This window comes from Habropoda laboriosa, unplaced genomic scaffold, assembly GCF_001263275.1.
Source record: "Habropoda laboriosa isolate 0110345459 unplaced genomic scaffold, ASM126327v1 scaffold1577, whole genome shotgun sequence".
Lineage (NCBI taxonomy): Eukaryota > Metazoa > Arthropoda > Insecta > Hymenoptera > Apidae > Habropoda > Habropoda laboriosa.
This window is the reverse complement of record NW_017101636.1, coordinates 22,691-87,405: the sequence shown is the minus strand read 5'-3', so window position 1 is coordinate 87,405 and position 64,715 is coordinate 22,691. Positions and strand designations below refer to the sequence as shown.

General features: G+C 40.7%; 5 protein-coding genes across 5 annotated transcripts; 4 read left to right on the top strand and 1 right to left on the bottom strand.

Moving 5' to 3' along the window:
- The first annotated feature begins 12,533 nt into the window (after window positions 1-12,533).
- LOC108578200 (peroxidase) lies at window positions 12,534-33,774 on the top strand. Its single transcript, XM_017941482.1, has 16 exons — window positions 12,534-12,700; window positions 21,170-21,249; window positions 21,493-21,586; window positions 21,813-22,004; window positions 22,201-22,397; window positions 24,229-24,481; window positions 25,772-25,917; window positions 28,740-28,981; window positions 29,455-29,587; window positions 29,679-29,806; window positions 29,985-30,094; window positions 30,255-30,347; window positions 30,639-30,808; window positions 30,926-31,034; window positions 31,615-31,705; window positions 33,628-33,774. The coding sequence occupies exons 1-16, from the start codon at window positions 12,549-12,551 to the stop codon at window positions 33,772-33,774; spliced, it is 2,337 nt and encodes a 778-aa protein (XP_017796971.1). The 5' UTR covers window positions 12,534-12,548.
- A 2,624-nt stretch (window positions 33,775-36,398) lies between these two features.
- LOC108578198 (cylicin-2-like) lies at window positions 36,399-38,084 on the top strand. Its single transcript, XM_017941479.1, has one exon. The coding sequence runs from the start codon at window positions 36,399-36,401 to the stop codon at window positions 38,082-38,084; it is 1,686 nt and encodes a 561-aa protein (XP_017796968.1).
- A 498-nt stretch (window positions 38,085-38,582) lies between these two features.
- On the top strand, window positions 38,583-40,482 carry LOC108578201 (eclosion hormone). Its single transcript, XM_017941483.1, has 3 exons — window positions 38,583-38,605; window positions 40,042-40,140; window positions 40,316-40,482. Exons 2-3 carry the CDS (start codon window positions 40,044-40,046, stop codon window positions 40,480-40,482), a joined length of 264 nt encoding a protein of 87 aa, XP_017796972.1. The 5' UTR covers window positions 38,583-38,605; window positions 40,042-40,043.
- A 547-nt stretch (window positions 40,483-41,029) lies between these two features.
- LOC108578197 (centrosomal protein of 290 kDa-like) lies at window positions 41,030-50,437 on the bottom strand. Its single transcript, XM_017941478.1, is given in 24 exon segments — window positions 41,030-41,104; window positions 41,243-41,500; window positions 41,576-41,777; window positions 41,850-42,016; window positions 42,085-42,480; window positions 42,549-42,696; window positions 42,939-43,165; window positions 43,243-43,441; window positions 43,499-44,607; window positions 44,826-44,970; window positions 44,972-45,097; window positions 45,364-46,704; window positions 47,458-47,623; window positions 47,869-48,099; window positions 48,171-48,319; window positions 48,391-48,581; window positions 48,660-48,792; window positions 48,897-49,135; window positions 49,213-49,349; window positions 49,421-49,556; window positions 49,620-49,706; window positions 49,794-49,840; window positions 49,961-50,045; window positions 50,258-50,437. Coding segments are annotated over 24 exon segments (6,174 nt in total).
- Window positions 50,438-51,119: 682 nt separating this feature from the next.
- LOC108578199 (2-oxoisovalerate dehydrogenase subunit beta, mitochondrial) lies at window positions 51,120-63,511 on the top strand. Its single transcript, XM_017941481.1, has 8 exons — window positions 51,120-51,471; window positions 51,739-51,816; window positions 52,097-52,299; window positions 52,411-52,566; window positions 55,021-55,192; window positions 56,280-56,425; window positions 61,744-61,830; window positions 62,931-63,511. The coding sequence occupies exons 1-8, from the start codon at window positions 51,330-51,332 to the stop codon at window positions 63,069-63,071; spliced, it is 1,125 nt and encodes a 374-aa protein (XP_017796970.1). The 5' UTR covers window positions 51,120-51,329; the 3' UTR covers window positions 63,072-63,511.
- The last annotated feature ends 1,204 nt before the right edge of the window (window positions 63,512-64,715 follow it).

The window sequence follows — 64,715 nt, the reverse complement described above, 5'->3', positions numbered from 1 at the left end:
AACTCTAAAATTCTAAACCCTGAAATTCAAAATTCCACAATTCCAATTCAAAGTTTAAAAGTTAAAGAATTGAAAATTCAGAAATTTAAAACGATCTACAGCAACGCATTCCAAAACGATTACCCCAACAGCGGCAAAGCAAACTAAAAAGGAAAAACTTGTAACCGATATAATATCGGCGTGAACACGCGAAGTATGCCGAGAACGTATTGAAAACAAGCTACGAATGCATAACGAAAGCAGCAAATAGAAAACACTTAACCAACATGCATAACTATACATAAATAAGAAAGGATACGTAAAAAATTCAAATAAACCGCCGCTATAAAATAATCGTACATGCAACAAAATTACTATATATCTTGTTATATCACTCGTTCCCGTACGTACATTCATTATTTAATAAAAAAACACTCCCTCTCTATCTATCCTACACGATCTTTACCTCAAACTTCTTTCTTCGTTCACCATTCAAACGTTCCGGTTCTTTTAGCATCTAGTTGTCGCGCGCATGCGCGCAGACCTGACATTTTCAGCAAGTGCATATCGAGAAAATGGCCGTGGCGTGTTACGCAACGAAACTGGTCTGCCAAATTGTCGGTATACTTGCTCGTCAAACTCTCGCTTCGCATCTACACAGAAAGTTTTACTCGCCACGGGGTATAGAACGCGAACGGGAAAACGAGTAAAATTCATCCCCCCCTCAGTTCTCACCTGTTGCGCCGCGGGAGCGCGGGAATTTTTGAAATCGTTTAATTGTTCTCAACTGCTGTTAAAAGCGAGATCCTTCGACAACGTGTGACTCGTTGTGAAAATATTCAGCACACGTTCAATTAGGTTTGTTTTCCTCAAAGGAGATCGTAGTACACGTGTTTTAAACTTGTTTCCACAAATGTACGCGGTTTGGTGAGAAGAAATCGAGACTTTTTCCTGGAAAACTGTTAATCGCTGAATTTTATTGTCTGTTTTCTACTTCTTTATTTTGAAATATAACGAACTTCACGAAAGTCAGACTTGATTTACTTTATTCGGATAAATTGTCTCCGCTTTATTTGGATAATTATCGCGTACCGAATTTTATTGTCTCTTTTTCTCCGTTTTTCTTTTTCCATTTTGAAATGTAACGAATTTGTAAAGTGAGACCTGGTTTTCTTTAACTGGATAAATTAGCTGGTTCAAAGAATGCCGTTTTAAACACAGCATTTGTCACGGTTGACTAGTTTCATTTCTTTTTTTTTTTTTATTTAATTATAAGATCTCTTATAATAAAGGTTAAACAACAATTGTGGCCACTTTCAAGATTGTTCCGTTCGCGTGAATAAATTTCTGCTGACGAATTTCCGGAACAAGTTGCATCAGCGAGGTTTAGAATGGAATATCGTACAAACTGCCGGTCGATACCAGTTTCATTAAGAACGAGCTTGCTGGAAATTTATCAGCTTCTGAAAATGACTCCATACGTTATCTCTATTTACCTTTCGAACTCCTGGCAAACTGTGCGATCGGAAATCGCGTACCGATCGATTTTAAAACACGTTCAACAAGTGACTTTTCAATTGTCGCGAAAGTGTTCCACGAACTCAACGGATAAATCTACACAATTTTCCAAAAATTACTCTACAAGCAATCCTTCGAACGTGAAATTTAATCGTATGCAAGCGACGCTCCTTTAAATTCCCATAAAACGCCCCCGCGAGAAATCACCGATTGAATACAAATTTAATCGCCCGCCACGGATCATCTGGATTTACGATAATGCCGGTGCACACGAAACGATAAACGCTACTTTGCATCTGTGCACCTTGTACTTATCCTCGTGCATCATCTTGCGATTCAATTTGCTTTGTTTGCACGTGAAACTTCGCTCGAGACGAGGATAAAAGCGTAAGAGAGAGAGAAGAAACAGGAAAAATCGACGGAAACGAAGGTGATATTGGTTTTGCAACGTTGCAAACCGATGATTACAACCCTTTCGCGTGACGTCTCGAAAAAGCAACGAGCAGAAGAAACTGATATGAAAGTTTCTCTCCCTCCGTCCGACCAGATAGATCGAGAACGTTAAGGAGAATGTAAAGTCTCGAGAAGATCTACGACATAATTACACCTTGCACAGGTTTTTTCTGTCACGTGATGGTCTTGCATTAAACGCGGCTGATCTCCACCGGCGATCTGATGACTTTTACTTCGACGAACTCGGCAGGGTCAATTCGTACCGATCTCTCGCCTAATAGATCACATTCAAGCTTTTATCTCGCGTTTCTCACTGATTGATTTGGCTAATGTACAGATATACACAAGAAAACTGTTCGTTTGAACATTTCTCCTACTTCACAGTTACTCTGTTTTTACACGAGTAGAAATCTTTTCCTATTTGAAATGATATATGTAAATAGAATGTGAAGTAGCGATTTCATTTATTTTATGTATTATTCTTTTGTTAGGCACGAACGAAGGTTGTAAGGTGTTGTAACAGCGTTGCAAAAAAAAGATATTAACCTTCTTTTACACCAGTTACCACGTATGCGAGCGAGAAAGTTACTAATTTTTAATCAGTTTGCTATATCGTTGAACCTTCACATTTCTTTTTGTAGCCTATGTGAACGGATGGAATGATTTGAACTTTCAAGGTAACAGGTGACAGTGAAAAAGAGTGAAGTTCAAGTTGTGAAAAATGAAACTATTTCCAGTTTAAGTTCATTAATAGTATAATGTCCTGTACGAAATAGCTCGTTGCGTATGCGTCTGTTCTACCTGACTAGATAGATCTTTTAATCTTCCCTCGATTATATGGTACAAACTGCGTTAAACAAGATAATTGCTGGACCATTAGCTCAAATGGCTTCATCTTTCACTAATGTATCCTATACGCTCTTAAAGCCATCCCACAAAGATATTACTATTTTCATGTCTGTTATTCTTGCTGTTCCGTCCTTTGCTACTTCGTACTCGACAGATGCTGTTACAATTTCAGTCATTGCGAAGAGTGAATCTTTAAATGCACACAAAGTTAACTTAACAATACTTGTCATTTCTCTACACAATTACTCATTTTCAAAGAAGTGAAAATTTTGGGTCCATATTTCCGCGAAAAATTCCACCAATTTCTAAAGTTCTCCACACAAATTAACCAAACTCGATTACAAGACTAAATCGAGAACAAAGAACAAAAAAATGTTTTCCAAGATCTGATTACTTCGAATGTTTCGCTAAAAATAATTAAGAGCTGATCATTAGCGGATCCGGTATTGTATAAGAGATCGCACGCGGTACCGTTGAATAACAAGGAACAATCACAGTGCAACGAATTCATTGTTACGGGACGAAAAATCCGGAAACAGGAAGCCTCTTTTTCTTCTCAGTGGCAAAACGAGAGCAGGCGAAGAAAACCGAAACCCACGCGATCACGTCGCGGCTCGCTCGAGCAAAAGATAACGTCCGACGCGCTTTCGTTGTTACCGTTTGATTGATCATCGTGGCTGCTCGATGATCCACGACCGGGCACCGTTTACGATTTGTACTCGTCACGTCGCTTCCCAACCTTATTCGCAATATAGCGCCGCGCCGCCGCGCCGTCCCGCTAATGCACGCGTCTCAACGCCGCGTGAAATCCGACGGAATCCTCTGATTAATCAAACTTTTTACGCGGCGCGATCTAAATCGAAGTTGAACCAATGATACTCGCGCCGCGCCTTGCGCCATCGAGATCGATACGTTTATTACTTGAGCGTTTCAAAATTTTTTCGCAACATTCTCGCAGGATCTACGAGATTTCTAACAGCCGGATCTGTTGGATAATTTCTCGATAATCGTTCCAGATTACGTACCAATCTTTCTTTTTACACAGTTCGAAACGGGGAAATTGGTACTTTGATGCTGGGAGAACTGTGCGGCGTTTGATATTAATTCTAGCAATGGTAATCGAGGGTACATTAAGTCTAGCAGATTGAAATTTTAAAAATTCCCGCGTAAATAATAACGAAATTAAAAAATTCTGAAAAATTGATAGATTTGAAATTTGAAGAATTCGAGAAGTAATAAGAATTCAGGGAATGCCATAGCAAATGGAAAAGTATAATAAAGTAAACAGGACAATAATTGCACGTATATTGCATAAATGCAAATGTTTAGTATTCAAAGGGTTGATCTAGTTAATCTAGATTTTAATTTAGTCACAGGTATCGTGAGTTTGATTAAGACGTCTAAACTGCAAGTTTTACGAATCTGGACTAAAAAAGGAAGTAAAGCTTAGTAGCAATTTGTCTGTAACTCTTAAAGCTGAAACTGTTTCACGGTCAACGTGTCTTCATCACACCGAATCTGCTTTCTTAACAAGACGTTATCAATTCGGAGAATCTAGAGGTGGACAAAATGAAATACTATGTCGAGCAGCAGGTTAATTGCTCGGAGATAGCCACCAGATTCCCCCTAATCAACGATCTTGCGCGTCATCTAGTACACTAGACGTCGAAGAATTTGACTCAAATTACGCAATCAATTACAATATTCCGTCCGCTGTTCAAATTCTCACGACTTTCATAATCTTGCGCAATGGAGCTCGTCTCTTATGTAACGAAAATCGAATGTCCTTTTGGCATCGTACAATTCTCTCGTAAAAGGACTTTACGCCTTTTGATCTCGCGTATCGTTCGTTCCGAAGGCCTTCCCTCCCCCTGATTACATTTACATTGCATTTTACCCTAGACGGAATACATTGTTCCATTCCTCCTTTCGATTCCTCCTATCCTATCGTACTTAGAATTCTTCGACTTGTCTGAGACTTACGTACAGAGTTTTGAGTCTGGCTCCATTTTGTTATTATACTAAAGATCTGTTGCAGTGTTTTTCTAGTTCCTAAATTTACGAGTTTTACAATGCACGTGAAAAAATTCGACTTCATTTATCATTTTTTAAGAGAACAATTGACAACGGTGTGGCAGCGATGATAGATTTTCGAACATTACAAATCTTCGTGAATTATTTTGAAAATAAAGCTATCCTGGTTATCCAAAGAAAAGCAAAGTGAAGAATTTTTTAATGAAATTTCTAAATCGTCGTAATTAAAAAGCGAAGGCTTAGTTATCCCCCTTTTCCCTCTAATTTCATAATAGAAAATCATCCCTTAACTATTCGTCATTTAAATATATCCCCACATCATCTACCCCATAGCACACAAAACAGAACCACCCATCTACTCTTTCATTTCATAAAATTACCCTTAGGAGGCACATTTGCATCCGCAGTGCTCGAAGGGTTAAAGCCTCAGCCACCTGTTGCACGCCACCTTCTACATAATAAAACTCACTTCCTGCATCTCCGCCGTCCAATTCCAACTGATCCGAACCAACGAAAAGAAAAAACGAGTCTAAAAAAAACAAATTAATAGGAAACCACTGTTCAGGGTCAGTGGAGAGCACAGAACCGCGTGCAGTGTTCTCGATAAATCGGTTACGATCGGGTGGCGACTCTGGACGACACGTATGTATGTATTTCGGAGAGCACGGAGACACAATCGATGTCTCGAATCGAGGGCAGCAGCCGGCGGCTCGTCTAGAGAAAGGAAAGTCAAACGTGGACGGGAGTCTACGCCTCCTCCTCCACTTCCTCTCCTTCTCCCCCTGTATATATCTCTCTCTCTTTCTTTCTCCCTTCGCCCCTTTTTCCACTTCTTCGTCTCGTTAACTGCTCTCCCCTGTCCTCCCTCACCTGGAGGTTGTTAGCTTCGAAGTAAGGTAACTCACTTCCCCCCCTCCCTCCCTCCCTCCTTCCTCTCACACGGTTGCGTCTTGGTGGCGCGCTTTTGGGGAGCTTTCCACCACCATGTGGTCCTGCAACCTAGTCGATAAAGAACTACACGGGTACACACGGCTCGCGAGTGAGGTTACCGCATTATACGAGACACTCGGTCAGTAAGTCTCTAACCGACAATCACTCGACAACGAGCCATACCAGTCAGTGGTCACCGACTGCACTGGACAGTCAGTAGAAGTGGCTGGACTATTGCACGACCCGTAAACTTTGCCTCTGGGATCAAGTGGTGGCCAAGTCAGAATTCGTCCGACTCGCGTGTCTCTTCGATCGTTGTCTTCCTATCACGTCGTTTCCGCCGAATCGCTTCTCTCCCCCCCCCCCCCCCCCCGTTTATTATTCCATCACCTCGTGTCGGATCTCCCTCGATACCCGCGTCGTTCACGAGGAGATCACTCGATCGTCGGGAATAGTCTCGTGGTTTGAAAGTGTGTCGACAGTGCTATATAACACGTCTTCGAGCATCCTTCGGTCCGATCATCTGTTCCAGGAGGTTTATTCAGCGGCAACGTGGAGCACGTGGCGGCACAATGCACAGGTGAGTCGGGAGGATGATCTTGAGGATGTTGGTTGATCCTCAGGTGCAACGAAACGACGACACGTGATTTGGACGGTGTGAGAATGGAGGTCAGGTAAAGAACGAGTTGCAGATTTTAGAGGGCGAAGCGGGAAACTGAACGATGTTACGTACGATATCGTGTATTACCTAACTTAGAGTGATCTAGTGAGGGGAGTTAATTAAACGATATAAAATCTATCTTTCTAAACTTCATCTCTATCTGGTTACCATTCTCGCGTCTTCAAATTGTCGATAATGTGAACGTTCGAGTGGAATCTGTTGCGGTTCGACGAAACAGTCTGACGATAAAAGGTGAATCCGTGTTTAAGGCGTTGCGTTTCGCAATGCTTGCATAAAGAAACGCGCAACAATTACCCGGTGCACTCGAAAAAAAAAAGAAAAACAAAAGAAGAGAAAAAAAGAAAAACTTCGTTGTTGACGTAACCCATTATTGCGGCTAACATAGTCGATTACTTTAAAGGATCGTTCTATTCCTAGCTGGACGAAACGTTTTCCCGGGGAAAATGCCTTCGAAACGAGAGACCTTTTACCATGCAACGGATGACATAACACGGTCCTTCGTTCACTCGATCGGTTTCCATCGTGAACCAACTCGAGGACGATTACAGAGATCGATATAAGCGATTTCCAGCACGGTGATATTGTATCAGCCGTGATATTGTGCACGCACGGGAGGTGAGCGCGCATCGAAAACACGTGAAATTGGATTCAATCAGTCGTTTGATCGAGTGGCGTGGAAAGTGAAAGGAGAATCCACACGGTAGACGGTCGAGCGAGAAAGTAATCCAAACGATCTTTATTCCGATCCTTCCTCTTATCTTAATCGCGCTGGTACGCGTAACCGCGTGATCTAGAGACGTTATCGATCGTTTCCACTAAGAATTCCAAATTACGGACAATTTTGTTCCGTCTAGATGCACTTTCGTTCCGACACCACTTTCACTACGAACGGATCGTTGCAAGTTGTTTTAATTGCTCGAGATTGCAGGAAGTGTAGATCGGTCAGGTGTTTTAGAAAGGATAATTTGCCGATTATCGATTCGGTGTCATCCAACGAACGAAAGAAACTGAAGTAAGAGACGTGGAGATAGCGATAGGAGATGCCTGTTAAGATTGTTCTCATATTGCCCAAGTACGTTACTCGATACTTGATATTAATAGGCAGTTAAACTCCGTATCGTAGTAAACGAACGTCGTAGTATGTGTAAATTAACGACCGTTAATTGACTGGTAGGAATAAAATGAATTTCTTATACCAATTTCTTTTCCCCCTTTTATATGTTCTTTATAATTACGTCAAAATTAACCATCTTACACATTACTCGTGTGGAATAATTCACGTTTATTTTAAACTACACCAATGACATAACAATGAATTCTACAATTAGAAACGTAAGAACGTGACCAATTATACGCTCCCTCTGACCAAATAATTAACCTACTCGTCGAATATTCGCGACTATACTTGGAGCCATTAGTGAAAACGTTTATGAAATGCCGACTACCAAATAAAAGACAGCCTGTAATTTAATTCCATTACGTTCACACTCGATTCACTACGAATGCCTGCGGTTTCGTATTTTTTCTGAGCCACTTCGTCTCGACTTTTCAGCTTTCGCTGGCTTCCGGCATTTCTTGCCCGTTCCTCGATCCGATTTCTCGTCGTCACGCGGTTAGAATACCGGGCCAATTCGCGTAATTCGTTACCATAACCTCGCCGCAACTCGTGCATTATCCCCCATCGAGTGAAACAAAAATCGAACTGTATCGAACGGATCACGAACCGTGGAAATTGTTCCAGAATCGCGAGGACAATCTGGCTGTCACCAACGGGGGAAGATCTGTTCGATTGAAGTGTTTGCGTTGGCGAACGATGTAACCGTGAAATGTTAGTTCGGATCTTTATTTAACGTTTCGTTCCGCGGATTCGTTTCGGAACGTTACACGCCTTCGATTTCGCAATGATTTCGTTACGTACCGTTATTTATAGATATTAGACAATTGCGATCGTTCGCCGCAATCGCCGATCCCCCATTGACAAGGCATATTAGTCATTTCGTAATGAACGCTGATTGTGCCGTATAACCGGGTGAAGAAATAGAAACGTCGATTTTATGTTTGAAAGCGTTGCTTTCGTTAAATTCATGCGAACCCTTCACTCGATACAACGATTCTTATAGCCGTTAACTGAGGATTTCTCGAAGGTGCAATTCGATACCGATAATGATAAATGGAAATTTCATTATTCTTCAATTAATTTCGTTTCATTAGGCTCGTTAGGAAACAAATGCTTTTCAACAAGTATTCGTTTAATAAAAGAGATAAAAAATTGAATTATTCCGTTTCCGAAAAATTTCTTCGAAGAATTGATTTCGTTCAATTCGCGCCAGTCTTGCAACGTGTCTCGTGATAAATTCAATTATTCCGTATCTTAATTCAATTTCGTTTCATCGAAGGAATGTTCCTTAAATAGGTTTTTTTCTACTTGTTCTTTATTGAAGAATCTTTGCCAGGTTGTCGCTTCGTTCTTCCAAGAAACGTGGACGAAAAAAAAAAGCAGCGAGGCACAAGCCGCAAATTCATGAGATTCTAGACTAATCTATCCCCGTGGCTCTTGCGAGATTTATGGTGGTTCGATACGTTTCACAGGGGGGATTCCTTGATTCGTATCGACTCGAGACCGAGCAGAGTCATTGACTGAAGGGAATTGGTTAATAGGCCTTATGAAATTGAACGCGTCGCGACCGGTTTGTATCGGTGCGTTTCATTCGTGAGCGGAGTACAGATTGCGTGCAAGGTAATCAGAAGGAAAAGAGGCTGCAATCGTTTCGATCATTTCGCTTAAAATTTTCAAACCTGAGAAATTCTTCTTCCGTTCTCCTAATTTTCTTTATCTTCATTTGGGAGTCGATATTTCAGAAAAGTGAAATCTTTCGAACCCTCTGAAACCCGAGCAATTTTTCTATGGTTTTTCCACTTTTCCTTATTTTCATTTGGGAGTCAATATTTCGGAAAAAGAAACTGACCCTTTGAAAGCTAAGCAATTTTTCTACGATTATTCCACTTTTCTTTATCTTCATTTGGGAGTCGATACTTCAGAAGAAGAAAGTGAAGCCGTTTCGAACCCTTTGAAACCCGAGCAATTTTTCTATGCTTTTCCCACTTTTCCTTATTTTCATTTGAAACTCAATGTGGAAAAAACAGAAGTTTAATTATTAAAAAATTTTATACACAGGTTAACTTGAAATTTAAAGGGACAAAAGTGTGAGTGAGTGCTCACTCAGGCACCTAAGTGTTAATTAATTAGTACAGAGATCGTCGTGTACCTTCGTTTGCATCCAATGAATCGTAGGAAAAAAGCGAAACTTGTAAATTGAAATACGTTCGAATGGAATGGAAGCATGAATTCGTTGCAGAGATGGACATCGAAGATTCGATTCGGGGCCGAGACTTGAGTAATGGAATCACGGGAGAAATTAGATTTCAATTATTTGATAAGCCGAGTAAAGAATTTGTGGCGGGAAACGTTCAAGTAAATATTCGTACAGAAAGTTTTACGTAACATTCGTGAAAAAGACAGCGAAATTTTCAAAAGAATAAATTTCACAGAAAGTCAATTACCAAGCAATTAACTTATAAAAAGTACAAATTTCGAATATACAAATTAACGATTAAATTGTACAAAAATTTTGCGAAGAATAAATCTGACAAAAAAGTGAAAACTGCCAAAAGTAAGAAAAATAGAAAACCACTGAATCACGTTTCGCAACTCTCATCGTGATACAAAGGAGTTTTTTATATACGTTTCGAACATTCTTATTAAAGACTTCAAAGTTGATTACGTCAGATGAGTAATAGCGTATAGAACGAGATTATCAAAGTACACATTTTACGTTCTGCCACTTAGTTTCTCCACGTTGCATTTGCGAACAGAGGTGAAAGACGTATATACTTGCTCGTTATGATAAAATCCAAGGTGGTCTTGATCTTCTTTTTCAAACAAAAGAAGAAAAAGAATTGCACAAATCTCGAATTCTCCGTAATATCGAAAATCTACCTTTTACATTTCTTTTGCATTTTCGTTTATTTTCCTTTTTTTTTGGAAATTGCGTAACGAGGAAAGTGCAATTGTAATTATATAAAATTCTACGTATAAAGCGTAGTTAACACACACATGTGGCGAACGTTTGTGCATGTTAACCAATTCTTTTTTTTTCTCTATCTGAATGAGAAAGCATAGAATTATATCACGTCCGATTAATTGTTCGAGGGCAAGAACACCGTTTCCCTTCCTTTCCATTCTTCGACTCTTCGAATTAGGAACGAGCAGTCTGTATTTCTAAACTGAATGTTTCAGTTGCATAATATCGATGGTATACTTGTTGGCAAATAAGTAACCTGTCTCGAGCTTGTTAATTAGGATTTTCTCTTAATAGAGCATTTGGAAAATGTAAAATTTCTGAGATCTGTAGATTCTTTCAAGTTTTCTCGAATTTCAAAAATCTCCTAATTAAAAGTCTATCACTGTCTTAATTGAACAATACTGAGCAACGTGTCTGCCCGTTCCACAATTGCGGAGTTGAAAGTTAAAAAATTGATAATTCATTTGGTCAGAGATAGAGCTAAAATCGTTCTAAAATCAGAGTAATTTATTTTTCATAAAAATTGATAAAAATGATAAACGCTGAAAGTTCATAGAAAGTTATCGAGTGATAAACGACTGAAAATTGTCATTTCTGGTACTTACATCCTTTTACCATTTCATCTCCTCAATTGTCGAGAAAAATAAAAACACCGAAAAATATTTTCCCCATTTATTAATATTAGAGAACACAGATTGTTCTCGACGTACGTTCACCCATAGAAAGGACAAACTCTTGCGGTGTATCCCATTGATCCTATAAACGGACGAATTAAACACGCGACAATTTTTCACCAACGAAACAAACTGAAATTTCATCCGGTCTTATTATCCAATCCGTTCGAGAAGCGGATCAACGTACAGACAGAAACTTTAATCCAACTACTGGGTAATTGTCGCGGTTTGAAAATAAAGGGTGAACGGCCTGATCAGTTTCGTATTTGAATAAATCGGAGGCACACTGGTGTAACGTGCATAATTTTCCGTGACACCGACAAGAAAATATCGCGCGGTTACAGTTCTACGAACGAACGAGATAATAAATCGACACTCAGTCGCCTCCAAGTCGACGTCCAAGGTGGACACATTCCCTCGATACGTGGACGAAACCAGCGATACTGGAATAGAATGGAAAAGTGGCAATTTGCATCCGTTTTGCAATGTAGATCGACCGTTCGCGAACCTGGATAATTGCTTCTCTCGTTGCACCTAATAATAAACCTCTAACTTTCTGTTTTCCGACCGTTTCACCAAATCTGTATCGATATTATTTCTTTACGCGAGTAAATTTTTTGATGGAAAAAATCCTGGTGTGTATGTGAACAATAGCACGATTTTCTGTGTATAATACAAAGAAGTTCTGGAAAGGCTTTGCATATTAGATTTTATCTGATTGCAAAATTCTTGGAGCACAGGTAAAAGGTGAGCTGGAAGTAGGGTAGGGAGCTGGATATCTCTAAATCTTGGAATTAGTGTACTATTAGTTCTCTATTTGTCTAACTGCCTATTAAGGTGAAAATTTATGCGGAGATAATAGTAGTTAGTGTTAAAAAATTTCAACGCTTTCACTTTCGAATTTCTCGAGTTTATAATCATTTATCAAACTTAACTTTCCAAGTTACACTTAGCGAAACAATTCAATTTAAAGAAATAGAAGTACAAAATAATAAAAAGTGTGGACCAGAAAATAAAAATTCGAAACTACCACGAAGATATTAAACTTTGCCTTCAATACTACACTTTCCAAGAAATTCCAAAAAGTAGAAACACAAAATGTACGAAGTGAATATAAAAAGTAATTGCACGCCTTCTGAAAACACTCGGAGAGATCTCGTGGACCAGAAAGTAAAAAGATACGAAAGGACCGTAAGAGTCGCCCGAAACAAAGTGATTTCTGACAGGTACAACATGGGATGCAAGCGTTTCTCGCTTGGTCCAATATTCCGGGCGCGATCAGCTGGGTGAGAGGTGTGTAAGAAAAGAATCACAAATTTCTAAGCGGTAATCGGGCTCCTGCTGCTAATGGCGACCTGGCGAAACAACGATAGCTGTAACGGCCTGCAATATCAACCGGTCGAGGTTTATGCAAACGGTGATGACTGTGCGTTGATCCTCAACGGGCCTGGAAGGACCAGCGTCTTCGATTACACGTACAATTTGCTACGTGGCTCCTTGTAAGTAATCATAATAACAGCGTGTATTCTTTGTCTTCGTTCCAACGTTAAAGAGTGTTGAGGGGTTATATTAAATAAATAACTCGTGTGGAGTAAAGTAAATAATTATATTTTAGAAGATGTTCAGACAGATGTAGACAAGATGGGCGCACGGTATAACTCGTGTGGAGTAAAGTAAATAATTATATTTTAGAAGATGTTCAGACAGATGTAGACAAGACGGGCGCACGGTAAGAACTGCTTACAAAACGTGACAGTGTGCACTTTTATACCTGGGGTGTTCGCAGGCATCCCCAAACCATATTTATCGGACGTGTCATAAACCTACCAATATTCTAGGACGTCGATTTTTCCATGCAGTACTCATAAACCATTTTGCTTCAACAAAGAGATCTCGATATAGTTCGGTACAGCAACGAAAGTGAATCGCCTTAAGCGAGGATTCTTTCCCTGCTGATTTATTAAACGCTGCTCTCGCTACATATCTATATTAGTCTGTTACGACACGCTCGCTTATGGAGCTCAATGAACGTTTAATATGATGAACTGGCTGTCTTTCGTGCTTGCAAAGACGGTTCGTTCCGATGGAAACGAATTTGGTAGTGAATATGTTTCAATTTCAAGAGAGATGAGAATTTTTTCAGGGCAACTTTTAATGAGTTTCAATAATACAAATTTATTGCGAAAATTTGTGAATCACTTCATTGCCTAAAAATTGACAATTTTTTCCAAAATAAAATTCGATAAAAGGATCATATCGTAGCTTTGATCGAGAAAGAAACCCAACGTTAACAACATTAAAACGTCAAAGTAAACGATTGACCAACAAAGTACATACAATCGATCAACCATCGATCGATGCGAGAAAGATCGAAATGTCAGATTTTCTACGGTTTCAATTTCTAACGAAACGAAAAGAGAGCTTCGAGCAAGCTTGAAGCCCGAGGCGTATCACACGATACCATAATATCGCAATTATCGCGCGTTCTCTCGTCGATTACAAACTTAATTATGACTCGGTATTAATCCCACCAATCTCTCGATCGAGAATTAATGATCGCCGTCGGTGAACCCGTTGTTTCGCCAGATTTTCTCTGTACCGATCGTTCACCCCGATCTCTGTGTTCTACTTAAAAGGCACGTGGAACGGTATAATTATATCTTTCGGAGTTTGGAGTAGCCGAATCAAGACACCGATCTTACGCAACGAGACCTACACCGACATTTTCGAGGTCCGGAGAAAGCAGGAACAACGTTGGAAAACGGTAACAGGACTTTCACTATCTATCTAACCTTTGTTCCTCGACAACAGGATCCGACTATCACTCGATCGAGAGCTTCAATCGAGAGAAATTTAGAAGGTTAGAATATTATTGAAACGTGTTTCAGACGATCAATTTCTCTTTTCATATGTGGACCATCGTCGTTCAGATGTTTATCAGTGGTTCTTTCTGTAGTTAAAGAGGTAACGATATTCTTGATTGTGTCAATCGACGAAGATTAGAAAGTTGAAGATCGAAGAACGAAGTTTCATCTCGTCTATCGTTATGCAAAATGTCACCGAACTGACTATCTTCCTGCGACATTTTCACGATATCCTTGGACATGTTAAACGGTGAAAATTGGAAAATTGCAAAATGAGAGGGAATCGAAGATTACAATATTTTTGGTGAAGATTGAAAAGCTGAAGCTTGAGGTGAATTCTCATCCCTACTATCGTAATTTGATTATCTATCGAGAACATATTCTTCGAAGTGTTAACTCATGAAAAATGAATCTTCAATCAGGTGAAAATACGCGAAAGACTCTCACCAAATTTTCACAGTTTCATCTTTGATCCGTATTCCTGAAAACACTCAGTTCGCAACGAGATGTCCAGCCGGTGTTTCCGCGATTCTCTCGGGACATCGAGCGTCCGATAATAATCCATCAAGCTGGAATAAAAGTTCAGACGCGAAACGTTGAGTCGTGAGAACGTGTAACGAGATTACACCGTCACTAGCCACGGAAAACCTGATCTCCTTTTGTTTATCAACGCGGATAAAACAATGGAGGGACTGTTGTAACCAGCTAGGCACACAGAACCTTGAAACGAGACGAGATGCCGAGCTACCGCCGTTGCCTGGCATCTGAAGAAAAAAGCTGTACCGGCTATCGGAGAATTTTCGAGGAGACGAAGGCTGTGAAATTGATGGAAAGAGACAGCTTCCTGTGTTATTCATGATAATTATAGAGAGTTGTCTATATCGCGAGAGAAACTGCAATGGACTACTGGTTGATGAATTATTAATGGAAGGTCGATAACGAGGAGGCCAGGACTTGATCCAGCTTGAAAGCTACTGCATCCAATTATAATACAAAGGGTGATTTAAGATGTGGTTCCAAGAAGTAGTCGATTCGTAAAGACAGATCTGGAATTGCTTGCTGGAATTTCGACATGTTTCTTTTCGTTTATCATCCCGGTTTCTGTTCTTTCCTCTTTTTTCTTTTAACGATTGTGTATACAGACGTAGAGGCGTGTTACGCAAGCAGAGCTGTGTTATAATATTATAATAATACGGGTATAAAAGTGGTGGTAAATAGCTTAGGGTACTTCACGAGTCCGCTGGCAAATTATAACCTATCAATGGGTATAAATGGAGGTTGTATTTATTATGAGCAGTGACTGATGGAAAGCAATTGCTGGCGAAGCTTTTACGTACAAGTCACGTTACGGTTAAGCAAATATAGCGGAGTTAGCGAGGGTTTAAGTAGCTAATAGTACGACATTACTCATAAAAAGTGTAAATACCGAGAGAGAAAAAAAAGAAGTTGTAAAAATCTCGTTGAAAGCAAGGACGCGAATTAACTTGGGGACAGTTTCACCGAGTGAAATAATATTATTTATTCTATGCAAAGAAAATGATCATTTACTAAAATAAGAATTAGCAAAGACCTCGAAAATTAAGGGAACAAAACTACTTTGTGAGGGAAAAATATTGATACACTGGTTGCAAAGTATTTTTAATAGTTGAAAAGATAGAATTGAAAAAGGGGAGTGAAGTTGCAAAGATTGGATGGATTGGAAGTTACAAAAGCAAGAAAGTAAGGAATATTGGATTACACAAATCGTTGGCGAATTTCTGTTATTTCGTGAAGCACCTTGCCCAACGTGGAATCGATTTATTAATCCCATATCTGGACGAAGATTCACGAGAGACGGTGTTTCACCGCGACAGAGCATGATTCTGTCAGTTCTAACGAGGCATAATACGATTGCATCGTTTTCCCCGCAATTACGAGATTCGAACTGCCTACGCGTGCCTATGGCCCCTAAGTGTTATTGCACGTTAACGCGAGCAAGAGAGGGAACGAAGGAGCCGTGAGCCATGTTGTCGGCAGTGACTCGTGCAGTCACGATTAAATCTTCTAATCGTGAAAAAATCGTCACGGCTGGTCGTGATCCTTTTGCGGCTGGTCGCTAATAAAACACGACAGATCTGCTCCGGGATACAAGGAAGCAACGATCCGGCAACGAATCTGAGACGCCACAGGACCTAATGCGTATAATTAGAAAGCTGGATGCATTTATAGAATTTTTATGATGGGGTATAATGAAAGCTTGCTGATCGTAACGAATATTTTTCGTTGGTTAGGTATGGTTTATGTAAGGTTCAAAGGGTAAAGGTGCAAAGGTGTTTCTCACGTGAGTTGTTCGATATTCGGGAAACTTGCTGATTCTGGGAATCTGAAAGTCTGAGATTGTAAGATATGGAAAGTGTGAGATTTTAGGTTTGCGGGATTCTAAGATTCGGAGATTCTTAAATTCTAAGATTTTCGAATTCTGGAATACCGAGATTTTAAGTTTCTGGGATTCTAAGACTTGGGAATTCGGAGATTTGGAGATTCTGGGATTCTAAGATTCGAGAATTCTGAGATTTTACGATTTGGAGATTCTGAGATTCTAAGATTTTGGAATTCTGGAGTCTTGAGACCCTCAGAGTCTGAATTTCTAAGATTTTAAGACTCTGAGATTCTGAAATTCTGGAATCCCGAAAACCTAAGTTTTTGAGATTTGGAATTCGAACACCCCAAGATTCTGGATTCTGAAATACTAAAATTCTAAGATTCCAATTACCCTCTAAAATTACAAATCATTCACCAAACAATCCAACACACATCTCTTCCCCTTCGTATCACGAACCACCGTTCGCCTACTAGATCTTCCAAGATCCGCCAGATAACCACACAAATACAAATAATCCTTCACGATTATTCAATACCCGATTCTCAAACCTACAAACCTACCAAACGACTGTTCCACGCGTTATATGTTTACAATTACACCGTGCACATGTACCGACACGATATTGCATCGTATCTGCACGCTGGAATCCATACGTTTGTTTAGCAAAGAAAGAAGTCGCCCGAGGACAAGATATAATGGCTCACGGCTGAGAATGCAACAAGACGAAACACGCGACCTATCTGTGCGTTACACTTGCACTTACTAACCTCGGTGAAAGCCAGATCGACACCGCCGCCGCCGCGTTCACGCGGCTCAAATATTTTCACAAGGCGCAAGGAGAGGCCTTTGCCGGTGCAACGAACCACGTAAAAGAATGTGTTCCTTGAGAATTTCCACGTTCACAGTACCACTGAACGTCGATTAATTGCCACGAGACGTTATCTATTCTTCTAAACGTATCTCTCTATACGTCAATTCGAAAGTTAACAGAGAAAGAAAGAAAAAAAAATCGGTCACGGTGTTCGAGTGTCGTGTAACGGAGCTTCTGGTTCTCGACGGCGACAAAAGATCACGCTTCAAGGTGTGAAGAATTTTTCACTTTTTCTTCTTCTATCCGTACAAAAGTATGTGAAAAATATGGTTTTAGTCATCGATACTACCGTTACAATTCAGCCTTGTATACCGATACTCTGTCAGCTGATACTGAATGGAATGGGAAATCTATAGCTTGTGCAACTAATACAGAGATCGTGTTCCTGGTTTCGTTACGTCGACAATGTGTATTCCGTAATGTGGTCTAACTTTTCTGCCTTTACGTCCTATGAATGCGACTTATTCCCGTTACTATTTGCATGTAGGGTATATCGAGAAGGCGTAGTCTCTCACGACGCTTGTATTATAGATCTCCTGGTGTGTACATACTTAGGGGTTTCGTAGCGAGGCTTGGCAAAGTCGAGACGCTTGAAGGAATGTTTATGAAAAGTTCGAGAAGCGTAAGAAGGAAGTTGACTGAGAGAGAGAGAGAGAGAGAGGAATTTTAAGCGTGATAGAGGATACGAGGGGAAACAAGCCGATGGAAAGGGGCTTCGAATGTTAAACGAGAACGTTTCGAAAGGGGAAATAATTAATAGTTAATATTCTAGTAGATCGAGACTTCGATTTGTATTGGCATAGCAATTAATTATTCTATCTTTATATCAACATTTTGCATTAACAGGAAAAGAATTGTTGTTATATTAAAGATTATATTAAGATTGTACTAAAAATTGTACGAAGAATTGTTGTTAAATTACAAACGTTGGATATCCTTTATTTTTCGGTACAATATTTCAATTACGATAATTACGAATCACTCAGACTCACCAAGGGTGGAGAAACTGCGCCCCAAATTGTGCCACAACGTCTTCTCACACTTCACACTGTATCACACTGTTTAATACACGCGTAATTGATCTACTTTTACGGAAAATTTCGATTTTAGCAATGATTTTAGAACGATATCACGGAACGATCCACGTCGATTCGATTTCGACGACCAACTGGCTGACGACATCCTAAGAGCTCGAAAGGTTTCGTGCGATTAGAGGTCGGACGCCGTCTGTTTGTATTGAAAATATGCCAGCGAAGTCGAAAAAAAAATTCCAGGCATATGTCGAGTGGTAATTCTGAGAATATCGCCCGTGTTTATTGTCAACTATTTTTTGTTTACGACAGAAATTTTGCTACGCCGCGAACTACGTACAGGAAATTTACAAAATATTCACCGAACGTGGAAAGAAGAAATGTCGTATCGGATTCGAGGATAGAGTTCGACAAATACACAATTTCATTATTAGAAACATCGATATCGTTGTTACTACTAAAAGCGGACGTTGTCTCGATAAAATCGAATTCGTCGCGGTATTTTATATCTTAATTGTTCCTCTGTGGAAGAATTTCACGTCATTTATGTAACTCGCACGCTGCTAGAATGTGTTTCGGTTAAATCAGAACTAAAAGTACGTACTTTCTACCCACTTTAAAACTGCTCTCGGCCAATTTCGTTACGTTATACGAAATGCAGTCCATGTAAGCCATTGAAGGGGGAAACACGTTTTAAACGTGACTTTTCCTTTTACGAGTACGGCATAACTAAACCGGGTGAATATGCAGAGATTGTTTTTAATGCGACTGCCTCGTACAGACCGCTGTGATCACGGTGAACACATTGTCGAAGTGACTCTTTTCCCCTTGCAAAAATCTTCGCTGTTCGATTGATTTTATTCGTTAATTATATATATGTATGTAGAGTGATTCCCACTAATATTCGGACACTATTTAGAACAGTGTAACTCTTTCGACCCAACGACTTGCGTTTAATTTTTTGCCTGAGCTTGTAGTAAAAATTTGAAAAATACGTTTTGTAGATTTATGTCAATTATACAGATACTGAAAATTTTCAACGTGTGTATCACTGACATAGATCTACAAAACGTACGTTTTAAATTTTCACTACAAGCTCAGATAAAAAAGTTGTCAACAAAGTTAGAATTTTTTTCACACGTCGTAAAGGAAAACTCTTAATTTTGAAAGAGTTACACTGTTCTAAAGAACGTCCGAATATCAGTGGGAATCGCTGTACGTAGCAATCGATTTGAGAATTGTAGTACAGTAAAGAAGGAATGAAAAATAGTGGCGTGAAAAATCGGATAAAAATCTAATCTGCAGAATGGGGTGAGTAATAACGTCAATTATTCATTTTCTAAACGCCTATTCTCGGTATTTCCATCTGGATGCTTTAGAAAATTGACGCGCGTAATAAATTATTAAACACAGCAATATGAAGGTTATTAGACCAGACGCTATAAAGCGAAATTGCACCGAGAATGCACCGTGTTGCAATTAAATTCAGAACGACCCTCAAGTGCATTCTCGCGAATACTTTCAGCGTGTAACCATTACTCTATTTAATAACGATTGTGACAGGATAATTTGTGAGAAAACATTTCTGAACACCGACGGATTTCAAGACACAATTTACGAATACCATATAAGCGGTATAAGAATGTTAATGAAGTTCTACAGTGGCTCCTCCGAACCTTTTAATTGATGAACCGTATAGGGAAACCGAATTTTCAACGGGGTAACCGTAACAGAGCCATTTAACCAGCTGTTAAGAAATCAATCGTATTTGTAACGTGTCATTCGTGACGAGGAAACAAAGTAATTTTTATGGCGAGGGAAAGAAATGATCTGAATTGTCTGTAATGAAGTGCAACCAGCAGAGATTAAATCTAACCCCATACAGTTCAAATCCAATCATAAAATTTCTATTTTTTAAGAGAATATCAAAATTAAAGGGACGTTTACTTCTTCTACCTCTTCAGATAGACATAACTCAGCCAAAATTGTACTCTAATTAATTCAATAAATAAACTAACCAACCACAGAATCCTGGTCCTAACCTAGCCCAACATTTCATCTTAATTCACTGTCCAAGAAATACGAGTACAAAGTTAACCAACCTTAATCCCTCCTTTCTAAGCACATAATCCGTCCACGTAGACGAAACTATTAATTCAAACACAGACTTCTTTCTATATCCCAAAAAACCCGCACGCACGTGAACGAGTTCACACCAACTCACACGAAGGTGTTAATATGCATCAAAGACAGTGCATTAACATTCGTTACATCGTCCACTGCAAGTATTCACAGAACCTACAATTACTCTTCAGCATCGCCGAGTAATAAACATCCAGGAAAATATCCTTATAATTACTCCCTGATCAGATTGCGAATAAAAAACACCTGCTACCGGGTGCCCCGTTAATTAAACCAGCGATATGTCGGGGGACGTATCGTAATCCGAAAAGCAAAGAGGTCGTAGACGAAACGAGGCAGTTGGTCAACCTTCGAAGGTAAAAGACACGAGCGGCACGTCAATGCCGTCATATTTCGTAGCGAGAAACAGGATATGTGAATTGACGAGTGCACGGTTCGTATATGATAGTTTCGGGTTACCTTGGACACAGAATATCCCCTAGAGCGTCTATGCGCCAAGATGCACGCGTAGAAGCTGTCGTCTATATTGAACGAAAGTAGGCTAGAACGTTAGGTAATTAACTCGAAAGAAAAGGCTCGAAGAGCGAAAGCAAGGCGTACATACAAAGCTGGGCGAAGGAAGCAGGCTGTGCAGAGGATAATGCAGTTCTAGGCAAGAGATAGCACGCGCCTAACTTTCCGTTTGCTTCATCTTTCAGCCCACCGACAGCTGGATCGCAGACATGCATCACATACGAAGCGGTGAATCGCGCCTACGTCGAAGCGAGAAAACGCATCAGTGAGTGTTACAAATAGCATGGATAGGTTGTAAAGAGGGGAAAAATGGTTAATTATGATCGTACGTCGCCCGAATGATTTACCGTGTTGTTTGTTTGTGTGGGAGTTGTTTGCTCGCGATTCCCTCGCGTCTTCGAAACGATTACATCGCTCCTAGGCTTGTTACAATATCCTTGGCTAACGCGATCCCTTTGTCTGGCTGCGTTCGCGATTATGCTCACGCACGTTTCGTCGGTTCATGCAGATGTGGCGCAACCGAAGAGCAAAATGTGGAGGCCGGAAGATCTGGCCACCGTTGGAGAACTCCTGCTGGATGTTAGCAGCAACATCGCTCAGATGTAAGGACCTTTCTCTTTCGATTTGTAATTTCTGCTGGGTTATTGTGAAATTCGCGTGAAAGATGCTCCTTTTGGAACGTTTTTCAAGTGATACAATTTTTCGAGTTTCGTTGAAAATGGCTGATTAACTGGGAGTAAATGAATTAGGGTATCTTTTTAACCTTTATCGCAGACTCTTTCAGAGTTAGTTCTCGTTTTTTTTCTAAATATTCACCGATGAACGCAGGTATGGATTAAGCTACGACGAGATCGAGAAAAGTCTACCTTTAATCGACACTTCGAAGACGCTGATTCGCGAGGTGTGCCCTGCCTTCTTGAGCAACGTCGAGTGTCGAGCTGGAAAATACAGAAGAAACGACGGTCTGTGCACGAATCTACAGAATCCAACCTGGGGTTCCAGCTTGTCACCCTTCCAAAGGTGAACTATCACTCCTGATAATACTTAACTGTGGATCAAATCAAAGAGGCTCAATTTATCTCATCTTATCAATTTTAAATCCCCCTTATCCTCGAATTCTAGATTCTGAAAATGTCAGAAAAATTCGTCAGACTAACCTAGAGTTAAACAACGAGTATCTATTTTTCTGTAATGAAATTCTTGTTCAATTGCGTAGATTGATGACTCCACGATACGCAGATGGCCTAACAGCGCCCAGAATATCAATAACCGGTCATGACTTACCATTATCACGCGTGGTATCACGTACCATGCATCCTGACGAGGGTTATCACGATCACGCTGGCACAGTTATGGTCATCGCCTGGGGACAGTTTATGGATCACGACTATACGCTGACTGCAACGCCGCTAGGTACGATTCTACGACCGATAATTGTCTACTTATGCGACCTAACGTACGTAGAATCGTCGATAATTCTTAAGAGGGTAGCTCGATCCTACATTGTTCACGATGGAATGTTTCTTTCATAAAAAAGAAGTATAAGAATGTAAACTTTATATAATCTTACATTACTTCGTTCAGATGATCGTTCAGCTTTCTAGATGCTAGAGATTCAGTAATAGATTTCAGATGTTGCGTACAGAGTTTCAGATGGACAATTGATGTGACTCATTCTACCAGTCGAGATTAATCTAGAAATTTAATAAACCTACCTATTTCATGTTTTTTACATAGTAAATTGCTCGAGAAAGTTACACATACGAGATCAATCATCGATATCAATTAGCGAACACTGTTAAAAAACCTTAATGATCCATCATAGAAATGTTCCAATACCACGCAAACTTCACTACGGAGATCTATTTCAAAATCCTTGCACAAGAATATCGCGACAAACAGGAAGGACGAGGGAGGAAAAAGTAGCCTCTGGTGACCGAGAATTCGCGGGAGAAAGTGACCGAAATCGAATTATCAGTCAATAGCAAATTATGCAATGGTTGTCGCGGTTGGTTCAATTACATCAGCGAAGTGGGGGACGACGGGATGACGTTCGTACAAAGTAAGCGTCGCAAACAGCTCTCAGGCCCTTTTACGTCGCATATTTACCGCCTATCGAAACTAGGGTAACCGCGCCAGAGAAAGCGAACGATCGCCAGTCAGATAACCGGTAGGCCCGATCATGTGACTACCGTGAAGTTTCCACGGGCCGTGCGATCCACGCCAAAATCGCACGCGTCCACGCGCACACGCCTCTGTCCTGGAACTTGGTACCGACACGAAATCATAGATAGCGATCCAGGGGGTATGATTGCGTTAAAAAAAAACAACGAATGAGCCCTGTTCTTTTCGGGTCGAACGATTTTTACTAATTAATCCATCCACGCTTTTCATCACAGCGTGGATTCCATAGAGGTTCTAGAGCCGCGAGGTGTGTCAATGTTTGTTGGAATAATTATTCATTATTAGTGGGATATTTTAATCGATATGCAATAATTGGCAGGGTAAATATTCGGTCATTTTGTGTATGAGTAATTGACACGCTTCGGTGGAATTAATGGTTCGCTGGACGAAGAAATATTTAACGTACCTCGACAAGATTTTAGTGAGATTTTCAAGAATTTTATTTCTTTGACAAACTTTACCTGAGATGAAGTGAGACGAACAGTTCCAGAAATCTCAAACATTCTAGAACTCTTTAAAACTTTACATTTTCCCCTGCTTAACACAAACAGTTAACCCATTAAACGCGGCAGAATAATCTCATCGTGATCCCAACTGAAGATAGAATTAATCTACGACATTAAGACAAACATCTAATATGATCCACAACAGGCACAAATCATCTCCCGAGACAATAGCGTTGAAATTCAAATTTCCCAATTAGAATTTCAAATCGATCATCAACCGCTTAATCTACAACCGGTGTTACGCGTGTTTTCCGCTGTATCTCGTTTAAAAAATCATTCCCAGCATCGCGGCGTGTATGTATACCGTTTCTGTGGTTGGCCATGTTCGCGCTATTCGTCCCCCCCACGTAAAATCTTCCCACGTGAACCGCGAACGGGAAACGGTGTATCCATATCGCGGCAGATCGACGGGGAAAGTAAATGACGCCCGTGGAACTGGCGTAGCAGGATTAAATAAATAACGCTATCAAGCGTTAGAAGAGTAGAGTGGAGCAAAAGAGCGGATAGAACGGATGGTGTATCGCATGATCGATGAGCCACTCTTCCCCTTGCAGATCCTCTGAACCGAAACGACCCAGAGGAATGTTGCCATCGACCAGCTCACCTGAGGAATCCTTACTGCAACGAGATCCACATACCGGAAGACGATTATTTCTACAGGCTGTTCAACGTGAAATGCATGGACTTCGTTCGCGCCTTTCCAGCCGTTCGACCTGGATGTCGACTCGGTTCACGCGTGCCTTTTAATCTGCTCACCGGTGTGCTGGACGGGAACACGGTCTACGGAATCACGGAAGCCTTCGCCAGGTAAACGCTTCTCTCTCGCGAGCTTAATGTACATTGAAATCGAATGCGTTGGGTGGTCTTTGGAGATGCGAGTCGAGGGTGAATCGTCGTGAAGATGCAACTGAATGGACAAGAACAAGGGAAAGGTTGACACAGTGGAGCTTATTTTAGGGAAGTTGGAGAAACTGGTTTGCAGCTAAATTAATGGTTAAAACGAGAAACTTTGTATTACGAAGTTATTCTGCAGCGATGATTTTTTAATAATTTTAGTAAATAAATGGTTAGCAGAAGTTAATTTTTGTTTTCAATATTTCAGAATAATTAATTTTGAATTTTTTGATCGAAAGTCCAAGAATTTTGACTATTTTGTCAGGATTAATTTCTTACTGTTTGCTTGTTTATTATAATAATCTAAAATAGTGGAATCTTTTGCTCCTCCATCTGACCCGTTCAATTATTGATTTTACTACTGGCTCTGCGTTCGACGAATCGAGCTTGCATTTTAGAGGATTACAGTCTCCAATTTTTTCCCCTCGACGAACGTAATCAACGGCGAAACAATACAACAACAATCTCTCGTGATAATGATAAAACGTGTTCGATAATAATTGAGCCACTTGCAACACGAAGCGATGTCCGCGGTTCGAAACAGCTCAAAGCTTGCTACGTTCGTTACGTCAGTCGGGACAATAAATCAGTATTACGTTGTTCCATATTTTCTAACGTGCCGACTACGTGTATACATTCTGTTCCTCGCACTTTCTAGTCCGCTCGCATTATGAGATCCACTCGATTACTCAATCGAGTACCTCTTTTCTTCCATCGAATTCGATGGTGTTCTCCATCGGCCGAGGGTTGGTGAACTTGTGGAGCTCGTTTTCTGTAATCTCCCTCTTTTTTCGCCTTTCTTTGTCTATTGTCCGATGAGTTACGTTTTCAAATGAATAAGATATGATAGAGACAGCGATAAAAAGCAAACCAAATTTGTGGCAAAAATGTGGCACAATTCATCGAGACACGTTAATTCCAATTTTTCCTAAATTCCCCTGCGAATTTTCCGAATTTTCCTTCAATTTTTTGAACACTCAAAACGCGAAACCGACCGAAATTCGTTGAAAATTAGTTTCCGTGTACTGTGAGGATACGACGAATGAAAGACATGTGCGAAAATGGTGTAAAGTGTTTTTGCAACGGTAGAACGAAGATTTTAAAGATTGTCAATTCGTCGTTTTAACCGCAACCCTCGTAATTTCACGCGGTTAAGAGGCGTCCAGGTTGATTGAAACGCGTCCCTCTTGTTCACACTTCCAGGAAGCTACGAGCCGGTTACGGAGGACTGTTACGCATGAACCCGGTGTTCTCTGAGTATGGCCTGAAGGATTTACTGCCGCTCAAGCTGGACATCCCAGACGAGGGCTGCACACGACCGAATCGATCGATGTACTGCTTCGAGGCGGGTGAGTCTTTCGATGGAAATCTCTCGGTCTATTGAAATGGTTCGCGAATTTCGGTGGTCTGATGGTAGTTTCGATTGGTAGAACGAATTTAACGATCAAAAAATCATCAGCGGTTACTACAGTCTAACAAAGTTCAATCAGCAACCACAATTTCCATATGAATTTCGTAAAAAATAAGAGGTCCTTGCACCGTTCAATTTCAGCAAACAAAAAATAATAGATTTTTACTAACTTGATGAAAATTTCAAATACAGTACTTGGCCATGTCTAAGAATATTATTATAAAAAATCACAGGATCGTGCTTCCGAATGCGACAATTTTTTCAACTCTACCTATTTACGTAGAATTACGAATTCCAATTAATGCACTTCGGAATTTATCAAAAAGAAAATTTGACGAAATGCACGAGCCAAATTGTTGCACGAAATTTTCCAAATCCCTCGATTTCCCATTGCGTAACACAAATGCCCGGTTAAATCTAACAAACGAGCGCAGAAAAAGCTCCGTCGCGGCATTGTAGAACGACGGGGAGCACGATTGCCCGCACGACAACTCAATCAGACGTACAAACGACCGACCGCGTGTGTATCTAATCTCTTCTCATCTCGGAATCGAAACGCCGGCATTGTAAGCGACGAAGGAAAAAGAAAAAAAACCCCTCTTCGATGGTGTACGATTTTATCTGACCCCTGGCATGTGTAGGTACACCTAGTCGGGAAATAGTTTTCCCACGTTTTGCTCGGCCGGTCAGAAAATCGCGAGGTATACTACGGGATAATCATGCGTGTATACGAGACGAAACAATTCTATCGCAACGTACCTGTGCATTAACCTGTATTAGCTTGGTAAAACTGTGATTTACCACGACACCGATCGTTCGTTTAATTTTCCTACACATCTTTGTACCTGCACACCCTATTTTCCGATATTCGTTATCTCCCACGTTCTGCATCTTTCACTATTATTTTTCCTCTGACTATACGTACACTACCGGCCAAAAGTTTGAAATCACCGAGCATTGCAATTTACAGAAAAATTTCCAGAAAAAAGTCAGCGACTTTGAGAATTTTTTATCGTTCGAATCAATTGATATGAGATAAATTGGTAAAGGTAGAATTGAGATAAACGTCAAATCTATCAAAAATTAGCAGCAGATTTAATATTGATGAAAAGTGGGAGGTGATTCCGAACTTTTGGCCAGTAGTGTATACATATTTTTCACTATTTTCCTTAATATTTATATCCTTCCTCTGACTATAGTTATTCTTATTTATCTATAATTCTTTTATATACCCTATCGTTCACAAGTATTTGCCCACTCGTTTATTCAGAGGAATTCAACCAATTTCCAGAAAAGAAATCGAAAATTTAAGTTCGGAAAGTATAATTTCCTCGAAAATTTTTTGGAAGTGACGTGGTGCAAATGATTACTCGGTAAAGTGGGTAACAAAAATATATTTATTTAAACGTAATGCTTAAACTAATTTCAAATGGGAGCCTTTTTCGGGGCTCCCTTAAGTAGCCCCTTTTCCCTGGGAAAGTCCCAGGGCCTGCATTGCCGAGGCGATACTCTTGTCCTCGAGGACGAAGGAACTCGGAGATGTTTGGAAAAACATCTCTCGATTCTTCGCCTCGAGGGCCAAGAGTCGTCAGGCCTAGGTGCGTGGCCCCCTCGTGGCGGTCGCCACAAATTTATCACAATTTTCGATAAAGATGAGAAAGTAAAGAGCTGTGTTTTCACGTGGAGAAATTCAGAGGAAAATAGAGATCGTTCGGATCGATTTTCGGGGGAATTGTGCAAGATTGTGGTTAATTAATAAACGAACTAGGTCACGTGTCGGCCCGGATTACGATGATAATAGCGATCGTATTATCTACAACAGACGGGGGAAAGGGGGAGCTGTGTCGAAATTCGCGTGGAACGTTCGCATTCTGCGCCGTCGAGTCGAAGAACGCCGATAGCCGCTCGATCGGTTCGATTATCGGCGTGTAACGCGATGTGTAAGCGAGAAAGGGAGTGGCCCAGAATCAAGGTCGACGACTTCATTGCTACAATGAAAGATCGGCGGTCGGTGCACTTCGAGCGATTATCGGCGTCGAATTCGCTGCACTCTGTTTCTGTCGTGTTCTTGCCACGTTGTGTTCGCTATATAGATTACCATAGATAGGGTGGGTTACTACAGATTTTGTTACAATTCCTGTTTCCAGGCTTAAAGACTTACAGCTGGAAAAATTGCTTATGGTAGTTCTTACTTCCCGACTTAAATATGTGTATTTTATAAAACACTTGTTGCTTTGTGGCTTAAAGAATTTTACGATCCTCTTGTAATTATTATTTTCCAAGTTGAAAATTTATTAATCTAGTTTTATTCAAATTATCTTGAAAATACTTTTAAAATAATAACTATGTAAACGAAGGAATTAAACACGATAATTTCGATTTCTTCTACTATACCTAAATTAAAGATATTTCTTCGATAACTGAAACACTCATTTTTCCGTGTCTTCCTGAATTCTCTCATATTAAGTACACGATATCCACTTCCTCGAACGAACTTTTTAATTAGCGACGAGCACGGAACATTAGTCATTTTCTCTAAAACTAATAAATAAATAAGGATCGTGCAACTTCGATGTTCAATTAATTTACACCCGAGGAAGTGAAGAAACCATGGGAGAAGAAGTATAGAGTTTCTTTCGAATTGATGTTTATAAACGTCGGAATGCTGTTGCTCCACTTTCCAACCGCGAAAAATCATTCACTTTTCAACGATTCCGAGCAACATTCTTGCCGAATGTACCGTGACTTTTGTCTCCTCAGGTGAGATACGAGTGAACGAGCAGCTGGTGTTAACTTGTATGCACACTTTGATGGCGCGAGAGCACAACAGAATCGCGAAGACGCTCATTCAAATGAATCCCCACTGGGACGACGAGACTCTGTACCAAGAAACAAGACGAATTGTCATCGCTGAGATCCAGCATATCACCTACAACGAGTTCTTGCCTATTCTACTCGGCAAAGAAGTTATGGGGAAGTTTGGGCTGCTTCTTGAGAAGAACGTAAGATCACGTGAATTCTTCTCGTCGAAATATGAAGACGTTTCCTAATAAATTCTAACAATACTAACCCTAAGATTAAATCAAGATATCGAAAAATTTAATTTCAATTAAAAGAAATTTTTTTTTTAAATTAAATACGACATTTCATTCGCGTGCTTATGATCGTTATTTTTCGGGGAGCCTGCATAAATTATTCGAAATTTTTTAATTTTTTCTTGGATCTTCTTAAGATTAATAAGAGATGATTACGGTAGCGAAATTCTACGTAGATTCTTTCAACTATCGCGTATGAAATTTCCTTGAAATGAATTTCACTCCTAAGACGAATCGCTCGCTACTAAGTACTTAGATTTAAATTAATGACCTCTGCTTCCTCTGCCCATAGGCAATATCCATTAACAATACAAGTCTCGTTATTCAATGAGTAGATAAAATTTAATATTGATAACCGTGTACATGTTTAATGTACACAGAGCTACTGGGATGGTTATGATGAAAGCGTGAATCCAGCCGTGATCGATGCTTTCGCTTCTGCAGCCTTCAGATTCGGGCACTCACTGTTGCCAACAGCAGTGGAGAGATGGAGTAAAGCTCACAAATTCATCGGTGAGTTAATCCAATCTTATATGTCGAGTAAAAAAATGAAAAAACAAGCCTCTACAGTTAATTATTCGTCGAATTAACCGTCTCGTTAAAGCTTCGAAGAGACTGTCAGACTTAATCAGAAGACCCTTCGACTTGTACCGAGCTGGAGTTTTCGACGAATACATCATGGGATTGATGAACCAGGTTGCTCAAGCTATGGACGATTCCATCACTCAAGAAGTACACAAATTTTCTCTATAATCAGTGATTATAAAAATGATTTTAAGTCGTACATTTGTTTGTTTCGAGATATTTAGAATTTTCGACTATATTGTGTAAGGTAAATCGACTTGGACCACGTTCATAATCACAAATAATACAGAAAAAATGAAGAATGTTACATTCGCACCGATTTCAGGTAACAAATCACCTATTCAAAAAAGTTGGTGCCAAGTTTGGACTGGATCTGGTCTCCTTCAATATGCAACGAGGTCGTGAATTTGGTATTCCAAGCTATATGGAATTCAGGTTGGCAGACATTGCTTCAAATAGTTCATTTACATATTTAGTACACAAATACTCACGAAACATTACATTTTCCACTGAGCAAGATAATTTATACCAGCTTGTTCGATAATTTCCCAGTGATCTCTAACTCATACGCAACTTTCCATTATCTAATTCTCAGAAAATTCTGCGGACTTCCCTGGGTGGACACGTTCGACGAACTCCACGATTCCATGCCGAACGAGACAATCAGACGCTACAGCTCGATCTTCGAGTGAGTACTATCCCGATATTCCTCTGAAATTACCTATTTATACGTCGACAAACCAGAAACACTGAAAATATTACGCCACGCAACCAGTAGTAAATCAATCTGCAAGAAATCCAAGTTGGACGTTCAAAGGAACGTCGGTAGCCTCGTCAATAATTCAAATCGAATGCTAATTTTAGGCCTGCCTGGTCAGATTATGAATCACCCCGTGCTATTTTACACGTTCACCGATGTCGTTTCCAGAAGTCGAATCGCAGATTCCCGGAAATAACGGTGCGAATCGTCGATTTTCAGGCATCCAGCTGACGTTGACCTGTGGTCAGGCGGTGTCTCCGAGAGGCCACTTCCGGGTAGCATGCTCGGGCCAACCTTCGCCTGTGTAATCGCCACGCAATTCAGTTATTCCCGGCGAGGTGATCGATTTTGGTACGAGCTGCCGAACCAACCGTCGTCCTTCACACTCGGTAAGCAAAACGGACCTTTCGAATCGTGAATCTCGATCGGTAGGGACCAAGGACGCGATTGGAGAACGCGGTGTAACGCGGACGCCTTTTAACGCTCTCGCACTTTCACTTTTCTAGATCAGCTGAACGAGATCCGAAAACTGAAGCTCGCCAGAGTGATCTGCGACAATACAGATTTGATCGACACCATACAGATCTATCCTATGGTGTTGCCCGATCACGAGATGTGAGTAGGATGTTTTGTGGTTTAAGACGAGGCAGGTTGGGTAGAGAGAGATTGGGTATTTCGTTCGAGGAGGTTTGAAATGGTTGTTTAGGTGGCGGTAGGTTGATTCGAGTGGCGCGATTAGTTAATCGTAGCGTGAGAATTGAGAATCGAGGTGGAGGAGGAAGAAGAGCGAACGAAAGTAACGATTAATTGCTTAATTTCGTTGCGAAACGCGAACAGCGCTTGTCTCGTGATCTATACAGAAACAGAGGTTTCAGAGATTTAGCCAGAGATTTATCGAGATCGTAGATTTACTGCAGATTTACTCTATTTTCGTTTTCATTTTTCTAGAATCTAAATTCACATCGCTCGAGATAATTTATCTCGTCTTACCAGCTTGAAATCAACGAGATTTCAGTGATTCCAGGCTACGAAACTAGCAATTCTAAATTCTAAAAATACAGCAGAATAACGTACAGTTAATATCTCACTTCCTGTTAGCGTAGCACAAAACGCCCACTGATAATTCCTCAAGCGAAAGAATTGAATCGTTTAATCAGAGATTCATAAATAACGCAACTGATCGTTCACCTTGCAGAAATCCACGAGTGCCCTGTAGAAGCGGCGTCCTGCCGAGCATGGACCTGAGCAAATGGGCGGAATTCCCGACCGCGAATCACGCGCAATACGTGAGTAATCTAGCGGACCAATACCAAGCATTGGGAAAGTAAAAAGGCTATTTTTTAGACGTAAAACAAACAAAAAGCAAACAAAAAAAAAAACGCAAAAAGCAAACTATTAGAGACCTACCTGCCTAGACGAACACCACCACGTAGTCAACAACAGTCACGAGCCAAGAAGCACAACCCTTAGGCACCCCTTTTAACCGAGACACCTTACGGTACTGTAGCTATAGCGAATAACTATATAGACGCGTCTGCACGTTGCATTACGAATCAGCTTAGGGACACAGAGGCAGACGAAATCGTTAATACAGTGTAGAGCAAATCCGTATAGAGAGAGAGACCCACTTAGCAAACCTTAATTAAATTAGACGAGTACTTTGTTAGAGACACTTAATTTATTGCCACAGCTGGAATTATAATTTACACCTCGACAATCAGTGGGTGTAAATTATAATTTCGTCATATATATATGTGAAGATAAATGATTTTAATTTTAAGAAATTCTACGACGTCTTTGCGATTTCACCAGAATTCTTTTTGTTTGTAATATAGATCTTCCTTGATAATCTGAATGATGACGGATTATTTACGAGGAAGGCGTAGTTACACTTAATTTGCGTATACTTGCCAGTAATTATCGTCGAAACAAGAGAGAGAGAGAGAGAGAAAGAGAGAGAGAGAGAGAGAGAGAAGAGTTGAAGTCGTAGTAGCTGCCAATACACGATATCGTTGCGTAACAAAGTGTACGGAACGGGGTGACGCGTTTACGTAGGAAACGATAATTTCCACGCCGACTGCTTTTAATAATTGCTTTAGAAGTACCTAGTTCAGACACAATAGAGCATTTCAGCCTGTGCCTGTATTACGTTGTTGTGTCACAGTCGAAACCAGTTGCGAATGATTGCACGATTTCTATGGATTATTAACAGGTTGTGAAACGAACGACGCCCTATCATTCAGCTTCCCTCGTTTAGCGTTATTTAGTTCTCTCTGGCCTAGAGTTACCTAATAGAAAAATAGATGTACGCATGTCAGTGTCACGAGGATTATTACGACGACAGAGAGAGAGAGAGAGAGAGAGAGTCACGCGTTAAGGAACCTGTCGAATACTCTAATCTTATATCATTACTGTAAGCAGTCGTATTTTTTTGCAAATTCTAAATTTTCCGCGATTTTCGTGTCTTTAGAAAAGTCTAGAAAGAGTTTCGCGAACTGTCCTCAGAAAAATATTCGAATCGGGAGGATTTTGAAATTTCGAATTTCCCGCCAAAGGTCTTTGCACCTTATCGTTCTGTTAATTTTCGATAGTTTCGCATACGTTCGAAATTGTAGGATCGTCGAGTGTGTACAGTAGTTTAATTCGAAATTGTACAGTATCACAGATACCTAGAGCATCGAATTCGTCGTTTTTATACACTTTTGTACCAAGGATGAAAGATCGCAAACTGTTCCGCCTTTACAGCACGACTGTTAGCACCAACAAAAATTCTCTTCCTTCCTTAATTTATTCCTCGCGCATAGTAACCTACACCCGATGTACATAATAGCACGTAGCAAAACAAAAGGGTTCGTTGCCTCCACGAAATTGCACCAAGGTGGGTAGAGCATGTGTTTTTATCCTTTCATTATTTTTTTCTTTAACAATTGTCCAGTCTTTCCCCTTGTCACGATAAATGCAACTTTTCTTGTTTTTTTTTGGTTCTCCCGTTTGAGATAAGAATGGAAAAGAAAATTACAAAACACAGTCCCTCCCCTCCCCCGAATTGAAAAATTAAACACAGCAACACTGGACAAAGAAAAAAAGAAAAATAGAATAATCGAGAATGCAGAGAAGATCCCGAAAAAGAGTTACACCCCTAAAATATTCTACGAAGGATTTATTACGATGCACTAGCACCTACAAATGTAAACCTATTGTACTATAGCGATTGGTGGAGGAGCACTTGCTTGATGTACCAAGAAGGCCAACGAGACCGGAAAAGGTGCGGAACCAATACAACAGAGAGCAGGTTTTGAGACTCTTCTTTGAGAGCATTAACGGCATTGCTTCGTATCTGGGATTCAGAAAGTAAATCGTGCACCAACAACTGAATAATGGAGCATCAAATGCACACACGAGGGTGAAATCACGAACGAATCTTTGAAACGGTATTACTATATTCAATATACACGTCACCTTTGCAGAAACCGGGAACAAAAGTAAACAGTGCCTTAAAAATCGTATTTAACCAAATTTTCTATAGTAGTCGTATAAACGTGTAGAGAGAGAGAGAGAGAGAGAGAGAGAGTAGATTTAATGTTGTGTACGAAGGGAAGAGAAATAAAATGATTTTCGTTCACCCTCGCACCATCGCGCACGTTCCAGCACTTGAAGGCACACTGTCCCGTGTTTTTACCTCCGACGTTAACGAAACACATTGACAAGTTTAACGATAATTATTCCATATTTCAGAGATACCTATCGCATTACCTATTAAATTAATCGTTCGTTCGGCAGAGATCATTTCCTCTCCTTAATTCGTCCACGATGAAAATGAATTCTAGAATTAAAAAAGAGACAACATCTAATCTGCCAAACGAACACGTAAAGAGAGAGTAGGCACACCTACGAATTCTCGTTAGAGCGTATAATAGATAGTAAGCGAAAACACTGTGCCAGACCACGCTGTCAATGCTGCTGCTGCAAAGGAAAGAAAAGAAAAACAACCTCAGCGAAAGTTTCCATTGAAAATTATCCAAATATACGCAGCGTTAACAGCTTGATCCAGGACACGATCCATTTAATCGTCGAGCCATAAGCAAGAGAGTATCCTTTTATGTGACTCAACGATCGCCTCAGAGAGAGAGTTAACAACTAGTAATAGCGCTGAAACACGTAGTAATTTATATACGATACTATATATACATACATATATATATATACACATATACATCTGAACTTTATATCCGTGTCACTTCTTTCACGTATATAATTTTACTGGGAACCATTACGTTCTTTTTCTACCGTCGTTGTAGGCGTACCACTTTTCCCTCCCTACTTCCTTCCACTGTCTCCCACTATACTGTTTTAATTTTAATATACGAGTAAGAGGAAGGGCGCAGAAGGTGTGGAGCGCGAGTCTAGCATATTTACGGTGAAACAGATAAAACAGAAAAACAAAAAACAGCATTAATTTTTTTTTTTTAGTTCGCTTCAAGTATTATTTGTACTGTTCACACACACACACACACACATAGGTACACACACGATTGTATTATACACGCGTGCACGATGGCTCAGGGAGAAAATGTTTTTCTTCGGGACAATTCTGTGGAAATTGGCCATCTTCTGAGCCGCTGTACACACGCACTCTCACGTATACACAGAGTTACACGCGCGCGCAGAGATATACAGGTACACACAGAGAGTCCCTCAGTTTGTAATTGTATTTTGTACATAATTACCGTGAACGAATAAAGTCACATTAACGAGAGTGCCATTTATGGAACCTTCATCAGTTTTATGAATCTTCCTGTCTTTTTTCTATTTTTTGGTTCGTTTTTTTTGTTCCTTCGGTAAGAACGAGCGATTCGAACGACAGTGCAGCGAGAAACAATGAGATTTAACGTGTTCTGGCGAATATTTCATCGCAGTGAGCTGTACGCGGCGAGAACGTGAAATTTACTACTCACGTCGGCGGGAATGATTTACAAGGTAGTTAAAGACAGCACCCACGTTTCTTGCGCATCGGTTCGTTCGAATCGACTCTCCGTGGAAATTCGCCGTGAACCTTGTACTTGAAACGTTTCATTAACACGTTCTGTGCGGTCTGCGCGATACACCACGGTGTTTTGGAAAAAAGGATGTTCGTCGAATACGAGGTTTGGTGAAAAAAAAAAAGTACTCGGAATGGTGTCGTGAAACAGTCTCGCTGAAGAACGCCTTTTACACGTTTGAAGACACTCTTTGTGGGAATTTTTAGAAATTTCTTTCGTGAATTTTCCTTTGTTTTTAGAGTCGTTTAAAAAGAGAAAATAAGTCACACAGAATCGAGGGAAGTGTGTATACCGAGTAAGAAATGAAGTGACTGAGTTTCGTCAAAAATTGGAATTTGAAAAATCGCGAAGGTAAAACACTTATGAGATACCGAGTTCCACACACACTCCGGGTACTTTTTAATCAACTCTCGTCTACACAAAGGAAGATTAAATTATCAAAAGTTCAATTCTATCGACACTTTTTCTAAATATTTCAACGCGACTCTTTAACTTCCTTTCAATCTTCCGCTGAAACCTGCAATATCCCCGCGTCACAGAACGTGTTAACGTACACGTGCCACGAGTTTCCATTAATCTCGCAAAACACAGTAATTCCGCGATTCTCAAGGATTAAAGTTAGGATAACGGAGATCGAAATTTTCAGAACGCTGAAACATCCGCTACGTACGCCGGACAAATCGATTCGTTTTTAACCGAATGGAGTCCTCCACTGGAGACAGGAAACACCCAGAACGAATTCGTAAAGGTAAACGAAGATTCTGACATCGGAATAAATTTCATTCCTCCAGTTCCTATCGAATTCTTAAATTACATAAACGAGAATTCGAATCTCGTTGCTGAAAGTATAATTTTATCAAACGGCGAGTTGTCGAATGGAGAAACAGGTGAAGGAACGGTCGAAATACTTGAGACATTGAATAATCAACAGAAAGGGACTATGGTCGAACGTTTCAGGCGTTCCTTAGACAAAAACTTGGATTACGTAGGCTTCGTGGAACAAGTTCCTCCGTCAGAGAAGTTCTATCGTCATCCGAATCTTAGCTACGAGGAGCAACAAAAACAATTAAATGGAAATATCGATTCAGAAAGCACGATGAATGGGTTCGATCTGGCGAAAACAATGGCTAGAGTCGAATCTTCCACGAACGAACCGAGGAAACATAATTACGTCCCGGTTTTTCCTAGTTGCAACGATACAGAAAATTTGAAGGCAGATGATGCGAACAAAATTACAGAGAAAAATTTGAAAGATCGAGATAAGATTAGAGAAAATGATAAGAAAGATCCTGCAGGATCCGAGAAGTATAGAAACGAAACGTCTAAGGATATGAATAAGTCGCAGAGTTCGATTAAGCAGCAACGAAGGGATAAGAGTTATATTAATATACGGGATCATCAGAAAAATGCGGAGAACACGACGTCCTCGGATATCCCAGAGTACGATCCAAATAAAATTCCGTACGTCGACGTGCCGGATTATTCTGACATTAGAGAGGAGAGTTTGGACGAGGATGATCGTAAGGCGAGTCTTGGAAAAGAAGAGAAATTCGTAGATGAAGAAAAATCTACAGATCCTAAAGAACCTCCTGAATCTGAAGAAAATAAAAAAGAGACATTATCGAACGATTCGGAGCAAAATTTAAATAGAAGAACTGATTCAGACGTGACAAATCTGAAAACTTGGATAAATTCAGAGAAGCCTTCTAAATCTTCAGATAAAAATAAATATGACGCTAAAAATATCTCGAAACCTTCCAATTTGAAATCAGGTGAATCTGAAGTATTGAAAGACTTCAAGACGATATTGAAACCTACAAAAATCGACGAATCTGGAGAAAACGATAAAGACAAATTACCGAGAGGATCGAATCAGAGACCGAGTTCCAATTTCAGCGAGCAAAAATCGTCAGAAAATTCCGAAGAAGACTCTGCAGAAACGGAACAACAAGGGGATTCCAAGAGCCAATCGGGGCCCATAATTTTCGACATAAACGAGTACAGGAAGCCGTTCGATCTAGACGAATTTCTTAAGGACGATCCGATAATGAAAAAGTTGAAGCTGCTCGAAAAGGAGACGCGGACCAATTACGGACGGAACGGGAAGCGAGTTCCAGGCGACTTCAACGAATCCGAAAGTGATAATGCGTATAGAGAACGAGTAAAGTCGCGAGAGGATTCCATAGAAGCACCGGACACTTTCGACGATCTACCAAAATCTCGCGAATCCGGCGATTTCACCGACGTCCTCGCGAAAATCGCTCGAAACGAAGAAACGAAAAATCGGCGAAATTCCAACGAAGATTTTCCGAAGTTCGCGTTTAAAAAGGACGAGGAGAACGATGCTTCGAAACACGAGGAAGAATTTCTATCGAGATACTTCACCGACGACGCTGTTAGAAATCTACGGAAGAACGCGAGGATCGAAGAAGAAGCTCGCGATCGGAAGGATACGAAGCGCAAAGAAGACGTGTACAACGCATTGTCCACGATCCTGAGCAAGAAAAGCCGTGTTTCGCGGCTGGACGAGGACGATCCAGCACACCGTTACAAAAACTTCTGGTCCTTAGAATATAAATCTCCCCGCAAGAGAGTCGACATGGAGGCGCAAGAAAGGAGGAAATAGAGAGAGGAATACATCGAAATCTTGCCGAGATCTCTTGGTTCGCTGTGACATTCTTGGCTTGCCACGAGAACAGAGATAGAGATGTTACGTTAGGTTAATCTTGAAAGCTAGTCTTCTGTCCGTGAATACTATAGATTAAATATGTAGTTTAAACACACGTCGTTATTGTATGTCTGTTGAATTTTTCGTAAATAAAATGTTGAAATAAAGAAGTAACCTCCTGGATATATTTATTAAATCTAATTTCTACGTTTAGAAAAAACGAAACAAATTAGATACGACAACGATCTATCCTGAAAGAAGAAGCAAAGACAACTCGGTCCTCTTTAAGCAATTCCCACTAAGAGTGCAGGAAATCGAGAAATCGAATTAAGGTAAGATAGGCAGCGGGGTTTCCCTCGTCCGAGGGATGAATCTGGCCTCAACGGATATATAAGGCCGTCATCGTACAGTGCTCAGTGTCATTCGTCTGGTTTTATCAATTCCAGCAACCTCGGCTCGATCCAACCGCCAGCAACAAGGTAAATACGACACGTACACGCCGGATTCGATAGAGAAAACTCGCTTTTCGTACAGCCGATCACCTCGTTTATCCATTTCCACCTGAACCGTATCTTCGTACACCTTACGAACGTGTAAGTACGTTCACCGTGGACCGAAACAAACGAGACCAAAGGCACACATCCTGATCCATTGATCCGTGATATTAGCATTCGTTTCCACGATCGATCGTGCGTTAACATCGGCCAGAGACAACGATCGATCGGTTGCTCGGTCGATCCTTGGTCTTGAATCTTCAAGTGCTTCCTGGAGAGAGAGGACGAAAGGAAGAAGGAGACGAGAGCACGGCGAGACGAAGAGATAAGAGACACCTTCCATCCATATTTATTATCTTTATGTGTTCACAATGTGGCCGTTAAGGAGAACGCGGAAGCACGATCCCGGGAGATTCCGGTTATAAATGACGATGTGTATAATGAAACTGAGAAGAAGAAGAAGAAGAAGAAGAAGAGAAAAAAAAGAACGGAGAAAGAGAGAGAGAGAGAGAGAGAGAGGGAGAGAGGGAAAAAAAAGGTGACCACCGATGTAGCCGACAAGCTTGAGCAACATATACATATACATATATGTATACATACTGTACACCTGAGCAAGAGAGAGACGATTAGCCGCGGGCGATTAAATATCGACTGTTTGCGGAACAGAAAGGATAATTTCGGACTTATTTAAAACAGTGGGCAACACGTCGCGTCGGTGTCGCGTCCGCGATTCTTGCCTCTGTTCCTGTCGGTCCACCAACGCACTCGACCGCCTCGACGACTTCGGCAACTTCGCGCGTTATCCCTGAAAGTTCATGGATTTCATTCCACGTCTCTCTCGGCCACGTTCGTCTCTCTGTCTTCCTTATCGACTACTTGCCCGAGACCGGTAATTAATCGAGGAAAGTGAATACGATGTCGAAGTGGCTTTGAGCCGTGCATCCTGCCAGAGGCTAGAGCACGAGTCTGCCTCACTGTATCCTGTTAGGCTTCTACATTCACTAGGACTCGCGTTCTATCGGATACAGGTGTCTGTTTGTGTGTTTTTTCTCTCGTTTATATCACGTAAGAGCAAGAGCTGATGAACGATATCGAGCATAGCTATCTCACCGATGCCGTAGATCCTGTTGGGTTCTTTTGTTTTCGATCGAGTTAGGTATTCCGAGACGCAGTTTCGCGATGATGCTGCCATTGATATCTCCCGTTTCGAGTGAAAGTGTTGCTTATGTTTGAACAGTGAAGAGCAATTTATCATCATTTTTGATCGTTTTCGAAGTGACCCCGATTGAAAAGTTTCGATGTAGAGAATATGATAAAATCGATCGAGTTTTCAATTTTAGCCGGGTAAAAAGAGGGTTGCTCGCCGCTGTGTTAGAAGGGGTAATTAAGGACTCGATGTAATTGTTCGTTGTTTGTTTCAGTCATGAACATGTCAACCCGCATTATTTTGGTGCTCTTCGTAGCCTACGCTATGATGTTCATGTTCACTGCGGGAGCGACAGCCTTCGATCGAGCGATAGGTAAATTTCATTTCGAAAGAAACACTCATCTATTAACCCTTTCGTTACCAGTGGGACTCGAACAAAAATTCATCTCAATTGAGTACCCATTACACACTCACGATGATCATATCAATGATCGTTAGATTTCTCCAGAATTCAACGTTTGACAAGGTGTTTATAATTAATGTTCCAGGCGTATGTATCAGAAACTGCGCCCAGTGCAAGAAAATGTTCGGCCCGTACTTCCTGGGACAGAAGTGCGCCGATTCCTGCGTCAAGTACAAAGGAAAGCTCATCCCCGACTGCGAGGATGAGGTTTCGATTCAACCATTCCTCCAGGCGCTCGACAGCGACTATTAGATGCCAATCGACGTAAAAGTTCCTCCTACCTGTTCGCGTCAAGTATACGTAATACGTGCCAAAAGTATGTGTCGCCTGAATTCGCAAATAGAAAGTTTGATTGATGCTAGAGGACCTGGCGTGATTAGTCTATATGTACGCGATGTGTTGTAGTGTTTCTTTTTTTTTCTTTTTTTTTATTAAGTGCGGAGTATTACTTAATTCTTTTGTTATAATCAATTTTTCGTCTCGACTCAGGGAGACAATCGTAGTTGCGACAAATTGGAACAATTTGATCTCGTACCTCACATATGAGTATTATTTATCTTAGACGTATTTATTATTCCAAGTATTAGTAATAAGATATTCTTGTGCTTTCTACGAAAAGCATTCCAAAAGAGAGAAATTTGATTTGGGAGCAAAGAAAGGATCTCGAAACGAGATTCTGCGTTGCTCGATTTGTCGCAGACGAAAAGAATAGCAGACAGCAAATGCCAGTTCGCATGTTTTACTGCTGTCTTCAACGAACAAACGAACCATTCGAAATATTTTACTCACCGGACGTTGTTTATTCCGGAGTGGGAGGCGTTACGTGGCACTCTGGTATCGTAGACAATGTCTGCCTCGATTCTAGTTGCTGTACCTGAAAATTATGTAAGTTTCGTCACACTGCGCTCTCTCTCTCTCTCTCACATGTATTTTTATTTGTTTGTTTGTATTTTTCTCAACCTCGAGTATTTCTCTTTGTTTACATCTTACGCGCATAAAAATGTATATTTACACGTTGCCGAAGAGTTTTCTCGTTCACGGCTGCTCTCGATAATAAATGTTTCACTTTGTCTAGAAGATCGGATTTCTGGATCAATTGCTCCCTCAAAACCTTCATCTCGCCGTTGTCATCCTCCTTCTGAACCTTTTCTAACGCGTTTACTCTTTGCTCGGCTAATTGTAAATCGGTCTCCAACGCCACAACGCGTATCTGAGCTTCCTCGTAATGCTTTTGCAATATACTCTCACTTTGATTACCTGATAATTTACCCTACGCGTGAAATTAACGGGACATTATTAACAGGAACAGCTAAGAAGGTAGAGAAAAAATATGACAATTTCGTGCCTGATGGATAAAATTGTTCTTTTTCGTGCCAAGTTTCAGGCGTTTGTTCTCCACTTGTAGCCTCTCGATGATTCTTTTCAACGTGAAAATTGTCTTCTCCATTTCTAAGACCGACTTCTTCGAACCGTTATCCTGCAAATCTTTGTCCGACGATCTCGGGGTCGAGTCAGACGATTTTTCTATTTTCAGTAATTCTATGTATCTGTGTACGAATTAAAAAATAAACCACCAAACCTGTTATCTATATTATTTCGTTGAATTCTAAGAAACCTACTTTTCTAAATGTTCAACCTTCTCCCTCAATCTTGGCGTATCCGCGTTCGCCTTTTCCAATTCGAGGCGGAGCTCGAAGTTCTCGGCTTCCAGCGCTAAGTTCATTTTCTCCATGATATCTTTCGTCATTTCTAGCTTCTCTAATTGAGTAACAACGTAACTGTTACCCTACGAAACATCGACAAACGTGAGAAAAAGATCGTCGAACGAGCACATCATCAACCTAAGAAACTGACCTGAGAAACGATCTCTAAAGCAGCGATACGTCTCTTTTGCTCGTCGATTTTCAGCAAAAGTTTCTCCTTGTCCTCGTTCTCCAATCTATCAGACAGCTCTTTGATACGTTCGCGTAAAATCTGACACTCCTTCTGAAGCTCCTCCATCACGTTTCGTTGAGCGTTCGTCATTGGCCTGGCTGACAAGCCTCCAGCTATCGCGTTGTTCTCCAACTTCAGCTTGCTCTTCAAGTACCATTTCTCTCTCTCCATGCACGAAACCACGGATCTGAGTTTGTCGTAACTCGACTGCAATTTCACGTGTTCCTCCGTCTTCTCTTTCAGCTTCTCCTTCAATTTTTCCGCCGTTTGTTGCCACTTCTTCTGCTTCTCCCACAACGAAAGTTCTTCTGCGGTCTAATGTGACGAATTTCAGGATTATTACGTGGATGTTCACGGGATGGGATGTGAGGTGTTCGATGTACCTTGGCCTTTTTTGCCTCCTGAGCTAGATACTCGCGATCTAATTGAGCTCGAGCTTTTTCCAACTCTTCTTCCAGAGATTTTACTTTGCGCTCGAGCTGGGTCTCGCGCTGCGAAGCTTTCTTTTCTTGCGTCTTCACGGCCATGTATCTATTACGAAGGCGATTCGAAAGGGTAATTAAAGGGACGAAGACAGGTTAAAGGGTCTCTGAGGTTTCTTGCAATTTCGTCTTCACGTGATTACTTGGTTAACTTACTTAACCCATTATTTTGCCAACATATTTATTAGCGCCTATTTTTTTCTCTTAAAGTTTAAGTTACAGTATTAACTATACCTACGATACCTCGCTAAAACTAACTATACCTTCGTTATTCCGTTATCGAAAAAATACCTGCGACTAAGTTGATGCTTCAAATCAGTGATCTCGTTTTTGTACATTTTCTCCTTTTCCAGCAACGCCTGCAACTGTTTTCTCACAGAGTCCGTGTGTTGCTGCGATTGATCGCGATTCAGATTCTGCGTAATCTCGTGAATCCTCAACTCTGACTCGCCGTGAGTTATCGCGTGTTGCATTCGAGTTCGATTTGTTGCTGCAGATTCCATTAACTCGACCTCGTTCTTCGTTTCAAAAATACCAAGAATTTATCCAAATTACGTCCAACAAATTTCCAATCATTTTCAAGCACCTGTAATACCTGCAACTGTTGACAAGCTAAACTAAGCTGATGAATTTTATCGTCCCTTTCCTGCATCTCCTTCATCAAGGAAATGTTCCCTTTAGTGACCAACATACGATTCTCGGATAATTGTTTTCGCAACATTTCAGCCTCGGTTTGCCATTTCGAGACTTCTCCGCGATAACTTTCCAGCTCACTCTTGTGTTGCTCCTCTAATCTACGTGAAAATTCAGCATTTCAATTCTTCAGTTTCTTCAGGAATTCGGTAACTTACCTCTCCCTCATACGATCCATGTATTTCAGTCTCTCCTCGGCCAAACGATGCCAACGATCGCTCAATTCCTTGGTAATATTCAAATCAGCCTCCAGAATAGAGTTCTTTTCCTGCAATCTAGCAACTTCTTCCACCTGCATAGCGTTATTCTTCACGATTGTATTTATGGACTCAGACTCCTGCAGTTTCACGATTAACTTCTCTGGTTCAGCTTTCTTGGAATCTTCTCTCCGCTGAATTTCTTCAGCTTCGTTCTGCATGGATTGAAGACGACTATGCAAATTCTTGATCTCTTCCTGCAAACGAGCTGCAGCTTTGCTGTGTTCGTCTCTGTCCTCTTTTAGTAGATTTTGGTATCTAGTTATGGTTTCTTCTTTTTGGCCAAGCAATTTCTGCAAGCTGTTGATCGTCGATTTCAAAGCTAGCTTGTCGCTGCACTCGTTGCTGGGAAATTGCAGTTCAGGCGAAGGCTTGCGCTCTTCGAGCAGTTTATCTTTTTGAGTTAATTGCAGATCCTTTTTAGTTAACTGCAAATCTTTCGTTTCTATGGTTTTCTTCAGGGTCTCTACCTTTGCTTGGCACTCTGATATTTGTAACTCGTATTTAAGCAACGTGGAAGATCGTTCAGAGGCGAGTTTCAGAGCCTGGTTCAATTGCTCTCGAAGCAAAGAAGCTTCTTCTTCGTCGTTGTCCTTTTCTTTCTCCGATTCCTTTTCAGAGTGTTTTTCTTTGTCTTCTTCTCTCATTTTTTCTTCCAACTTCTGATCTTCCTCGTCGCTCTCTCTGGTCGGAGTCATTGTTTGAATCTCTATTTCACTCGTTTCCTTTTTATCCAAGCAACAAGTGTAAGGATCTGTTTGTATTTCTCTTGGATTTGTCTCTACAGTTGCTTGAGCTGACGTGTGCTTGTTTTCAAGTAACAGAGGACTGGTTGAAGTGTTTCTAGTGACAATTTTGGATTGCTGATCTGGTCCTCTGTTCCATGTTTTTTGAATCTCTATCATATCTTGCTCCATTTGAGTCACGAGAGATTCGTATTCTAGGAATTTGTTGTTGGCGATTTGTAGCTCGTTCTCCAGTTGAGTTATCTTTCGCTTGTACTTAAAGTCCTGGTTAATTGTTAACAATAATTCAGCAAAGCAATTTTATTCTAACTACACTCGAAAAATTCGATAGAAAAGAATGAAAACGTTTAAAAGTTCGATGGAAATTTTATTACTCGTAAAGAATAACATTTATGAGGGAATTAAAGTGAAAAGTATTAAATGAAATGTGCAAGATTTGAAGGAAGAATGAATTTTGATGAAAACTGAGTAAAAACACGTACATTTAAAGTGTATTGAGAGTATTCTGAAAAGCGTTGCATGATATCCTGCACACTATTGCTTCCAATCTGTTGTTCTAGTATATCTTTCAAGCTTTCGACAATTTGTAGACGATTAGTTAGCATTTCCTGTTGCTGCATAAGATTTTTCGGAATCGATGTTCTGACGCTCCTCTTTTAATTTCATCGACAGTGATGCTACTCTATCTAAAGCACTAATGGAAGTAGAGCCTGCATACTGACTTTGCAGGAATCCTATTATATCTACGTACATTCTGCAAAGAAATCCTAGTTAACAAAACACTCGTTCCCAAAATACAAACGCAAAATAAATCTTTCAAACGAGAATTCAACAATTCGGTCATCTCGAGGGTATTTATGCAAAAAAATAAAACTTGCAATCGAGAGAAATTTGTTAATTTCACAATTCAAAGGTTTTTCACGCAAAAAAAAATTGCGATTCAGGTTAAAATTTAAAGCGCATCCAGAAAAATTTACGAATTCCCCGAAAAATCGAGTAATTCCCTAAAAAAACATTCACCTGCAGCGATTTTCGCACTGTTTCCGACAATCCTGCACGTAAACGCGCAATCCCTCGCAGGTCGTTCTCGATTTGTCGAGCTCCTCTTGCAGGCACGAGACCTCGTTCTCCAGCCTAACTTTCCGCGTGCTCAATTCCATCTCTAACAAATTTTTACTAGACAACTCGAAGTCCAGTCTCGAGATCGTAGCTTTGTCTTCGCTAACCGCCTGCAAGTTCAATATTTGATGCCTAAGACTGTCCAATTCCAATGTTTTCAACGAATTCAGCGAATACTGCTGTTCAGCTTCCTCTCGAGTAATCTGCAGCTGCTTCTTCAACTTCTCAATCTCTATCTGAAGCGTAGCGTTGTTGTCCTTCAATTCCTGCACCTTGTTACCGTCCAACTGCTCGGTCTTCTCGAATCGCGCATCCTTCGACAATCTTCTATGCAAAACAATCAATTCTTCTTGCAACTCAGACTTTGCGGCAACCACTTCTTTCATATTCTCCTCGCATTTCGTCAACTGAGCCTGCAAAATCTCGTGCAAACTTGTCACATGATCAGCTCGTTGCTTCTCCAATAGCTCCCTCGTTTGAGCTTCCTTCAATTGTTCCATCAAATCTTCGTCGCCTTTGCGAGCAACTCCTTTTCGTGAATGTTCCAGAAGCTCATCTTTCTCGCGTTTCGTCGATTCTAGCTCGTTTCTCAGGCTCTCTACCTCGTTGTTAGTTCCGAGTATCAGATCATTCTCCAACAAATTACGAAAACGTATGCTCAACTCTTCGTGTTTCTCTTTCAACTCGCTGTAAACGGTGTAGCTGACAGAGTTGAGTAGATTACTCTGCACCGTTGAGATTTCACGTTCGAGGACTTTGTTGTGCTTGCTGGAGTCAGCTAGAGAATTTCTTAAGTAGCTTTCGTTCTTTACAGCTTCTTTCTGATCGCGATACGCTTTCGTGGTTTCTTTGTTCAGCAATTGTTGAAGCGCTACGTTCTTTCTATTCGCGACCAAAGCATCGCTGGAAGCTTCCACGTATTCTTTGGTTTTCATAACGAAAGCTCTTCGAATCTCGTCTTCGCCTTCTTCCAATATTTTCGCACTTTCCTCGAAAACTTCGAGCTGGTGTTTCAATTTTTCGACCTCGTTTTTCAGTTCGTCGTTGAGGTCTGTTAGGGAAGCCTTTTGCTTCTCCCATTCCTCTGCCTCGTTCTTATACGCCTCTTGCACATGTTTCAGTTCTGAGAGGCACATCGTTACTTTCTCGCTGTCGGAGTCGTCGATGTATATTTTTTCGAGATCGCCGTGCTTGTTCAGAGCTAGCGCGTGTAGTATGTTATCCTTTCTTTGCAATTGTTTTCTGTAATTATTTGCAACGATGATCATTTGCCTGCTGAGTATTCATCTTGCCTAGAAGAATCCACGAAATTTCGAGAATTAACGAAGCTACCAAAAACGAGAAACGAGTGTTCTTCTCTTTACCGTATTTCAAGTTTGAAGGGTGAAATTGTTGCAAGAAAATATTGGAACAACCAAATTATGGTAACTGAGGTAACTCTACCTCTGAAAACTAAAATCCCTTGTTTCTAATCATTTTCAAAGTGTTACATATTATATTCAAAATGTTCAAAGCATCAAATTTTGATAATCGAGGGTAATTCCACCCCTCGAAGTTAGAATTTCGAAAAAAATTAAATACCTTGTTCCTGACAACTTTCAAAGTATTATCTATTATCTTGAAAATATTTAAATCTGAAAATTTTGATAATTGACAATAATTTCACTTCTGAAACTTAGAATTTCGAAAGAAAATTGAAATCCCTTGTTCCTAATAATTTTCAGAGTATTATATACGATATTCGAAGCACAAAATTTTGATAATCGAGGGTAATTCCACCCCTCGAAGTTAGAATCTCGAAAAAAAATTAAATACCTTGTTCCTAACAACTTTCAAAGTATTATCTATTATCTTGAAAATATTTCAATCTGAAAATTTTGACAATTGACGATAATCTCACTCCTCAAGATTAAAGTTTCGACAAAAATTGAAATTGTGAAAAAACTGATATCTCGATGTTTCGCGGATTTCTCTAGCAGAATACTAAAAATATACCTCAACTGTTTCAGTTGACCCCTCAATTCGGCATTACTGCCCTGCAAAACGTTCAAATGCTCCTGCAATCTCATTGCAGGGTGATACCATCCCGCTAAATGTCTCACATCTAACGCCTCTAACAACCTCTCTAACGTGTGAGACTGTATTTCCACGGTACTTGTACCTGAGATATTAAGCAATTAATTACGCGTCCACTTTGCACGTGCAATTTCGACTTGTTTTCTTTTCTTACAGACAAAACCTGATACAATGTACAAACGTGTGTTAGTATTCGTGTCTCTGACAAAGTACTACGTGTGTTAATTAAAGGCGGAAAAATTCGAGACAGAAAGGAGGAATTTCGTGTGGAAAGAAAAATGAAAAGATCGGTGCATCGTTGAAGTACCATTAAAATTAGCGAAAATTCACCATCTTGGTTACGTATACTGTCCAAAATTTCGTGCATCCCTGTCCTAAGTGCTTCGTTCTCATCGACGACCAACTGAACATTCTCCTGCAGCTCGGAAATATTCATTTTCGACGGTAATTTAGACGTAGGCTCCGTTAATTTCGTAGAATGAAAAAATTCGGTTGTGCCGTCGGTGACGGTATCCGAAAAATCGAATTCCTTCGGCGTTTTGCTTATCTTGTACTTCAACACTCTCATCTGAAACGTGAAATCCAAGAAGAAACTTCGCTTCACGTGCGAAATTTCAAACTTTCGTTAGCACCCCTTACGTCTGATTTTAATTCTAAATTCTCCTCGACGAGCATCTTGTTCTGCCGCAAAAGTTCCTCCAAATTTCTCTCCAGCCCTTTGCGTTTCGCCAGAGCGTTCTGAATCGACACGGATTCGTCCTCTGGTATGCCCAATTTTTCTCTACGGTTCACATCGCCGCGGTAAATGCCTTGTGTACGTTCGAAAGATTAGTTCAGCACGCGTATAGTTACCTAAGAGTTGTGATTTCCATTTCCTGATACGAGTTCAACATTTCTAATTTGTTCACTACGTTAATCAGCTCTGTTATGTGCTCGTTCTTATCCGTTAAAATGCTCTTTAGCTCCTTTATCTCGTTCAACGCGTCCCTCAAACCTTCGTTCTCGTCCTCGTATATTCTCAACGTTCCTAACACTTCGCACAGCTAAATAGGGAAGACAGTTTAAGAATCTAGCAAAACGAACGACGCGTTTGTCAAACGGAAAATGTCTATCGGACTGACTTTGCCGCTTCTCAATTCAGCATCCTCCTCTGCTTCGTTCAATTTCATTTGCAGCTTAGATATCTGCTCGTCCGCGTCTTGCAACTTTTTTAACAAACCTTTGTACTCTTTCTTTTTGTCGACTTTTCCCATCCTGGATGAAATTTCGTTTCGTGAAATGTAACATTTCATAAAGTATGATTTCGCGAAACGAGATGTTTCATTTCTTTTTCTAAACGTAACGATGTAATTACATACTTTTGCATGCCTCGTTTTAATTTCTCTATAAGAGTGGCGCTTTCGTTGATCTCGTCTGTGGCTTCGGATAATTTCGTTTTCAACTCGGCTATGACTTTGTCACGACGATCAATTTCCTCGTTTAAGTGAATAATTTCAGATTTGCTCTGCTCTTTGGCCGAGGCCGCGGATTGTACAACTGAATGGGACAAAGTTTCCCTCAGCTGCACAATTTCGGCGTCTCTCTCGTCTAATATTGTCTATGAAAGTTTCGACGGTATTAAAACGTCTGAGAGTTTGTATAATTTCAGTCGAAACTAGTTTAAACAAAATGTACCTTCCATTCGTTAATTCGAGTATCAATTGCAGTGCTAAATTCGTCGATCATTTTATCCCTATTCGCCTGCTGAGCTGATACTTCCTCAACTTGAGAAACTAACGCGGAATTTTCACGTTCTAAGTCGGATATTTTCTCTGGAAAAATGCGCTAATTCAGTTGGACTGTGGAGTCCTGTGTGATTGTAATTGAATTACTTTTTAACAACCTTTGTATTCTACGGATTTAACTCTAGTTGAACCTAACTCTTCGGTCATTTCGTTCATTGTTTGTGTTGCATCTTCCATTTCTTCGGTTAATGTTGATAGTCGTTCTTTTAGAATTAAATTGTCCTTCTCTAAAGCCTGGAGAGTGTTGCAAGTACGAACAAAACATTCTAAGGAAAAGTCTAACTACCTAAAACTCACCTCTAATTCTGACATTAGAATTTTGATCTTTTTATTCTTCCCTTGCAACGCGTCGTCGTAATCAGGACCCTCAGACATGTCTACGTGCTTGAAATAACAATATAGACCATTTCAGAAAATGTGTTACAAGTGTATCTACGCTAATCAATCTACACAACCTATGGAATATCTTACTTTGGATAAATCAGTGATATCGTGCTTAGAACCGGGTGTATCCCACTCTATCGTATGAATTAGAAAAGATTTTATAACATGTATTAATTTAAATACACTAACAAAACAGAATTGAAAATTGTTTCCGTATATTAAACGCAGCCTCGAGCGAGGCACGCGCATTTTACCTTTTCTTTTACGCTTAGCAGGTTCAGGTTTTAAAGAAGTAATGGTTTGTTTTAATTCACCACACTCTAGGAGCAGTGATTCTACCTATTTTGGGAAGAAATTGCATAATATCATGATGAAACAGTAATATTGCTAATCTATTAAATATGCCACTAAATTGAAATAGGAAGTACGTGACGATAGAAGACTAAGAAAGCATACTGCTTTTTATTAAGTATAACAATCGTACGAGTAACAATGAAATGTTCTACAAGGATGTGTTTGTATAAATAAAAATTTTAGCTGACTAATTTTACTTGATTGTCTTTGTATTGCAGTATTTCTTGGGACAGTTTCATCAGAGTACGTAGGTTATGTACATCACTAATCTCGTCGACGTCGCAACTGATCATTGCGGGATAGAGATCTTCCATGTCATCGTCAGTCAACGACGATGGATCCGCGGACAGTATTCGATCCCAATCGATACGTCCCATTTTTCCCGATTTTTTACCACCAATTAAACACTAATCTAACCCCACTATTTCAGAATAATCGCTTTGTTTGACGTTTACCAGTGACGCTTGCCACTGGTTGCCATGGAAACTCTGTTATGAGTCTCCGTGCTGCCATCTAGCGGTTAAGCTTGCAAAGCAATCGTACTATGGTAAGTACGTTCAAACTTCAATAATCTTGAACGTTCCATCTTTCAAATTTCAACATTCGATATGAAAATTCACTCTCGTCAGATTCGAAATTGTAAACAAATACACGTCACGGATTTTATTATTAATAACTTCTGCCACACATGACTCACAGTGCCTGTATTACGTAAGACTGTTACGACAATCGAAACACTATCAAACGATGCTTCCAACAAACAAGATAATAATTTACAGAACTCGTGTAACTTCTACCATTTATTTATTAAGAAATTTAAAAAACCTCGACGTTCTACCGTGATTGATCATTTATTTAAACTTCGAACAATGATTACATATCGAACAGTAAAGAACATATGTTACATCAGTACACATGTTAACACTAGATAAAGCAATGCTCTCCTATGATACGAATAGACGAAAATAAAAATGTATTTAGATAAGGCGGAAGAGAGAAATAGTAGGGGAACATACTGAAAACAACTTGGAAATATACACAAGTACGTCTCTCGCGTACGATCTCCACGAACATCTCTCGATGTGTGTACACATACGCACACGTATGCGCTGCGCGTGTATTTCGGAAGTTAAGCTGTTTACGAAATTGGCGGTTAGGTCGAGCACGGGGACTCGCGCGTTTTAAATTACGATATTGTATGTAAATCTTGGTGAAAATATTAAAGGCTACTCATTATCGCCGCGCTCCTCCGACCGACATTTCTTCGCGATGATACTCAGTAAATTGTCTACGCGACTGCTGAACGCTAGTGCGTCTCTGGTTTTCAATTCTCAGAACAAATCTGTGGTACGCGAGCATGTCAGGTGGATACAGTTCACGTATTATACCGACAAGAACAACGACGTCACCGGTAAGTACAGTTTCACGTTTCAATTGTAACCCCCAGTCGATTAAAAATATACTTCGCTTTTGCGGTACTTATTCGAGAAATGAAATATTGATTTAAAAAAGAAGAGCTCTTTGGGTAATTTGTTACGTGTTGAAGGTAAAGTTGTAATCTTTAAATGTAGAAGAGGGAAAAATTGTTTTACGTAGAAAAGACCGATTGAGATAATTCGTTTAAGAGAAGACATCGACAGAAGATATAAGCTCTTTGTAATATGTTCTCCTGTTATAGGTAAGACTGAAAAGATGAATATGTATCAAGCAATAAACAATGGACTTCGAATTGCGATGGCAAAAGATCCCGATGCAGGTAATAAAAAATGAATTTCCTTCGTTGAACGCGATGAATAGAATTACGGAATATTTGCAACGTAAATGATACCAGTTCTTCGTAAAAAAACAAATTGTTGGATTGAAAACATTGTAACACGTAGAATACTGACTTTTTCCACTACCTTACTTTTTTATCTTATCTTCCGAAAGTGTAAACGTACTAAACATTTTAATACATAAATCACTCGCATTAACAAGCGGAATGTTCCAATAGGTAATAGTTATGTATCTACACAAGCATTTTTGTTCGTATTTAGTGATATTTGGCGAGGACGTAGCGTTCGGAGGCGTATTCCGTTGTACGCTTGATTTGCAAAAAGAATTCGGAAAAGATCGAGTTTTTAATACGCCACTTTGCGAGCAAGGTATCGCTGGTTTTGGAATTGGTTTAGCCACTATTGGTGTTACAGCGATCGCGGAAATTCAATTCGCGGATTATATATTTCCAGCCTTCGACCAGGTACTATCATTTTCTAAAACATCGACCACTGATTTTTAGAAATACGAAGATTTCTTTTAAAGGTGTCTAGACTGTGAATTTTGCGTTTAATTGAAGATATCTTATCTGTAGTTGGTAAACGAAGCAGCTAAATTGAGATACCGAAGTGGAGGAGAGTTCGATTGTGGTAAATTAACAATTCGAGCTCCTTGTGGAGCTGTTGGTCATGGTGGACTTTACCATTCGCAAAGTCCAGAAGCTTATTTCGCTCATACACCAGGTTTGAAGGTATGTGAGGATAATAATTCGATACTTCTTTTTAAGAAAACGATAAGCAACGTAGAGAATACAGCTTCAATATCGAAAAGAATCGTGGAAACCGTTTTGAAGCTTTCAGTTACAAACAGAATCTCTAATGGCGCGTCAATTTTGTACCACCGAAAATTAGATTTGAATTTTTACCTTATCACCGATGATTCAGCAAAAAACAACGTATCCAATTGTTCCTGACACAAATGGGAAGCACTTAAGACACATTTTAGCACTCACGCACTCAAAATTCGTATTGAAATCATACAAAATCGCGACGCACGGTTTAACGACGTTCCTCGGAGAAAAATCCCGCGCTTTACTAATTTGCTACGGGTTCACTTTAGTTAGAGCGAGAAAGACAACGCTGATTGGCTGCTGTATTTAGTTGAAGCGAGAAAGACGACGCTGATTGGCTGCTGTACTTAGTCAAATGACATGCGATTAATTAAAAATTTTTATTATATTTTCATTTTTCCTTGAATTTCGTAGAGAAAATGTCACTGAAAATTTCTGTTTCAATTTATTAATTTTTTTAAACAAGGTGAAACAATTACTTAAACGTTCTTTGCGAAAAAGTAATTTCGCGGTTATACGCACTACCGGAAGTCACTGTTTCTATTTCTATTCAAATAAAAATATTTAAATTCGATAAATTTAGCAAATTAACGCACGAAAAATCACTTCTCTACCTAAAATAATCCATAAAAAATTATGGTGTATTTAATCATCGAATTAATCGTTGAATTAATTTCCTCGAAAATTTTATTACGTCGGTAAGTGTCTGCAGTTACAACATTTACCATTTCTACTTTACCATTTACAACTTCTCGAGCTTACTCTTTAGCTTTCGTCGATAATTCATATCTCGTTCGTTCTTCGATAGATGCCCGTACTGCATATAATTTCGCCAGAAAGTATTGAACCATCGAATACAATAGATCAATGATTCAGAAAGAAACAAACTGCGTTCAATCAATCATACAAAATAACGTCCCGTAAGTCATCTCGTTTTTCCATCGAATCGCCTCACGATCGAGAATACTTTTGCAGAAATCCACGATCGTTCGACGTTCATTTACGTTCGAATTCTAAATTAAACAGTTGCGAAACGTAGTAGCAATGAATAAATAGGAGCGGTGGAAAAACTTGAGCAAGCATCGCGAACGAATTTCTATGCACAAGGATATCCTTCATCGACGATACGCTTCAGCTCTATAACCATTGGCTCTTAACTTTCTGGAAGAGATTCCATGAATATTGCACGACACATGTACTCTACGTATGCATGAGGAAAGTTTTCCTCGTACACTAACGCGACGCTACCGGCACTATACATCTCGATTACATGAACAGCGGCGCGCAACATCGCGTCGACATTTCCTGAAGCTGAAAGATCGCACGGTTCGACACAATATAACCAGGCGTGGAAACGAAGCTTGGAACGTAATGAAACGTAGCTGCACGTACGTACACTATCGCTCTCACCTGTTCCGTGCAATATTTTTCATCGAACTTTGAATTTCATTAACCAAAGTGCACATTGTCTAATATTCCTCTCGAGTTAACCAATTCGTCTTTGCTTTCTGCTGCTCTCGTCGTTTCTAGGTTATGCGAAGATGAGATAGAATTCTAATCGAATTTGACGAGACATTCTTTAGAAGAGTCTCGTTCAACTTTTCGGAGAAGAATATATTTCAGGTAGGAAGGAAAGACGAGAAAGGGTTGAATTTATCGTTTTTCCTTGCGTTTTAATTATATTTGGTGAAACAGTGCTTCAGGAATTTTCCGAAGGGGGAGTATTATTACGAATGTATATAGGTGGGAGTTGAAATAACGGTAGGGACATTTTGATAGACGTTTCCAAAGGAAACAGATCGTACGAGGTGGCCCTGTCACATAGCCACTCGCTTCCTTCACTTTAGTCCTTCGAATTTCTTCAGCTACGTTTATTTATGGAGCAATGCTCATCAAAGTACGATGTAGGCGCCTGCAAAAACAAGGGAAAGGTTCATTTATCACCACGTTCGTAACGAAATTGAATCAATTTCAGCCTAAATATACCCGGTGAAAGGCCGAAAATAAAAGGCACACGTTTCGCAAGAAGAACGCTACCCGTGGCGATTCGTGACACTTTTCGTAAAAGTTTTTTAACAATTTTCAAATTTTGAAATATCCAAATTTTCAAGCTTTCAAATACTCAAATTTTCAAGCTTTCAAATACTCCAAAAGCCAGCTTTAAAAGCGAAAAAAAAACAAAGTCTCTTTGCATAGTCGAAAAAAGTGACACGTCTCTCTTACGTTAATCACGACTTCGAAACTTTCGAGCCGTCAGGTGTGCCGTTCCCAAATTTCTTCGATATGCGATCATCGATTGCGTATATGCATGTGTATAAGCGACGTAATGAAATGTAACCGAACGTTTCTTTTCAGATCGTTATGCCCCGCGGAGCGAAGCAGGCGAAAGGTCTTTTGTTGAGCTGCATAGAGGAACCGGATCCCTGCATCATGTTCGAGCCAAAAATACTCTACCGTACCGCGATCGACGAGGTGCCGACGGCTCATTACAAGATAGAGATCGGCAAGGCTGAGGTTGTGAGGCAAGGTAGGCGTGCAAGAAGACCGAAGCGAGCCTCCTTGGATAAGTTTCACTTTTATGCCTGCGTAACAATGTCGCCTATGAAGTTCCATCTGAATATCCTTCGCACACGTTAATCGATTTTTTCTTTCCTCTCGTCAGCAATGATCTTCGATCTTTGGAATTTTCACGGGAGAATTTTTAAGCTTGGTTCGCCCAACGAGGAATTACCCATGTGAATAATTCGTCACACGCCCGTGAATCGGTAATACAGTGCAAATGATCGGTAATGAAGAGTCGATTAGCGATCGAGGCTTTCGTCAGGGTTGTGGGTTACCTCGATGATCGCAACTTCTTAGGAACGATCTTTGCAATTTTTTTCATTGAAATTACTCGAATTTTGGAGACGTTCTTTTTTAACACTTAACCACTTTACCAACAAACATATTTTTTTTTTGGTACCAATTTTAAATACCACCTGTAGATAATTACACGTATTCTGACCCAAAAATTTCAGGATAATCGTGACTAGCGTTTACCTTTCCAACAAATTATCAAACAACCTTCAATTGCAATCAACACTTAACCACGAGATTCAACTCATTTCCCAACAAACATACATTTCTTTTTATGAATTTTAAATACCATCTACAGATAACTCCAAGTATTCCAACCCAAGAACCTACCATTTATCCAAGTAACTCATCTCACTATCCAACAAATTACCAAAGCACCTTCATCATCTAATCCCAAAATAACCCACCTCTTCCACAATCCAGCCAACGATACCTTAACAATTAACTCATTAAGTCTCTCATTCCCTAACAGTACCTCCCACTCAATACCCAAACAACGTAAATCATCTCTGAGAACCTATTTCACCATTTCCAACGAAAACTCACCTAATCACCGTAAAGTATAATATTTACCAGTGGTGATCGTCCTTTGATTATCCGGTCCGTGGAGCGGCACACGCGATCACCGGTCCTCAAACAGGATACCGCGTCACGTACAACACATACACATCCATACATACAGAGAGAAGCGAGCGTAATTGCAAGACGCGTAAGGTGAAACGAGGCAGCGGTGTACAGGTGTGCGGATTTGCACGTAGGTGACGCGGTGACACTAGTGGGCTGGGGTACTCAGGTGCACGTACTGCTGGAGGTGGCCGATCTCGTCCAGGAGGAGCTCGGCGCGTCCTGCGAGGTGATAGACCTCGTTTCTATCCTGCCTTGGGACGCGGAACTCGTTTGCAAGGTAATTTCGTCATTATAATTCGCTCTGTTTCTCCGTTTTTTTCTTTCTTTCTCTCTCTCTTCTCTCCTTCTTACTTCCATCGCTCGCATGCGTTACGTTCAAAAGCGCAACTGTTACGTTTGCACGGCTATTACGTGGGCTCGTGTCCTTCGCCGAGACAAGAGAGAGAGTGAGATGGAAAGTGAGAGGGAGGAGATACGGCGGTATTTTAATCGAACGATTCGTTCGCGGAGTGCAGTTTCGCTTGTGAAACTCGCAGAGGTGGCGCACACTTTTTTACCTCGTTGCTCTTCTTTTTTCTCTCTTTTTTATTTTTGAGGATCGATTTTTAACGACTCGTGGAGATCGGTGAGTTTGAGAGGGAAGTTTAATTGCAATTGAATTTTGGTTTTGTTAACGGCACAGTTTTCCAAATTAATTGAAACATTTTCGAACGAAGTTTAATACAAAGATTCACTGTCCTCAATGATCTACAATATGGTGACAAGAATTGTTTTAACACGTTCGTCGCCACGTCATCCATATCTGGGTGACGCGTATGCTTCCGTGGGGGCCCCGTCACCCAGATATATGGGTGACGTTCTTCTTCGTCAAGTTAAATAGGATTTCACAAGTAATTTATAAAAATCCATATAACACAAGAATTTCAAGGAATATCACGCTATATTATACTATACATTAATTTATATTTAAAATAAAATACAACATTATACTACGTAGCATGGTATTCGTTAAAACAGTTGGAACACATTTGTGATGATTTTGGACAATTGGGACAATATGTCTTTTTTACATTTTTTCTCGCTTCCTGGCGTTCAAGAATTTGTCTCTTCTTCTGGTAACATGGAACGCAAATTCCAGCTAATCGCTCTGTTTACGTTGTTGCGCTCCGATTATCGGATTTGGGCCCCGCGAGAAACTCGATCGATTCACGCTGGGCGACGAACGTGTTAAGAGAAATTAATTTGCTTTTCAAAATCACACTAGTTTCATGAACTTTTTTGGACATTACTCTATTGAGTCCATCTACTAAGGATCTCCCTTCAACTTTTTTAATTTTCGAGCTACCTCAGAGCACTATCACCGAAACCGAAGAACACTTGTTATCCTGAAAAAGAGCTTTTTGCAATATCTGAACGCGAGAAAAGTGAATTTCCCTCTTCCCTCCCAGTCTCCCCTGCACAGTAACAATTCGACGACGAGAGACACTCCTTCCACGATTGAACACACATAGAAACAGCAAAAAGAACCTCTAACACGATGAATTTTTTTCGCCGGTTAACTAACAAATCCCTATCGAGATCAGTCGCGACTTTCTTTTCGCAGCCAGTTTCAAAATCTGGAAACTTTCGAAATTCGTGGAAAAAGTTGAAGTCGCGTTGCAAAATAATTATGAAACGTAGATAAACGTGTACACGTCCATTTTCATTTGCGAAATCGGTACCGGCGCGGATTATCCGACGCGATCGTCGTTGCTTTTGCCGCCTCTCTCCTTCAATTAGCAGCTCGTTAAGCCTCCTCGTTCCATCGAAAACGCAAACTCCAGCCAACGAGAAGATAAGCTCGTTTCTTCGAGCGTGAACTCCGTTCGAAAAATCTCCCTTAATCGAACTTGGACGAAACCTTCGTTTCTTTATTTATATTATTTATTTATCCGATAACGTTAGATACAGCGTTTTCGCTTGGTGTACATAAACACGAGCTGGTGCAGCGAACGAAGACAACATTCACTCGTCCGAATTACGATACGCCGCGGACGCTAATATCGCGTTGATTTATGCTAATCGATCCTTAGCCGTTTAATGATATGCCGATTGTACGGTATGCATAGGCACTGTGCGTTCATGTGCGGCAACATGCGAACGGCCACGGTGTTACCTAGGTGGTGAGCGTAATTGAAAACCCGTTTCGCGTAATTTCGATACGCTCGTGGATTCCCCGCGTCCTCGATGATGCGAATCCTGGCGACGAAATTCGAAGGTATCGACGCTGGTGGAGAGTAGCTTCGAGATGTTTGAAAACGAAGGGAAGATAAGGGTAAAAGGTGTATAGATAGGAAGATTTTGTTTTTTGTTTGCTTGGAGTAATGCACCTTTGGACGATGGTGTGGAATTATTGTAACGGCGAATGTGTCCCTTTGGGAAGTAAGGAGCTTGAGTTGTAACGTGGAAATTTATGGTTTAGTTAAATGAAGAGTTTTAGGGTTTTAGGGAAGGAGATAACGGAGGGTGGAAATGTTTCGAAGAAATTGTGGATTACCTCAGGATTAGCAGAAAATCGAAATGGTTATATACAGTTGAAATTTGTTGTGTTTCTCTTTTTAATCTGATTGTGAACTCTTCGGTAGAAGATAAAGAGAGAAGATGTTATCTTGGAATATTTATTTCTGCACAGTAGATTTCCTTAGCTTCTTTCTTTTTACCAGAAAAAGATTTCTACGATCTTTCATTAACAGAAAAGTAATTTCCATAATCCCAACGGTATCTAAGTCCACTGAAACAGCACAAAAATTTCCACAGAAGCCAAGAAACTTAATTCCAAAAAAAGAGAATGAGACCGTTCCAACCCCGTTATCTCTACCATTGAACCCAATCGGAGAAACTGCCTCTAAACTCGAACAAACCAGCTCACCACCGCTCTACACGACCTAAACCACGCTGTAAGTTAAACCGCGCGCGAAACACCTCCATCGACTGGTGCCAATTCCAAACTGTCCAAAACGAACGTCTCATCGATCGTGAAAGTTTTAAGAAGAGCACGATACGGCGGCGGGGTAGGTCGGCTTGAAAACTGGAAATGTCACAGAAACCTGTACGACGTCGTTGCGTAGAATCGTGCACGGTATCGAGTTACCGTTCCTAATGATTTACAACGGGACACACACGCGCCTACGTGTCTTAATTACAGGCCGAGCTCGACGGCGGTTTTCTAACGCCGATCGCTTTTAGATTCGACTCTCGACCACAAAGCGTTTCGTTACTGGCCGCTATATTAATGCATCACTTAACGTCCAAGCCGGCGTATAAATTATTATCATGGGACGGTGCATAAATCATTCACGAATTGATTCGCGGAACGATTCGTTCGGTTCAACGAATTACCGCTCGTGATACGTGATATCATAGACGGAGTTTACGACGACGAGCCTACGTATACGTAGATGTACTCGAGCAAGTTACGAACGTCTTGCTTGTCGATTTCGTAATGGAACATTTCCATAATACCGTTTGGAGAAACGGCGAAATACTAACCGGGAGGGATTTGTGAGTACAGCTTGTGTAAGTGATGAGATTATCCTTTTCGTACACGCTTTCGACGATTCGTCAATTGGAAATATCTCTGATATTGGGGTTATTAGCGAAGTTGAAGAGTCTGTGGGTGACGGGAGAATAAACGTACGCGTGCTCGCGCTTGAAATCTTTTATTTCGAAAACCCAGACGAGATGTCTGATGTCGCTCGTGCGACTTTCGGCGTTTGAATCCCTTCGCGTCGTCAGTCGGGACCATAGCTGCCCTCGGAACGGATGTCAAGTGTCACCCCGCTTTCCGAGGTCAGCCATCCTTATCGGCCCGCCGCGACATCGGCGAAAGACACGTTCGTTGCGTGCGTCTCGCAGTCTCGATGGTGTTTACAATGTGGCGCCGTGCACGCTGCATGGGCCACCACAAGTCCGTTTCGCTGTATTCTGTCGGTTAGTTTTGTCTCTTTAAATAAGTTAAGTATTCTTTTGTGGTTCAGATTTCCTTCAACTCTTTGGCAAGGTGTTTTTACCTTCTGAACGCTCTGTAGACGCTCTTTGCTCGCAGAAACAGGGGAGGAAATGATAATAATACGCACGTAGCTCGAACAAACTCGTTCGAATGAAATTTGTACGTTTTCGGGCAATAATTGACCGAGTAGGCGCTACCAAAAAATAATTCCGACCGGCAGGACTATCGTGCCTACGGGAAATTTCACCGCAAAGAGTTAAGAGAGGGTTCCAGTTTGTATTTGTTGCGGAAGAAGCTGTACTCTGGGCAGACCAGTATTAGATGATCTGTTGTGACCGGTGTGTTACACTCGTAATGTGATGCCCGGTTTGCTCCAATTCCTCGAAACTAGGAGCAGGTATTGAGGTATCGCTGAATTGAAACACTTCAAGATCGTCGTTGCGTAGAAACAGAACGTGATTTGAGAGAAAATAGAGAATGAACGCGGAAATGGAGAAAATAGGGCTATTTAAGGGTTCTGGGAAGACGGACTTTGGGTTCTGACTATGCAGGAGAGTTGAGAGTAATGGTGAAAGCGACTGGTTGTAAATACAGGTAAAGCTAAGGACTAAGAAGGAAAATATTGGAGGGTGTAACAGTTAGAAGACAGGTGTGGGAGATCTTTGAGTGTCCTGTTGAAACGCTAATTTTCTCCTGGACATCTTTGAAAAAGAAATTGTTAAGGTTGATCGTACGCTGTTAATTTCCCTTCAGTTTCTCATTAGACTTTGAATTTCTTTCTACGTATCTTTTATCTTTGCAACGATATCGCCTTCTTATTGATAACCTTTCTTTCCATCCTCGAACGACAGAGAAGTGTCCTACTTGTACAGTAAATTCTCTACAAGTGTCAGTCAGTTTTGATTCTACAAGTGTCAGTATAGATGGTCCTACGCCTAGGTCTACGTCATTGCTGCGCTCGCTGTCAGTCAAGCGTGTAACGCTACACCAATCGGTTTCTTTTACCAGATTTCACGGTTCGACAATTCATAATAGAAAAATATTTACTTTTTTTCATCTGAAATTTTTTTTAACATGTTGGTGAGATTTTTCTGATGAAAATGAGATCAAACACGATATAATTTGAACAACATTTACTTATTAATACTTATTGAGTAATTAATTTAATGTCGGCCTACCTCCACGTAAAAAAAATGTAGGGCCGATTCTACAAATGTCAGTCAAATGTAGGGACGTTTCATGCTTATCTTTTATTCGCTGTCCTTGTCTACGTTCGGCAAACTACAAAGGCGGGCGCGAGGCTCGAGAACGTAGTCCCTGACTCTACAAGTGTCTGGTTCAGGTTCCTTGCGGACTGACACTTGTGGAAAATTTACTGTACTCCAACGGAGAGAGAAAGAGATCGTAAAACACGGAATCGAAGAAACACCGTACAATTAGCGTATCGTGCGCGCAATAAAAATTCGAGTGGCAGAAATACCAGAAGGGTAACCCGTTATCCGAATAATTGCCACGGTTCTTTTTACGATCGAAATTACTCTCGAGAGACGTACGTCGCACAATAGGCGATCTTTCGGTAATAATAATAAACGCACAATGTGTTGCAGTCGGCGACGAAAACTGGCCGTGTGGTGATCGCCCATGAAGCGCCGCTAACCAATGGATTCGGAGCAGAAATAGTTTCCACCGTTCAGGTAAAACGCTTTCCGGAGACCAGATGACACAATACCTCGCTGAAAATTGAAACTGTGCAGAATTGCTGCCGTGTACCGAGCTTCCATCTACAATTTTTCTACGTTACTCGTTTCTTTTTCTCTTTTCGATTCTCCGTCAGATTTGATGTATGTACGCTCGACGTGTTCGAACGGAGGAAAGTTTTCGGCGATAGGAGAAATATCACGGCAATCACGCCTCGTAATACGGAATAACTCCACGTAATTGAAGCATATCACTGGCGATAATTTCAGATAAGCCTGAACACGATCGAGAATATCGCGGAACCGGTGATACTTAAACGAGACTTTTAAGTAAGATTCCGGTTACGAAGTTTATTTACAACGGTGCTGCCGAAAATGCATTTGATGCATGTTCAATGCATCGTTGGAATGTGGCAGGATATCGTTACGCGTGTTCTCTGTTACGTCATCTCGGCGCACTTCGTGACGGTTCGATACGCTTCAGCTTGCTCAGATGTACAAACCTTCGCCGACTTGCAAAACTCTGCCGATTCCTAGCGCTAAATTAGCAAATGGATAGCTCGCGGTCGGGTCGTTTGTAATTCAAACATTCGTCTAATAATACGGTCGCGGACATGTCCCGCCGTTCGACGTGACAAAGTTTCCCGGGTAATCGCTATGATTAATCCACGTACTTTTCCAGCTTCCAACATTGTACACGTTTTAACGTTTGTCGTTTCGAACTCTCTTCGAATGAAAAGTTCGCGATGGAAGTGAACACTCGGTGCACGATAGATTAACCGTTTTAGCGCTACGGGTTGTTGCAGAAATCCGATCGAAAAATTGCAAAAATTTTCTTCTCGACATTTTCACCGAATACGACTGTTTGGAGATGACACGAGACGAAGGCAAAATTGATTACGTGCAGGAATTCTGCTAAACTTTTTATTTCAAAACTGGACTAAAGTGGCACTTTTCGACGTCGAATACGAAAACCTTGGCGCCCGAACGGTTCAATTGTGCAAGATAGTAGAGACCATATGTTAGGAGACGAATGAAGAAATTTGTGTTAATTCGTTTTTAGACGAGGAATTAATCGAAAGTTGTTTGCAACGCAGGAACAGTGTTTTCTACATCTGGAGGCGCCTATTCAAAGGGTTACAGGCTGGGACAGTCCCTTTCCGCACGTCTTCGAGCCGTTTTATCTGCCCGACAAGTGGCGGTGCTTCGCGGCTGTCAGAAACATCCTGAACTACTGAAGAGACAGGGATATTCTACTTAAGAACACGGCGCAGTAGAATACACCAGAAACCTGTTGCCTGTGCGGACATTACCCCGCGAGAACACTCACGCTTTAGATATCGATTTTCGGTATTCTCTATGGACTCCCTCTATATCTCGGTGGTTAGAGAGAGAGAGAGATAGATTGGTCCAGGTGAAGTTTAATAAGTTCAATCGTTATCGTCCAAATTTGTCGGGTTTTTCTCTCAATTGTCAAACCATGTGAAACTCGAGGAAGGTAATCACGAAGGATCAGGTTTAAAGGTTCTTTGCTATGTGTATTTTTATGTTTCTTATGGTAATTTAATAAACTGATACTACTGTCGACGTTACGTTGAAGAATGCTGTTCTTTTACGAGTGTCTGGTTACAGATAAGAGTGACATCGGAGAGGACGAATAATGTTCGACTAATTTCTTTCGCACCTTCAAAGACAGTACCAGGGTAGTTTATTTTTTCGATATTCGACTAACTCTGTTTTTATAAAAATTGATATTCGGAATAATGCAGAAATGTAGAGTGTAACGAAAGTTTATGGACTCTGAGTTTAGTAAGTTAGCATGATCGAACGGAGAGTGAAATTTAACCCTTTGCACTCTAAGGGGAGTTCCAATATGCACCATACCTCCGTTCAATATTCAAATTAACAAAAAACTGAAAATATTGGATGGAGGAGAGTGAAAGGTAACGCATAAAATTTTTGAGATTTAACCCTTTACACTCCACGGGGATTCCCAAAATCCTCCGCACCTCCGTTCAATCTTCAAAATAAATGCAAACTTTCCAATCTGAAAACTCTACCAAAGTGCAATTAGCCCGTAAATCGACCGTTTTTGCAATCTCCACGACCAGGAACTTCCATTACACACCGTATTAATCGCAAACACAGAGGCGAACGTTCACAGGCATCTCGAATACCCACGAAGTCGACCTGGTAAACAGAGCGGAGGGGCATCGAACCAGTAAAAGCATAGACGGCCCGCAATCTTCTTGGTTAACTAAACGTGAAATCCCGAGGCGAGGCGTCGCGTCTGAATTCCTCTTCGAGCCATCCTCGTCGTCGGTTTCCCTTAGCACGAAAGAGACCGAAAGGAAAGGGCCACACGGTGGTGCACGGTTTTATTGTTCGCGTGGCGAACGCTCGTGTCCCTGACCCAATTTCTACCGTGGCCAGGCCTGTTGGAAGGAATCGCGTCGAAAGATGATACAAATCGTGGCCGGCGGCGTCGGTGGCGATGGCGATGGCGACGGCAACAAGAAGTCCCGTCGAATCGATATTCGCAATTAGAACGGACGTGCCTACTGGTTTTTACAGAATATCTGGGTCAAGTCTGTCTTTAGCAGTAAAATCGAGCGCCCGATCGTGTGTGGACCATGCGTGGCAACGTAATATCTTAATCAAGGCTTCAGTCTCAGGTGTTGCCACCGGTCGCCCTGTATCCTTGGAGAAGGCGAAACCGGGCTCGTCAATAGAACGCGATTTTACGACCTCAATATCTGCGCGGGGGTCGTGAATCGAGAGGGGGGGAAAAGAAAGAAACGGGGTTCTAGGAAAATGGTTACGGCCGATTGAAACGGCGAATTAAGTAAATTGCGAGTTTTCACTTAACACGTGTGTGACGC

Bases quoted from the DNA above. Each gene is read 5' to 3' on its own strand.
- LOC108578200 (XM_017941482.1), top strand. From the start codon at position 12,549: ATGGCGACCTGGCGAAACAACGATAGCTGTAACGGCCTGCAATATCAA. The intron at 22,005-22,200 runs GTGAACTATCAC...TCAATTGCGTAG, and splicing joins AGCTTGTCACCCTTCCAAAG to ATTGATGACTCCACGATACG. The intron at 24,482-25,771 runs GTAAACGCTTCT...TCACACTTCCAG, and splicing joins ATCACGGAAGCCTTCGCCAG to GAAGCTACGAGCCGGTTACG.
- LOC108578198 (XM_017941479.1), top strand. From the start codon at position 36,399: ATGGTCGAACGTTTCAGGCGTTCCTTAGACAAAAACTTGGATTACGTA.
- LOC108578201 (XM_017941483.1), top strand. From the start codon at position 40,044: ATGAACATGTCAACCCGCATTATTTTGGTGCTCTTCGTAGCCTACGCT. The intron at 40,141-40,315 runs GTAAATTTCATT...TTAATGTTCCAG, and splicing joins AGCCTTCGATCGAGCGATAG to GCGTATGTATCAGAAACTGC.
- LOC108578199 (XM_017941481.1), top strand. From the start codon at position 51,330: ATGATACTCAGTAAATTGTCTACGCGACTGCTGAACGCTAGTGCGTCT. The intron at 55,193-56,279 runs GTAGGCGTGCAA...ATTTGCACGTAG, and splicing joins GGCTGAGGTTGTGAGGCAAG to GTGACGCGGTGACACTAGTG. The intron at 61,831-62,930 runs GTAAAACGCTTT...TTTGCAACGCAG, and splicing joins AAATAGTTTCCACCGTTCAG to GAACAGTGTTTTCTACATCT.